Raw genomic sequence first — 72,089 nt, 5'->3', positions numbered from 1 at the left:
TTTTCATGTTCCCAGAGACATATGTTACCCAAAAACTTCCCAAGCTCGGCAAAAATACGCGTTTTCCGACCAAGTCCGGTTTTGCCGGTAGTGACGACGCCGGACGTATTTTGAAGACACCAAAAGATAAAGCTTAACATTTCTGACAACTTTGCTTCTTTGATGTATTACAAATTCTCGATACGTTTTGAGATATAAAGAAAAAAACTGTCGGCCCCTCTAGGCCCTTAATTTTAGGGGCCAGCCCTTTTTTGCAAGATATCATTTGAAAGATCTTGGAATTCTACATTACTTTTGTTCTATATGTTTTAACAAAATATTTCCATGTAAAAAGCTATCGTAGAAAAGATGTTAAAAATTTTGAAATTCGCAATAGGTCTATTTTCGGGCCATAGCGAGCGTCGGTGCTTCGTACTTCCGGTAGTTGTGATATACAAAAGGCACTTCTCCAAAGTTTGCTCTAGCATCCCTCAAAAATTCACATTTCTATCTTCAATGGTTTTTGAGAATATTGCCGGACAAAGTGACCCTCTAAAAATGACAAAATCGCAGAAATCTGCGAACCAGAAGTGACGTCATCGAATTAAAAAAAATATATCTCTAGATTTTTTAATGTTCTATCATTCCTGAAAGTTTCATGAAAATCGAACAAGGCGTTTTCGAGAACTCGCGTGCACAAAATATGGAAGAAAAAAATAATAACTAGAGCACAGCTCGTTGCAAAGCAACGAGTAGGTCTTCCGTCCAGTTTGACCGGAAGTAACCGGAAGTAAATTTCATTTTGAACAAAAATGAATAATAACGCTAAAAAATGCATTAACCACCTTAATTTATGTTAATTAATGTAAAAATAAGCCATTTTTGCTACTCTTTTGTCTGTAAGGTTTGAGGTTTTGTGAGTATAATTTTCGGTATGCGTGTTGTTTTTCTTCTTCTAAATTTGTAATTCGGTTTTGAATGATAAGTTGATGTTCAACGAATCAGACACTGAAAAATAAATTTTAAGGAGATTGTTTAATATGAAATAAATTATATATTCCAACAGGAAAACTTGTATTTGTTCAAAATGAGCTACCGAGGGTATTTAAAGGAACTTCCACTTTTAGTGGCAAATAACTTCCTGTTTATTCAGCCCAGATTAGGTAATTAAAGACCTTTCATTGAATGAATGATTTTTTATATATATCTTTAGATCAATTCTGCTCTATTTCAGGGGTATTTTGGCTGTTATCGTTATTTCTTATAAATGAAAAACTTTTCAAGTTTTCGTGTTTTCCTTGCAACTCCCATGAGCTTATTCTTTTTAAGAAATGAACAAATTTGTGCTTGTCAATTGGATTATTATGTTAAGAACTATTTCATTTTTGACCAATTTTTGCATGAATGGTCCGTAACATTTCTTTTTAGCTGCAGTATATTTGATTTGATTTGATTGATTATTATTATTGCGCAATCGACAGTATTTCAGTCATATTTTATCGAGGAAACATATATTAGATTGTTTTCCTAATCAAATTGTTGTTTGCAAAAAAATCTCGTTTTATTTCTTTTTATTCTGCAACAGTTCATATTTAAAAGATAACGACACTAAGAGGGTCTCAAATTTCTATGAATTTTTCTATGAATATATAAATGCTTGCTAATTTTGACTGCCAAAGGTACACTTTTAGACATCAATACAGTAAAAAGGCAAAATTAATTGCTTTATATCCTTAAGTTTGTAGTTCCTTCTCTCTTTAGTATTCATGATATGTGCCATTATATTTTCTTAGCCAAACATTAACGGGTTATTTTATACATAGATACAACAATGCTTCTGAAAAGTACAATAATGTTTATTCAAAAATATTAAACTATTAACAACAGAAATATTAAACCATGAAACATTTTTAGATAATCTAAAATTTGATAATAATGAAATCTAATATTTACAAATGTACAAGTCTGTGAAAGGGGAGTAAACAATTAACCCAGTCCCTTAATTCCATTTTTGGGATCTGATACCTGAAAGAGTAATTAAGCATCCCCTATAATGAACCATCATAACCACCATAAGACTTTTTTGATAAACCATCTTCAAATTTAGTATGAAATGAAAGACACATCAATTTGTATGAAAACATCTTTAAAATTTCACATTTCCAGTGGATCATGGTAAAATAACAATATATAATTCTGAATTATCTGCTATGATAAAAAGTAGATTGTCCATTTGTAATGAAGGTTATACTTAAAGCTTCATGGTAACTGTAATACGTTGGCAGTCTCTCGACATTCACCTTGATGGGTCCAGACGCGTAAACGTGATCCAGTATGGTACAACTTTTGGTTGTGTAAAATTGAACAAGCTGTCGAAATCCTTCTTTATTCATAAAAGTCTGAATTGGACCTGGGGTTCTTGCGTTCTCATTGAAATCCCCAACGAAGATGACATTTCTGCTTTGCAATCTAAAATATTCTATTATTTTTTGAGTTTCTCTAAAAAGTAAGCCACACCAAGATTGCTTTGACGGTACAGAGTAACGACAACTGTATCATTTTCAACAAATGTCACTGCCATTCCTTCCACATTCTTCAATGGCAGCCGCCACACTATTTTCTGATTTTGATTTCGTTTTATGTAAAGTGCTACACCACCACCCTTAGAAACTTTGAATTTTTGTACTTGTTCATTGCATTCATCATATACATCTCCTCTTGGTGTATGATTAAAGGAGAATCCTTCCATGTCAAATTCTGTTGTGTTTTGATCAGGTCTTAACCAGGTTTCAGTCAAACAAATAACTCCTGCTCCATAAAATCGAACGTCATGCTTTAAATAAGAAAAATGACCAGTCAAACTTTGGAGATTGTGTAGAATAATTGTATTTGAGCCCATTTCTTCTGTATTTGATGTTGAAGGCTTTGCTTTGGGCATTTCAGCGAGTGCTAGTTTCACTTCTGGATCAACATAACATTTCTTTTGCAATGCTTGGACATTATTAGTTTCGATTAACAGTCCATTTTAGGTCACCTGAGTAAACTCAGGTGACCTATTGCTATCCGTTTTTGTCCGTCGTCGTCCGTCGTCTGTTGTGCGTTGTGCGTTAACATTTAAACATTTTCAGCTTCTTCTCTGAAACCACTGAACCAATTTCAACCAAATTTGGTATATAGCATCTATGGGTGAAGGGGAACAACAATTGTGAATTTCGTGGTTTCCGCCCCCCTGGGGCCTGGGGGTGGGGCAAAAACCACTAAAAAAAGTGGTATCTTTAAAGATCTTATTCTTTACTGCCGGACATCAAGCAGTCAAACTGTTGGTATAATTGTAATTAGCATTGCGTCCTTTACCAAAATTGTGAAATTCATGGCCCCAGGGTCAGGGGTTCTGGTGTTAGGGCGGGTCTCTATTGATTATATAGTGAAAATGCAGTAAGTCTTTAAAAATCTTCTTCTCTGCTCCTGGGTATTAAATAAACAAATTAAGTTCATAGTTATGATGAGCAAGAGTGGCTCTACCACATTTGTGAATTTTATGGCCCCAGGGTCAGGGGTTCTGGTGTTACATGTAGGACAGGCTCTATTGATTATATAGTGAAAATACATTATTTCTTTGAAAATCTTCTTCTCTGTTCCTGAGTATTAAATAAACTAATTAAGCATATAGTTATGATGAGCAAGAGTGTCTCTTCATAAATTGTGAATTTTATGGCCCCAGGGTCAGGGGTTATGGTGTTAGGGCGGGGCTCTATATTGATTATATAATGAAAATGCATTAAATCTTTGAAAATCTTCTTCTCTGCTCTTAGGTATTAAATACACTAATTCAGTAAGTAATTATGATGAGCAAGAGTCCCTCTACCACAATTGTGAAATTCATGGCCCCAGGGTCAAGGGTTCTGGTGTTAGGCCAGGGCTCTATTGTTTATATAGTGAAAATGTATTAAATCTTTGAAAGTCTTCTTCTCTGCTCCTAGGTTTTAAATCAACTAAGTACATAGTTATGTTGAGCAAGAGTGCCTCTTCCCCAGTTGTGAATGCCTTAGCATCTAGCTTAAAACAAGAAACAAATTCAATCATTTGAAAGTTGTTGCATGATGCTCAGGTGACCTATAAGGCTCGTGGGCCTCTTGTTTGATGTTACTCTTGTCAGTGCAACATATGCTTGCCCTGGTGAAAACATTCGGTCTAAATTAACCACTCCTTTTTCAACTGTCATTCCCTGTACTTTATGAGCGGTGCATGCCCAGGATAATCGCAAGGGAAATTGATGTTTTACAAATGTCTTTGATTTTCTTTCAACAATCTCTTCCTGAACTCTCTGTACTAAAACTACATTGCCCTTTTCCGTTTGTTTACCCGATTTTTTACCAACATTTTTGTTGTCAAAAACCACTCCTATAGCTGAAATTTTAGATTATTCTTTTTCAAATGATATGTGAGAAATATAGCCCATCACTCCATTTACCAGTCCGTCTTCCACATTACTATTTCTTGTAAGCATCACCCTTGCATTAATAGCCAGGAGTAACGTACTGCAAAGGGTATCTGTTTTTGAGCTTGTGAATGTTTTTTCTTTCCAAATAAGTTTTCCAGTTGTTGGATTTTTCTAATGAACTGCTTTGGTAGTTTTTACATGAATATTATGTATGAAAAGCGCAGGAGTAAATCATGAATAATTGTATATTATTACTTTTTAATTCATCAAAGATATTTCGATTTTCTTGTAATATACCTAAATGCCGGTGTAAAGAGGTTACATCTCTCTATGTATGTTGTGCATCTGCTTGAGGCACTAAATGTCATAAGAACTTGAACAATGGATATTTTGGGAAAGTAGATGTATACAGACACGTAATTTTACATGGGAGAAGGAAGGTCCAAACACACTATTTACATTCTACCATGGAAAATGTTTATATTCGCCCCTATCCCCTTTTTTTGTTGTATATTAAAATAAGGGTAATGTAGTAGTGTATGAGTAAAATGTGGCACTGAAAGTAGTTGGAACCCCCCCCCCCCCCACACACACACACACCCTTACGCACACAAAATAAGAGTTTGGCACATGTACAGGTACATGTACTTAATATCCATATCATATTCTATATGAGTTAAACAGTCTAGCTCCTCTGGTTGTGGGTAAAATTCAGGTTCTTCTACAACGGATGATGATCCCCAGTTTTCCATTCTCCAAAACTGTTTTCACCCCAAGTAGTTCTAATTCCTTCATATCCTGAAAGATGAATGGAAAAATAATCACTATGCAAATTCAGATAATTATCTGTAAAAGAATACATAAAAATTGAAAAAAAATTATTATTTTTCTTCACGCCATTTTAAATTATATTATACATATACTGAGACACAATTTTGGAATAAAAATCTGCAATTCAAATACCTGTAAATCATACACGTATAAGCGTATAATCTGTACACTAAAAAAGTTAAATGTTCATGTACCTGTATGAGCAGCCCAACAGCAAAAATTAAGAGAGGGGGGTGTACCTTGTCCCGGGGCATTTTCTATCATGTACATATCACACTCCCTCAAAAAAGTAAAGTTTCCTTAAAGAATGCATGTACATGTATGTGTACTGTACGGGCTGGAGATGAAATTATTGGTGGTAGATGTGCTAACTGCAGATCTGTAGCGTAATAGTTTTATGTATTATATAGTCATTGGTCAAAGGAAAATACATAAAACCATAACGCTACAGATCTGCAGCTAGCACATGTGTACAGTGTGGTATTGTTGCATCTTAAGGAGCTTAAATATTAGCATGGATAGGTACCTACAATGTAATTGGATAATTTTCATTTATCAAGAACCACTGGTCTGTGTGTTTGGGGGGGGGGGGGGCTTTTTCTTTTACTGTAAGACTCACCTCTCAAGGTTAAGTATGATCTTTGTTTAAATCCCTTTCCTTTATCAAGTTATTTTTTTCTTCTCAGGATTCACAGTAACAGATGAATGTCCCTGCAAAAATCAGATATCAAGACTATACATAAGCATTTTATATGACTACCTCTGCGCATGGCCGGATTGCACTCAGACGATTACTAACGATAGGAAAGAATCCTGCAATTCATAAATGAAAAAAATTTTTAGATCTCTAATGTATTCAACATTCTTTTTAAAAAGATTTTATGTATAGAAATGTATAAATACCTCCTATTTCCTGGCTAGATATGGTGTCTCTTGTCAGTATGTGCGTGATTCTGCATCTTCTGCGTTCAAATGGCATGTTATGACATAATCAACTGCGTCATTTTCTATCATAACGAATTAAACACTGGTGTTTAATTTGCAATTTCTTTATAAATACCATGTGTTTAATTTATAAGAAATGAACACTTTTGTTAAACACCGGTGATTAAAATATTGATACAATTATAGAAAATATCATAATATTTGTTTCTATTTCTTCTTTAACAGTTTCTGAAAATTTTGAAATTTTGGCACAAAATTACTACCAATTAATATTGATTCTCAATGCGTTTGGTATGATTTAAAGTCAACATATTCCCTTGCTATTCGTATTTTTTTTTCTGTGTCGATAAATATCTAATGTTATGTGCGGAATTACTTCATAAATTAAGACATTGTAAAATGACAAATTCATACAGCAAATACTAAGAAGCAACGCATAATTAATTTTGTGATTTGATGCATATGAACATTGCGTGTTTAAGACGGATGATTAAACACCCTACTTATTGAACACCAGTTTAATCATCAGAATTTATATATAAAACGCTTGTGTTTTGTTTTTAAACCTTCTATGTTTAATTGTAAAACACGACTGTTTAAAAATCATACACAAGTTAAACATCATTTTTTACAGTGTGCTAAATATTGCTTCAAGTAAACAAGTACATGTACCTTTTTTACTATTTTTACTTCTATATGGAATTTTATGGTGAAAACAAGTACCGGTTTGATACCTAGACGTTACCTGATAGGCTACGTAATTTTTTTTTTTCATTTTAATGTAGAAATATCAATGATAGAAATAAATGGTGGGATATATCAAAATTATTCTTCTTTACCCAAGAAAACCTAGGATCCATCCCTTGCAATCTGCTGCCGTAAATTGTCTAGCCAGCGTTTGGTGAATATGGGTGATTTGCATCAATTATACTTTTATTGACTCCATCGCTGCGGAATACCGAACGTACACAAAAATCAACAAAAGTTTCTGTGCATTATGGAGAATTTGTCAATTAGTAAATGTACATTTACCAACAAAGGCTTTTGTGTGTTGTGTCTGTGCTAAATTGTCAAATTTTACATGTACAGAAGACAGTAAGTTAAGTTGTCAAGTGGCGGCTGTTATCAGCCATCGTACGAACGAGATTTTTTGGCATGCCTCTAAGCTCAAATTATGCAAAAATTGTATTTTGTTTGATCTGTACGAACATAAAGAACACTTATGCCAAAAAATATAACAATTGATTACTCCAAAAAGTATGGACATTATTATTATTTTTTTATGAAATGGTCACGCTTCAGTCAACACTGTAGCTATTCACATTTGTATCAATTCAAATGCTCTATTGTTTTGCTTAAGTAGCACAAAAATATATCAAATACAACATAAACAAGTTTTGAAAACTAAAATATAACTTTCCTTTAGTGAACAGTTTTGAAAAGTGTATATGGAATTTAAAACAGAGCAAAATCACACACAGTGTTATAGGGCGAAAGAAAAACACGGGAAATTAATGCATTTATTTGATGGTTATTAAGGTAAGTCACTCCTGAAATTTGTTATATCTAGGATTTTTTGATAAGTATATTTTGGATAATTACTCATAAAGTGTAACTCAAAATTGCAAAGAAAATAGGGGGTCAATATGCATCCTACTGATCTACGGTACATTTAAGTTGGCCTCTTTGCACTTAAATTTCATCTCGTTGGTTAATTACTTTAACCCTTATTATATTTGATTAGATGTAAGCATGAATATCCTTCCACCAAAAGAAATACTGTATACAGGGAAATTTTCGCCCCCGTTTTATTTTCGCCCCTTTCGCCCTACCCTCATTTGGGCGAATTTAAAACGGGGCGAAATGAAACAATACAGTATAATTTCTTTAACAAAACTGTTATTGGGCGAATATTAAATGGGGCAAAGTTGTTTGCAAGTGTGAAAGGGCGAAAATTAAACGGGGCGAAAATAACCCTGTATACAGTAGTCCCTCATAAATCTTGCTTCTTTGTGGATTTTTAAGCAGTTTTTCCACTGAATGTTAAAAGATTTACAATGTTGAATTTAAATATGTTACAAAAATTGAATTTTAAAAAGTAGTTTTGAAGTAAAAGCTTCTGCGTGTACTTTTCTAAAAAGCTGACGAATGAATAACCTTAAATTTGCTAAGAGTTGTTATGATTTGCTTCTTTGCTTGATGTTATTTTAACGTTATCACTTTACGATCCTAATTTTTATATATTAACGCGTATAACCGTAGGAAATTACGTAACCAATTGAAACTATGTTCATTGTATGTAATTTATTTTTAATGTAAATTACACCTGTGTAACTTCAGATCAGTATCATAAATACGAGCCCACTGTGAGATGTCTACTGTACGGTGTTCTGATGGTGGATGAGTATACGTTTGATGTAAATAACGATTCCCACAAAGAAGTATTGAACAAACTCAGGGAAAGATATTTTACAGCTGTGCCTATATATGATGAAATCAGCATGTCAAACACTCCTGGCAAAATAACTAATGCACTGAACAGCAACATCATATTTATATCAGGGAACATTAGAGATGAAGTCATGTATACGTTTGTGATGGAATGTCTGATTGAGGACAGTGATCTGGAGTTTTTCCTGACCACGGCGTCACGTGACGTGATATCAGAATACTGCCGGTCCTGGTGGTATAAGAGGAGTGAGGGAGAGAGATGTCTGTATATACCGGACAGACCGGAGAAGATGTACGACCTCTTCATAGACAAACTACAGCTGGACATCATCACACACTGCACCGTGTCTGATAAAAGTATTCATGAAAAGATCGTCAATCGTTGTGAGTTAACATACATGTAGATTTACTTTTATTAATCATTTGATTTTTTATTGACACCACTCCAGTTTATAACATAAAAATGAAATTTCTTTCTCAGCTTATTGAAAACTTTCAAACCCTTAAAATTCGTGTACCAAATTTAATTTTAAATTGAAAAGTACGAGTTTATATAAAAGTATGTAAAGGGTATACACAGGTAAAATTGCAATGTATGTTTAACATGTGTTGAATGTATGTTTTGGAACATATACATAAGTATTCATACAATATATAATGTGCATATCTAATTAAAAACAGACTCTAGTTTCCTTAGTGTTGAAAAAAAATTAAATTTATATGTTAATTGATATCAAAATAATCAATGATGGACACATTTTTTAAAAATTCTTTTGATGAATAGATGAACTAGGATGTTGTATGTCCACTTTAAAGATGAAAATTTATTCTAAGGTACATGGAGATGGTGTGTTTTTTCATGGTCAGAAAGTTCTCTTCACATCTTGTATGAAACTGAAGGTTTCTTTTAAATGAGTTGGAATATTGTTCAGAGGAATTGTTTCATCAATAAATGCAAATGAACTGCATTAAGAATTTTTAAAATACCTTGATTTATTTTAAACTTATTTGAATTTTCAAATAACGAAAATCGGATCTTGGAGCAGGTTAATGATATATATTGGGAAGGAAAAAGTCGAAATAATTCTATAGTTATAGTAAATTTACACTGTACATGTATTCGTCAAATTGTCAGACATAAAATTCTCAGTCCCTGTGACTATGTGACCTATGACTTCGAGCTTATGATTATGTATTTAATATGCTTGGTGCATTACCAGCCTGAAGAAAAAACAGAATTTAATTAATTATGTACATTAGATTTTGATAAATCTTTTGCTCATAATTGGAACTTTTTAAATTTACTAATCCCCCCCCCCTCGATACCACATACACACACACTCACGACGCGTTTTTTTTAATAGGCTACATGGAAATCGTTTGTTATGAATTACTTTAAAATTTGCACTTGAACTATCCATAGAAAATTTCTGCTTCATATTGGGTATAAGCACCACTCGATACACCTCGATCGATTCGTACTTCATCTGATTTTGGCGACGGAATCAGCCAAGATTTGCCGAATAGGATAGCACATGGTGCAATATGGTTCATGTACTAAAATAAGTTGGTTTATATTTTATGAAGTTGTGCTGTAACACTCAGTTACTGATGCAGATCTAGATTTTTTTTTCGGGAGGGGGAGGGGGGTTCACACCTCCGACAAAAAAATCCAGCCTCGAATTTTCTGACCAGCAAAAAAAAAATGAAACAAATATATTAAATAAAAACAATGTTAGTGGTGTCGTGTTTTCTACGAGGGAGGATGTCCCAAGTCATTTTTTATTTGCTTCAGTAAATAGTCTTAAATAAATAACAAAGCAAAATCCAAAGGGGATCCTATCTCCCTAGCCAATCCCTGTCCCTGAAAATACAATCGAACTTGTGACTCCAAAATAGTAGATTTTTTTTCCTTATGACTATATACATATTTTGTTTCTTGTGTTTATATTATGTCTGTCTGTTTTTTTATCTGCAGAAACTTTAACCTTGCCCGTAAGTTTTAAGTGGGATTGGCTATACATATGGCTTCCACATATCATAGGTTTATTCCTTGCGACAAGAACTTTTATTTGGGTACCATCAATTTTCACCACTTGATCCCTTGACGTCCACCTTGGATTTTTACCCATTTTAACAGGAAAAATATCAAAATTTAATTTTGGCCTAAAATTTGATCAGTAGGTACATTGTACTAGGGTTTCATGCTTATCATGTGTATTGTGAACTTTCAACAGGTTCAAATACGTTTGTAATTGACATTCGAGTTTGACCCACTTTTAAAATAACTTTACCCTTGGCAATTAACTTTTGAATAGGAAGTACCTGAGATTTCTTTTATCACATGTGTATTCCTTCTGACAAGACTTTATTTTGAGACCAGCATTTTAAACCCTTTGACCTTTGAGTTTGAGAAAGTTGAGAAAGTTTTCAACTTTTACACCAGTTTAATTTTTTAGAAAATTACAGGGCAAAATTTGTATGGAAACCATACCTTTTTATATGAATTAATGCTATGCCTTTTTCAACAAAAATCAACTTTAGAAAGATTAAAGGCAATACTTATTAAAAAGAGCAAAAAGACGGAGTAACAGAATAAAATACAATTTTGTGATGTACTCAGAAAAAGACCAAAATTTTTCAAACTGCTTGAGAAAATATGATTATTAAAAAAAAAATTGTGATTTACTTATTATCTGAATTAAAGTGATCAAAAACTTTCAAAAATGTTGGTAGGGTCATGGAATGAGTCCTACAAGGCGGATCTAGTCAAAACACAATCATACAGTTAAAAAAATATCACTGATTACCAAAACGATACTTCTGAAACAATTTTCATTAAAAATAAAGTTAAAATTATACTAAGGTTTTTTAATTACTACACTTAGATATGTATATTGAGCTGTAGTGATAAGCACATAGGGATATAGGGGGAGATAATTTTTAAGAACCTCATGACGTTATGTATTTTCCGTGGTAAAAAAAAATGTGTTGATTTCAAAATTTTAATATAGCATGATTTTTAATTAAAACACATGAAATGAAACTTGACACTGCAACAAAATATTTTTACTTAATATAGTATGCCCATTTAAGATATCTTAAAGAAGGTATAACGAACATTGACAACGAACTTTTCGAACAAATTTCGTTTTAAAAAACAAAAAGTCTTTAATCAGTAGGAGAATTGATTTTATAAATGTGTTAAACCATATTTATTTCTAATATATAATATTATATTTGCCGAAGTCATTCGAAAAACCATGGATGATTCCATCAGATTGATGGATCCAAGAAAGACAATAATGAAATGATTGAATTTGCATAGTTTATATAGGGACGCCTCATATATATAGCCTATAAAATTCGAACGTTTTTTTTAGTTAAAATACCCGAAGAGGTACTGTTTTGGGAAAAAGATGCCAGGGAAAGGTTTAAAATAATTTATGAGAAAGGAAGTACGATCATGTGCAGAGCCAGAGGCATGATAGTTGGCTGTGCAGGTGCCGGAAAAACAACTCTACTAAGACACCTTAAAAGAAAACATACACACGATTGTCATAGTTCAACTGAAACAACTGTTGGTATTGAAATCCATGAAGATCTGTTTGAAATAAAAGATGACACCTTAATAGGTAATAGATTTACATCTTGTTCATAAAGATAACTTATGTAATCTGCTTTATCCAAAGTGATAATCATTTTCATATAAGGTTATTGGATATATATTTTATTCTAAATGTAAAAAAAATTTCCTTGATGTATGGATTACTTTTATTTCAATCAGACTTTAGTTTAAAAGAGGAAAACACAGAAGAAGGAATTAATTCAGTTGATACTCAAGACAAACAGATCATAAGCATGACTGACTTCGCCGGTCAAGTAGCGTATTACGCCTGTCATCAAATTTACCTCTCAAGAAGAGCGTTTTACCTGGTTGTTATGGACATGTCTAAGAAACTGAAGGAAGTGGTTCACACGCAAGACACTGAACGGCACAACCCAAAAGGATCTTTATTTCATGGTTGGGCTTACAAAGGTAGTTTCTAAATAACTGTTTTCTTCATATTTGCTTGATATGTAAATTTACCCTGTAAAGCAACTTGAACTTTTTTTTCTTTTTCTACGATGTTAATACGGGTAAGAATAACAAAATTGGTCACTTCTAGAAAAACCTCAAATACGATTCTTATGTGATAATAAAATAAGGATCAATTCCTCGATTTAAAACGATATATAGTTAACCGATATATAGAACATCTATTACAAAAAATCAAAGTATTCCTTTGTCTCAAAACAAGTTAATATTTAAGAAAAAACTAAAAGATTGATTATCGTTTTTAACCTCGCTTTAACATATCTGGGTTTTTTTTGCTGAACAAACGGGAGATAACTCTATTCTTTCGGTTTATTGGTTCCGTTGTAGGTTAAATTAGCTTATCAAGTATACGAAATTCTTTAAAGAAATATTAATGAAAATGTAACATCAAAATACTACATAACGGAAATATACCGTAAATATACAATTCATTTACCTTGTGTATGGGAGTAAGTAACAGGTAGGCCATTTTCTTCCACATGATTGAAAATCGGGAAGCATTTTTTTTTTTGGCTTGACCACCAGTCTCCAACGGAAGACCCTTCCATTATTCTATTGTTTCTTTTTCACTTTTATTATCATTCTTCTTTTTTATCTTACAATTTTTGGGCAGAAGATTTCTCGAAGATGGCTCGCTAGATATACTTGAAAAATTCAGGGAAGGTGTATCTTTATCCAAAACTTAACCATTATCCTCAATTTTTTGAAATTCACTTCCGGTCAGAAGTTATTGCCCTTTGAATGAAATTAAGAGGGCCTTCTTGTCTGTGATGGAGATCTAAAACAGCTCAAGCTAGAAAGCTGAGATTTTCATGGTTGATAGAGGACGAGTTGCCATATTGTACCTGGGTCATCATATTTTCCATAATTGCTTAGTATGGAAGCGTAGTAGGGGTCGAAATTTATGACATAAATCAAGAGTGAATTTTCGACACATTTTGCACCATTTCTTTTGAACTATAAATATTTTGTTAAGACATACTGAACATCATTTGTGGTGAATAATAAGATCTTTAATATGATAACAAGAAAAAAAGGGCTGACTCATCACATTAAGGGCGAAGAAGGGCCAAAAGTCTTCAATAGATAACTCTTTAACATTTAACATTTTGTTATACGTTACGGAAGCAAAAATGTTTATCTTAAAAATCTACGACTATTTCTTTTGACTTTTACGTCGAATGGCACAAACCTAGGGACCACAAGGTGCAAGAATGCATAATATTTCCCGTTTTATATTTCGAAAGTGAGAATTATTTTGATATTAAATATTGAACAAAATTAAAGATGTTCAAAATACTGTTCTGAACAATGCATGTATGCAACGTTTCATTTTTCGCTAAACGTCCCCATTAAGGAAATAGAGGGTTGGCCCCTAAACATTTTTTTTTGGGGGGGGGGGATAACTCGAAAACGAAAAACAATCTTTAAATACTTGATGAACAAAAAGTGTTTAAAAGCATAAGAACTTTAAGATGATTTTAGGAAAAAGAACTGGTCCTTCATATAAGGTGCCTGGAGGGGCTAAAATTCGAATTTATGACTATTCAATGTTCAATATTTAAAAATATATTACGGCAGCAAAATCGTTTATTTTTTACAATGCTATCATTTTAAAAGAAAATCTCAATCAAAATCTCATCTCATCAAGAATCGGACGGAAGACCCATTTGTTACTAACAACGAGATCGTATCTAGTTTATATTATTAGCTCACCTGAGCAGAAGGCTCAAGTGAGCTTTTCTGATCACATTGTGTCCGTCCTCTGTCTGTCTGTCTGTTTGTCTGTCTGTCTATCCGTCTGTCCGTCCGTCCGTCTGTCCCTCTGTCTCTCTGTAAACTTTTCACATTTTCGACTTCTTCTCAAGAACCACTGGGCTAATTTTGACTAAACTTGACACAAAGATTTCTAGGGTGGAGGGAAATTTAAATTATTTAAATGAAGGGACAAGTTCCCCCGCAGGGGGAGATAATCAAGAAAAGACAAAAATCTTCTTCTCAAGAACCACTGGTCCAGAAAAACTGAAACTTATGTGGACGCATTCTGGGGTTGTGTAGATTCTAAATTGTTCAAATTATGACCCCTGGGGATAGGGCGGGACCACAATGGGGAATCAAAGTTTTACATAGAAATATATAAGAAAAATCTTTGAAAATCTTCTTCTCAAGAACCACTGGTCCAGAAATGCTGAAATTCATGTGCACATGGAAGCATTCTTGGGTAGTGTAGATTTCAAAATGTCTTAATTATGATCAGTGGGGTAGGGTTTGGTAGAATATGTATTACAAGGGGGAACTCTTGTTAAGAACAAAATGGTCTAAACTTCTCAGGTGAGTAATGTGGCCCTTGGGCCTCTTGTTACTCTTATATGGTAACTTTTTTGTATAATTATAAATGTTTATAATGACAACTGTTTTTACTTCATACAGACTATTTCCTGTTCTGGCTTCGATCAATAAAAACATATTGTGAGGACGAAAACAAACAGGAAACAACAACCAGTCCAGTAATCCTTATTGCCTCTCATCATGACTGCTTAAAGGTGCGTACGTATTACGACTGTTTGAAACTATATAAGTTTTTTTTTGTAAAAAGCCATAATTAAAAAATCAGATTTCCCCTTTTTCAGTACACAAAATTTACTTTATAATAATCCTTTCTTTCAGTCACAGGTTGTCAACTTAAATTGAAATTTCAACTTTATCATTGCTAATTTTTACACTAACCTTAAAAATAGTCTGAATATTGTTTTCAAATTTTGTTCATAAGTCTTTGACAAAAACTGATAAAAACGCATCCCACCTATTTAATCAGTGCACTAGAGAAACCATTTCTTCTCCCAACACTTTCAATTTATGGTTACAGATCAGCATATGAAACACTTGACATTTGTAATTTCCTTTTTGAAATGCAAGACTGCTGATGGTAAGCGGTACACTGCGCAGTACTGTATCCGGGCGACAGCCATACAAACAATGAATTACGCTGGGTTTGAAGTGAAATATATAATGTACTGCTCAGGACATTAATCGTTTGATGTTTAACGTCCCAACACTTGCCGGCGGAGAGCTGTAAATTTTGTCATATACTCGGCACTCAGGGACGTTAAGCAGAGAGGGATCTTTTTCTTGTCAGAACCTACTGTGACACGGGCCCTCGGTTAATACGGTCTCATTCGAAAGACCGGTCGACTTCACGTCCCACAGTTGGATTCGAACCGTCGAATTAAGGATCATCTCCTTACTTTGCGACCCAAGAGCAGACGCTCTTGCCACTGCACCACGCAGGCGACAAAATAGGGCAGCCATACACTTTAGAAATCAAATGCGTAAAAAGTTTTTTTTTTCGCGTGTAAACTGCACATCTACATGGAACCAACAACTATCTCCCAAAAATGATAAGGTTACTGTGTGGAATGTAGGGGGAGTTCAGAGAAGAAAAGTGTGCCAGACAGACGGACAGAGGGACATGGGTAACAACAATATACCCGAAATATCTTTAAAATGCGGGTATAATCAGATATCTCAAGATTTTTTTGGGCGATGCCCGTGGACAATATGATCTGAAAGAAAATTCCATTGAAAATTGGTGTCCTCTGCAACTTTTTAGGAATATAAAGGATAATGCACATGATTATGTCGTCATAATTAGCATTTAAAAACACATGTGGGAAAAATTATTTGAATGATTTTTCTGCAATTATTCTGAAAGCATGAGATTTCATAATTTTTTAGAAAATCACAGAGCAAAATTTGTATGGAAACCATACCTTTAATGCTATGCCCTTTTCAACAAAAATCAACTTTAGAAAGATTAAAGGCAATACTTATTAAAAAGAGCAAAAAGACGGAGTAACAGAATAGAATACAATTTTGTGTTGTACTCTGAAAAAGACCAAAATTTTTCAAACTGCTTGAGAAAATATGATTATTAAAAAAAAAAACCATGCATGTGTGTGTACATTGCACAGGTCATATTTGCTTTATATCACACAAGAAAATTTGTGAGATTACTTATTATCTGAATTAAGGTGATCAAAAACCTTCAAAAATGTTGGTAGGGTCATGGAATGAATCCTACACGGCGGATCTAGTCAAAACACAATCATACAGTAAAAAAACATATCACGGGTTACTAAAACGATTCTTCTAAAACAATTGTTAGCAAATTAAAATTAAAATTATACACACGTTTTTTAATGAGTATACTTAGATATGTATATTGTGCTATAGTGATAAGCACATAATGGATATGGGGGAGATATTTTTTTTAGAACGCCATGAAGGTATGTTTTTAACGTTACAATGTTGTCGACCTTACATTCCTTGTGCCTGAGAATTAACATGCAGCGACAACTAAGCAATTGATAAAATATTTGTTCCCATTCTTTTAAATAGAAAATTCATGGTCAATATAATTACAGGCTTAACTAATATATTTAATCTTTTAATCAAAAACGGTAAAGAAAAAAAGAAATACCGATGCTGAAAAAAATTGGACGAGTGATGGGGGCGGGGGGAGGGGCAGGGGGTAATTTGCAATGCCCTTCTTATTAGACCCAAGCTTGTATATAGAAACATTTGTTAAATTCGAATTTTATGCTTATTCCATGAGCAAAGTATTAAGCACTTGCATTAAGGTATTCAATGTATAACGACCATATTTTGTACCTAATAAATGAACGGTCCAATATTTTTAATCATGGTAGCAATTTGAAGATATTATCAAATGAAAATGCTCCACCAAAGGAATTTACAAAATTTTGATTATTGTCCAATTAATATCACTTTGAATTTTACATTGAAGACTATCGGCAGTGCATGTTTTTATAAGATATTGTAAAAAGTAATTTGAATTTGAAAGAAATCTCTTGGTGAAAATATGCATAATCTCCCTCTTTATTAAAATATAAAATAAAAAAATTATTTACCGCAGAAATTTTGTGAAATCAAAAATTTTCTTCTTTTCACCAAGGGCAGATAACTCTTCAAAAACTGTAAATGTGCAAAATGACCGTCTCCTTACATGTGATAAGTCTTGTGAATTTGGTTTATTTCACTTTTATTGTTTTCTAGCTGTGTGCTTTTAACTAGTTTAAAATTATTTAAAATCAGTCAAAATCCCTTCGTTATACATTGAATACCGTAAGATTGAACACTTAGAGCTCCTGTTACACAATATAGAATGAATATAGTATGAAATATAGAAAAAAAAATATACCAGTAAATTGTTTACAGTGTCTTACTTTCCAAGTGTTTGTATAAATTTGGGTTTTGAATGTATTCCAAAGAATAAGATAGGACAAGAACCAATCCAGATCCCTTCTTCAAAAATTAAAAAAACATAAATATGATATGTAATCCAATGTATACCCGAACAGTCTTACATAAAATAAGATTTTTGTGTTATCCCTGTAATATGGTTGCCTAGCAACACATGAAATATTACAACCATGATTTAAAGTGAATTTCAAATATATATATATTTTTAAAAAGAATTATTTAAGTGTTCCATATTTCTTAACTTATACATGATAAAAATCATTAAATTCCTAGAAACTTAAATGAAGGTGAAATAAAGAATTGTTTTTCTATGACAACCAAAAACGTCCATGGCAACAAGTTTAAATACATGCAAAAAAGAGAATGGAATGTCTGTATACAATGGAATGGAAAATGTAAGGTTCAATGTTGGTAACTCAAGGATAAAAATCTATTTAGCATAAGAATTCAAAATTTCATCCTGCTGGCATTAAAGAAATCCTTAGCAACAGCATAACAGTAAAAAAAAATGTAATATAAAGTGCAGTGTGATTTCTTAACAGTTTGTATGTAGCCATGGTGAGCATCAGAATATCAAGACATAAGTAATAATATCGCATATTTTTGGCGATTTTATGTACAGTGTATACTGTATTTATACTTAAAGCATTATGTAAAGAGTAAAATTTAACTTTCAGTTACCAAATAAATCCCTTATAACCAGATAAATCTCTAGTAACCAAATAAATATATCAAAATTTAAAAACTGAGCTCGATAACTCTAAATTCCTGCGTACACTTTACACTTAATTAAATATTAATGCCTTATGGCTTTATTCAAGTTTTCCAAAAATTACAAAGTTATATTTCTCATTTCCTTTTGCCAAATTTAAATAACTTTCGGAAAAATTCATACAAAAATCTACCAGCATTCATATATTGAAAATATGTTTATTTCTGTAAATGGACATGGGGTAGGCGGCAGAACAGTCATTTGTAGTTTTTTTTTAATTAATTACACTTATATACGTTTATGTTAGATTATTTTACTAAAAGGGATACAATAAGCTTCTATATATGTCGTAAGTATTTTGCTATATCATTATACACCAGCACTGACCTCTCATTTTTATTTTAATGCGCAACTTTCTTTTCTGCAATGATTGATTTTTGCATTTAGTCACTCTATGAACTTACATGTATTGCAGGAGGCAAGACTATTGCCACGTAAAAAGTAGTTTTTCTTTTGGCATCTGTGTTCACAATTTGGAGACTTCATCAATGCTTGAAAAACTTATTTAGATATGAATATTAATCAATTTTTTTTTTCTTCTTGGTTTAATTTGAATGTGAACATATATGTATGTCAAAACTTATAAGCTAGAAACCAAATGTGTCAGCTAGAGATGGTTAATCCTTCATGTTCACTTATACTCATTCATACGACGAAAATATGCTTACGTGTGCAAATTTACTTAAGATTAAATATACACACGTTAGTAAAGTCAATTTGCTATGCGTTTAGACCAGATTTATTACCTTATACAATGAATTTTGTTTTATTTTAAATTAAATATTTTCAACTATTCTGTATGTGTTTTCACTTTTTCTTATCTTTTCAAACCGATCTGTTGACTGGCGATCTATTGACCAGTCAACAGACTACAATCTATTGCCCGGTCAATAGATTGCACGTTCTATTGACCGGCAACGTATTTCGGAAAAAAAAACCGATCCGGGTTTCAAATTAAATTGGTTTAACATTGCACAGACATGGTAAACAATAATCTTATTCGATCTTCCGACATTGGTTTTAAAAATTGTGTGATTTTAATGGTCGGATATTTTATTTAATGAAAGCAACTTTAATTCATACAAAGTGGGACCGGTCCTTCGGGTGAGACCTACCAACCGAGGTCCGTGTCGCAGTAGGTGCACTGCTGGCACGAAAAATGTCCCTCTCCACCGGCAAGTGGTGGCGTCTCCATAAGAGTGAAAATTTTTCGAGAGAAATGTAAACAATAGTCTATACAATCAATCTTTATTTAATATTATAGATTCTCCATATCTAGGTATAGATTTACAATACGGAACGGGAACCTTCTGTACTGAATGAACAATGGTAAACACTTAAAACGGAAAATAAAATTAGGTAATAAAACAATTATTTAATGCCTGAACAGTCAAAAGACCAGAAAATTTTTCCCTCGGTGCAGGGAACAGTTCAGTGTGTTCTATTGCCCTCGGCCGCTGGCCTCGGGCAATAGAACACATTGAGCTGTTCCCTGAACCTCGAGAAAAATATTCTGGTCTATTGACTGCTCAGGCATTAAATAATTGTGTATTATGTACTGTGACTAAAATTTTATATCTTCATACAAAATAAGGAGATCTACAGATTCAGAATTGTGGATTTTTTAGAGAAAAAAAAAACACATTTTTTTACTATTCAGGTATAAGACTTACTTTTGAATGTTCCTTTACGTAGGTAGGGGGAAATCCATTTATTAAACCCACTTTTAAAAAGTGGGTGGGTATATAGTAATCGGTTTGTCCGACCGTCTGTCTGTCTGTTACGCTTTGGGGTACCAATCGCTTATCCGCAACTTCTCTCATACCATTGAATGAAATTTGATGAAACTGTCAGAGAAACTTTATTACATATTTCCATTGTGCACCTCCCATTTAACGTTTTCATCCGGCATGGGAGGCGGGGGTATCTTTTAGTGAGCTCATTGCTCACAGAACCTCTAGTTTTTCAGAGCAGATAAAAGCGAAGCTAATAACTTTTAGGAAAAAGCTACAAACGAACAGAAAAAGGAAAATTATTGTTTAAAGTTAAAAAATGCTTTGGCCTTAGTCCTAAAGACTATAGAAGAGCCGTTGGGTGTTAAGAAAAAGATGGCTGAATATTGGATGGCGTTTTTAGCAGAATAATGGACGGCTAGAAATCTTTTTGGAGTTTGGAAATCTACAGTACATCAAGTTTGCGAGTTCATTATGGAGTACATGTATCTGCTTGAATATATATTACATGTATTTTCCAGGAGAATCGATTTAAAAAAAAAAATCAAACAAAACAAATACGTGAATAGGAAATAAAAAAGAATCACACGAATTATGAAAAACTTAAAAATGCTTATTATACTCCCCGCTTGAAAAGTGAGAGGGTATATAATAATCGGTATTTCCGTCCATCCGTCCGTCTGTTACGCTTTGGGGTACCCATCTGTTATCCGCAACTCCTCTCAAACCACTGAAGGAAATTTAATGAAACTTCCACAGACTCTTTATTACATATTGCCATTGTGACCTCTTATTTTACTTTTTGATCTGAAATATATATTGGATTTTCTAGAGCAAAACATGGACACTGCCATTATATTGATATGAGAGGCGGGGGTATCATTTAGTGAGCTCATTGCTCACAGTACCTCTAGTTTTCAACGTGAGCGTTGTTGAAATTCCTGTAACATCAATCTTTATGTCAGTAACTTTCCTTGGTTTTAAAACAAAGAAAAGTAGAAGAAAGGCAATCTATAATAGGACCCAGGCGATTGATGAAATGCCGATTCCTGTCACAGCTCCGAAGCATTCCAATGAAGACTACTTGAATAGTTAGGGGACTACTTATTGATCCTGCAGGGCACATGTTTGCGCGACCACAGCTACATTTTAAGGTCACCTTAGTAAACTCAGGTGACCTATTGCTATCTGTTTTTGTCCGTTGTCGTGCGTTGTTCGTCGTGTGTTAACATTTGAACATTTTCAGCTTCTTCTCTGCAACCACTGAACCAATTTCAACCAAATTTGACATGAAGCATCTATGGGTAAATGGGAACAAAAATTTTTAATTTCATGGTCCCTTTCCCCCCTGGGGCCTGAGGGGTGGGGCCAAAACCACTCATATTAGTGCAATCTTTGAAAATTTTCTTCTTTACTTCTGGACATCAAGCAGTCAAAAACCAATAGTTATGATTTTATTTTGCTCGAAGTATATGTTCAATGCACATCGTATGTGTTTCAGCCTCGTGTTACATTAACTAAAAGGGGTTTTCCACTGTACTATAAATAGATATTTACGAATGGAAAAAACAGATACAAGATTGTCTGATCCAAATTCCGATGACTATGGTTTGTAATTTGCTTTAATATATCTTAAATTTTGGCATACATGTAAAATAACAGTTTGTACAAATATTTTGTTGATTGAAAACCGCTCTGAGCAGTACCATTTTTTAGATCTACACTATAGAGTACAATGCAGAAAGTCACGTCGGTGAATCAGAAGGATCATTAAATTTAAATCAATTACCATTATACACCCCGCTTGAAAAGCGGGAGGGTATATAGTAATCGTTAATTCCGTCCGTCCGTCTGTTACGCTTTGGGGTACCCATTTCTTATCCTCAACTCCTCTTAAACCACTGAGTAAAATTTAATGACACTCTCACAGAATCTTTATTACATATTGCCATGTACACCTCCTATTTTATTTTTTTCAAATATTTTGGGTTTCCTGGCCACCGCAAAACATGGACTTTGCCATTATGATCATATGGGAGGCGGGGGGTATCATTTAGTGAGCTCATTGCTCATAGTACCTCTAGTTTTATATTATGAAAGGTTATTGAGATCCTTCCAAAATTGGTAATTTCTTAAGAAAAGTGATAAATCCTATGCATGTCAATAAGCATGTCCATGATATAGAACTATAAAAAGTATCATAAGCGACCATCTTTATCACTCTCAGATTATATTAAATGTTTATTATTTTCCCTTTAATTTTGAAAAAAAAATAAAAGTTTAAATCATTCAGAATCACTTAAGTTGGTGAAAATTAAATGTTCATAATTATTTTAAAAAAGACCAAAGATGAAAAAGATAAAAAGCAGCTTGTTTTGCAGTGAATACCCGTTAATGGTAAATCCAAAAAAGCTGATTAATCATTACCAATTGATTTTCATAAAATTTATACCATTTTGTTCTTGATTTTCTTAGTATTTAAACTTGAGCGACTTAGAGTAACACGAGGATTTTTTTAAACAAAGCAAGTACTTTTGTAATATTCGCAAATAACAACTTATTTTAGTGGTACTCTTAGTCGCTCATAGGTTTTAGAGCATAAGAATTTTGAAAATACTGTATATTCTTACTATATTTTTCATGATCATGCAGAATCATAGTCCGCAAAAAAATATTTTATCGACAAATGAGAAGAAATCTAATATGTTTTATACAAAGTAAGTATTTCCATCTTTTGAAGAGTATTCTGTCATTTTATTTACATATGCATGTCAATTATTTTCTAAGAAAATTGGGGGCCATGCGGCATTACTTGTCCTATCTTATTCTTTGTTAGCAATCAAATCAAGGAGTATACACGAGATATAAATAAATACATTTAACCAAATAATGATGACGAGAGTGACATATGATGATGACGACAAGAGAAAACAAAACAGGAAAATACATGTATTTGAACTTTAACCGTTTTTAGTGTTTATGAGGATTGATTCCATCCTGAGAATTTTACGCATATTTTTGCTGCGGATTTGATTGGCAGTCATGAGGCAATACGCATGTTCCTTTGAAATTGCAAATAATGTGCGCACAACCTCTCACATTTTCTATACGGTATTACAACAGAATTCAGACTGAAGTTAAATTATAAAACATATACAAGATTTATGATGATAGCATGCACTTTGTAAAAACCTACTTGATTCGTACGGACTTGGAGTCATTGGCAGAGAATAAAACGGGAAGCAACACAACGTCGCCTTTGTGACGGTTCTGACGTCATAATCAAATGACGTACAAAACAACCACTCGAATCGTCCAAATTGTGTACCAAAATTGATGACAACTAGAGGTACTGTGAGCGATGAGCTCACTAAATGATACCCCCCGCCTCCATATAGTTATGATGACAAAGTCCATGTTTTGCTGTGGCCGTGAAAACCAAAATATGTGTTGGATCAAAAAGTAAAATAGGAGGTGTACAATGGCAATGTGTAATAAAGATTCTGTGAAAGTTTCATCAAATTTCCTTCAGTGGAAGAGCGGATATGAGATGGGTACCCCAAAGCGTAACAGACGGACGGACGTCCAGACGGACGGATAGACGGACGGAATTAACGATTACTATATACCTTCCCGCTTTTCAAGCAAACCACGACCTACTTGCAAACCCTCTAATCTCTACTCCTCATCTAATTGGGAATATTAATACGTCACAATATTATGTTTAACTTTGCCTAACAACCATCAAGAGAATGACGTCATAATGAAACTTAGTTTGTTTCAACATTTTAAATATGATATTTACATTAAGTGTTATTTTCTTTATAAAATCTATTAGAAATCCACGACGTTCAAATCTCTATATAACACACGCGCCATGTCACCGCGCGTTAAAATACACAGTAGGAACAATATGCATTTTCTATGCTTTATGAACACCATTATGTACATTGTTTTACAAACTTAACTAAAATAAATATATAAACCCTGTTAAAATTACAACAAACTTGCGTTTAAATTGCGATGTTCATTTGCATTATTAAACTTTGCAAGGTCACAAACGTCAAAAACGGCTCTTACGTCTATAAAGCCACACCAGTTTGGAGAGCACTAGATACACACTAAAGATTACCAGAATAAACATTTATGACAAGGAGAAATTAGAGAATGTAAATATAATCATTGAATTCATATTTTGGGATGTCTTTTGTCCTATTACACACCTGGCCGTGCCGACAAATTATCATACCACGCTTTTTCGGCACGACCAGGTGTGTTATAGGCCCGATGACATCCCAAAATATGAATTCAATGCTTAAATAACACTATCTTTAATGATGTATTTAAATCTTAGCTAAATACTACTTTCAGAAAAGTGAGTCAATGTCAAAGGAACGGTCAACTCAAAAATATTACAGTTGCAGTTGTAAAGCTCTCTTCAATATGTTAGAATATTAGTTTTAGAAAATTTCTTGAACAGTTTCTGTTCTGTACTGATCCTTGAACTGAGCTAACCGCAAAGCTGGATGGAAAGACGGTAGAGGGACAGCCAGACATTTTATGCCAAGCAGCTTCATAATTATGGCGGTGTAAAACAACACTCTTAGAATATATGTTTAAAAAATTTACAGATTGCCGGTCACTAAAATAGAGCAGTCAAATAAAATGTGTTGAATATGGTAAATTTACTGTCAGGGAGAAAACCATTTATCAAACAACTACAAATTTAAATATGTAGATACTGTAGTTCACAGACTTAAAATTGGTATATAATAAGAATGGCATTCGATTACAGAACTGTTAATCGGTTAAATGCAAGACGTTCCGACCGATTAACCGGTTAGTCGTATCCGTATAATTTAACGTTTCGCATGCACGCGCATGCATACCCAAGATAATCATGGAATGTTGGCTAGAGAATTCTGAGAATCAAAAGTAAATAATAATGATATAAATGTTACTATTTTTCAAGTAATTTAGTCATTTTACACATTGCACATGAGCACGTGCCTGCGTGTCATGTTGTAGAACCTTCTAATACGAGGGGTGATCAAAAAGTTTGCAAACTAATTCTCTATCTACCTAACTACAGTTCTGACAAGAATGAAATTTGTCAAAAATATAGCCCTAAACATGTGCTTTTTGCAGTATGAGTCATGTTGAAATGTGCGTCAAAATTATGACGTCATCATGTAAAAATGACGTCAATATAGAGTCACTTGAACAAAGAACTGTCAAAAAATTTTATGTCAAACTAGGTGAATCCCTCACGGAAATATACGATGATTTACATAAAGTTTACAATTAGGGAAATAGCTAATGATCTTAGCATGACTTATGGAACAGTTCAAGAGATTTCAACGAGTAAGCTTGACATGCGGCGAGTTTGTGCGAGATTGGTACCTCGCCTCCTTCTGCCAGAGCAAATGAGGGTGAGAGTGACATTAGTAGATATGAAAAAGAAAACAAATAACTTCATGAAGAGAACCATCACATGTGATGAAACTTGGGTACATTTCTATGAGCCAAAAAATAAACAACAAAGTTCAATTTGGAAGCATCCTTCCTCGCCATCACCAATAAAAGCACGCGTATCCAAGTGATCAGCAGGGAAGGTTATGCTCATAGTTTTCTGTGACATCAACAGTATAATTCTACAAAACTTCAGTTACAGGGTACTACTATGCACAGGTTATCAAATAAGATTTGATGTGAGCAGTAAAGAGAAAGCGCCCAGATCTGATAAGATCTGGATTCATTCTGCACCATGGTAACGCACCTAGCCATAAAAGTCGGGTTGTGATGTACACCATGGAAACACTGGGTAAAGAAAACTTATTCATCCCCCTACAGCCCAGATTTGGCAATTTGTGACTTCTGGCTATTTCCAGTTTTGAAAGATCACCTACGGAGAGAAAAATACTCCCAAGAAGATCTTGGTACTGCTGTGACAAGGTGCTAAGGGTCATGACACGTGATTGCTTGGATCACGTCTTTCGCGCATGGGCAGACCGATGGGTAAAATGCATAGAGTGCAAAGCTAGAGGGGCCTACTTTGAATAGAATAAACTCAAAATCACACTTTGAAAATATTTTAAAAGTCATTCAATTTGTTTGCGAACTTTTTGATCACCCCTCGTATACTATATTTAAAATTTAAAAGTATTTTGTCAAAAAAACACGATGGATATTGAGACTCTAGTTTCAGCCAATCAGAGATGCATGCGCCTAAGTTCATGCTGATTCGACCATGTACTGTTGTTTATAATACTAATATGTAGTTATATTATTATTTTCAAAACATTTCATAAAAAATAGAAAAATTTACGGCTACATCTGTTATATTGGTCATTTCACGTGTGGCACGTGCGCACTCTTGCAAGCACGTCGCACAAAATGTCCTTGATTTTGCAAATCTACATCACATTTCTATTTCCCCAAAAAGGTTTTACCTACATCGGATTAACAGTTTAAAAGATCGTTCGCGGACAAATAAGTACCCAGGAAGAAGAAAAATAATTCCTGAAAGACCTTTAAAATTTTTACAAATATGCTCAGTATCAAAGGATTTTATAAAAGAATTATTAATGCTAAAATGATGTCAACTATATGTTATTTAACGAATTGCACACGCACGCACGTGCATTCACATGCAAGATCAATATGACAACTTCTCACTGCCCGGTAATTATATAAAATTTAGGTGACTTTTGATCAAGTATGTGCATTTACACTATACGCATTGAAGAAATGTAAAACTACGGAAAAAATCAACAGCGCACAACTTGCTCCCAGCACTTTTCAAAATAGTAGGGACAGTATCTACATGTGTATAAAATATTATAATTTACAATCAAGCGGATATCGTTGAACTTTTGAGATTTTGGAGGGGTTGTGCATGTGATTGTAGTACGTTTCTATATAAAAGTGCATGACTGCGGGTTTATAAGGGACCCAATAGTTATCAATTAAATTAGACTGTGAACTATTGATTAATGCATTCAAAAATATGAATTAATTGTAGTCAGATCACGCTTATATAGATTTAATTTTCATATTTTCAGTTCTTCTAATAGCTTTATCTGCGTCTCAAGTACAGAGAAACTGCGTGTCAAACTAGCCTATGACGTCATATCTATTAGTACAGTGAGATCAAGTTGGCTTTGATTTTACATTCGATTAGTGTTATACTGACAAAATAAGTTACACATTGATTAAGGTCATACGCAACGTAGTTTGAACTTTTCTGGGTTCTTCCCTGGACATGAAGAGTTCCACTAAAAGAAAGACCTGTGTTCAATATTTTTAATGTATATATATGAATTTTTACACCTCTTCTAAAATAATTTTTGATGAATTAAAATCTGGAATTTATGTTTTAATATTTTTTAAAAGAAATTTATTTGAATAATGCAAAAATTTTCAAAACTCGATATCTTATCAAAACCTCAGGTAAGGTATGCTGATTGTTTGTCTATGAACATGTAATTATATTATAAGTTTAACTTTGGAATACCTTTGAAATCTATCAGTAGGTAAGGTACGTTGCGTATGTCCTTAATATTAACAATAATCATGAGAAATCAAAGTATGTAAGAGTATATGAAAAAGAAAATTATTATTTATTCGCCGAGATTCATTTGTACAATTGCACCGTGACGTCATACACTGTTCTACCTTTGGGTAGCCCTTAACCTAGTTGCGTGTGATCTTGCTATTTTGACTATGTCATCATGCCTGTACCACTAATATATCCTCACATTAAGAGTTTCACAGCCTTTCATCAAATAATAGAAAAGTTACGGATATATCTATTATATTGGACATTTCACTTGTTGCACGAGCACGCTCTTGCAAGCATGTGCGCGAAAAATGACCTTGATTCCGTAAATCTACATAACATGTCTACTGACCCTAAAGTTTTACCTTCATCAAATGAACAGTTTACTAGATCACTCCCGGACAATAAAGTACCCAGGAAGAAGAAGAAGAAAAAAAACTAGATACAATCTCGTTGTGAGCAACGAGTGGGTCTTCCATCCGATTCCTGATGAGATGAGATAAGATCTAGATTGAGATTTTTATTCTAAAGTAATGATTTTCCATAGTCTTTAAAAAGACATTGAACATTAAAGAATCAGCCCTTTTTATTTATATCATCTTAAAGCTCTATGGATTTTGATAACTTTTTGTTTAAAAACTATTAATAGATTCTGTTTTGTTTTCGAGTTATTTGCAAAAGACATATTTAAGGCCCAGCCCTTCAACTCCTTAATGGGGACGTTTAGCGAAAAATGAAAAGGTTGCATATTGTTTAGAGCATGATTTTGAACATCTTTTGTTCAATATGACTTATCAAAATATTCCCAAACTTTTGAGAAATAAAGCGCCAAAGATTTAGCATTAGTACCCCTTATGGCCCCTAATTATGTACCATATGACATGGAAATCATAATATATAGTTGAAGATGGTTGAGATAAACATCTTTGCTTTAGTGAGGTATATTAAAATATTGCTTGCTAAAGCGGTATCGATTAAAGACTTTTGGTCCCTCTCGGCCTTTAATTTAGGTGTCCAGCCCCTCTTTCTTGATTTTGCCTTAAAGCTCTTAAGAATTTGAACACTTTTTGTTCAACAACTATACAGAGATTCATTTTCGTTTTCGAGATATTTGCAAAAGAAATATTTAGGGGTCAACCCTTCAACTCCTAATTGGGGATGTTCAGCGAAATATTGAAGGTTGCATATTGTTCATAACATTATTTTAAACATCTTTGTTCAATAATACTTATCAAATATTTCTCACTTTCGAGATATAAAGCGTCAAAGATTAAGAATTTCGGCCCCTCATGGCCCCTAATAATGTGATATAAGACATAAAATTCATAAGATATAGTTGTAGATGGTTGAGATAAACATCTTTCCTTCAGTAATGTATTACAAAATATTAACTGATGAAGAATAATCGACTTATTGGCAGCTTTTTGTCTTTAATGTGATGTGTCAGCACTTTTTTTCTGTTATCGTTTTCAAGATCTTGGCATTTCAAACAAATATTGTTCAGTATGTGTTAACAAAATAATTATACTTTAAAAGATATGATACAAAATGTCTCGAAAATTCAATCATGATTTGTGTCCTAGATTTTGATCCCTAGTGAGCTTCCATATTGGGCCTTATTGAAAAAATTTAAATGAAATGCGCAATTTACCAATGTGTCATCTATCATTGCTGAAGATTTCAGCTAATGTCATTTTTGAGTTTACTCAAGGACAATTTTGAGAGTAACAGAAATTGCTGGTTTTAATAACCAAGGTAAAAATGTTCATTGAAATCAAAAACGGATATAAATAATTATGTACCTTAGTGTAGTCTACTTGTGTGCCAAATATTGAAATCATACCAACACTGTACGAGGAGTAGCATTTTGAAAGAATTTCACAGAAATTTCTATTTTTAGTAACAACTCCAACATCGTTTGTCGAAATCAAAAACCGATACACAAAATTATGTATCTTAGTGTAGTCTACTTGTGTGCCAAGTTATACTGATATCAGACCAAAACTGTAGGAAGAGTAGCATTTTGAAAGAATTTTACAGAAATTTCTATTTTCAGTAACAACGCCAACAACGTTCGTCGAAATCAAAAACCGATATACAGAATTATGTATCTAAGTGTAGTCTACTTGTGTGCCAAGTTACATTGAAATCATACCAAAACTGTAGGAGGAGTAGCATTTTGAAAGAAATTCACAGACATTTCTATTCTTAGTAACAAAACAAACACCATTCGTCGAAATCAAAAACCAAAAAATAGAATAATGTATCTTAGTGTAGTCTACTTATATGCCATGTTCTATTGAAATCAGATCAAAACTGTAGGAGTAACATTTTGAAAAACTGTTTATAGGCAGACATACAGACAGACGGACGGACGCCGGACGCATTACTATCCCATAAGCTCTTCTGGTCTCTGACCAGTAGAGCTTAAAATTGAGTCGGGGATACAAACTTGAGGGAGAAGCACATAATCTCTGAAAATTTGAACATAATCGATCGAGCCGTGTTCGAGAAATCTTCTGCAAAAAAATATTTATAAAAAAGAGAGAATAACAACTTGAGCAAAGCTCGTTGCAAAGCAACGAGTATGTCTTCCGTACTGTTTGACCGGAAGTAGCTTTCATTTTAAACAAAAATGAGTAATAACGCCAAAAAATGGTTAGGCTCCGCTAAAGTTATGTTTGACCGGAAGTGACAACGAAGGACGAAAAATTAATTTTTATGCTCCCCGAGACAAATAATACCCCAAAACTTGTCAAGAAATGCAAAAATACGTATTTTCCAAGTACTTCCGATTTGGCCGGAAGTGATGACAACAGACGAATTTTGACGAATCCAACAGATAAAGCTTGACATTTTGAACAACGTTGCTTCTTTGACGTATTGCAAATTCTCAATACGTTTTGCGGAAATTGTGCAGACAGACTGATATCTCCGGACCGGACCTGACGTCATCAAAACAGAAAAAAAAAAACGCATAAGGTTCAAGCGATGTAACACAAGTCCTGAAAGTTTCATGGAAATCCATTGGGTAGTTTTCGAGAAATCGCGTGCACAAAATCGGTAAGAAAAAAAACAATAACTAGATACGATCTCGTTGCGTGCAACGAGTGGGTCTTCCGTCCGATTCTTGATGAGATGAGATAAGGTTTTGATTAAGATTTTCATTCCAAAATAATGATTTTTCATAATCTGTAAAAAAAAATTGAACATTAAAGACCTAAAAAAATCGGCTTCTGGTCCTCCACGGCCCCTAATTTTAAGATTCAGCCCTTTTTATTCATATCATCTTAAAGCACTAAGGATTTTGATCACTTTTTGTTCTACAACCATTCAGAGATTAATTCTTTTCGTTTCCGAGTTATTTGCAAAAGACATATTTAAAGGCCAGACCCTCAACTCCTTAATGGACACGTTCAGCGAAAAATGAAAGGTTGCATATTGTTCAAAACATGATTTTGAACATCTTTTGTTTAATATGCAGGGTTCTCCATGAGCTGTTTTCCTGTGTTGCTCCCTACACAGTAAAATTTTCTCCAACACAGTAACGGTTTAAATTTAATGCGTGCAACACAGTACAAATTTTGCTAACACAGAAAAATCTTTGATAGCTAAAAAAATCCAAACATATCAATTTTCTTTAACTGAAACTTTAATCAAACAAATCTAACAGTTAATTAGCACTTAATTAGGGCTTCATCTCACATAATCAATTATCTCCTTGACCATCGCCGGAGTTTACGCATGAAGGAACAACGACAAATGATTTGTTTTCACAGTTCTAGTAACGGTTAATTGGTATTTGAATTTAACGCCACTTCAGTTCAGTTTTATTGAAGTCAAGAGACATACATCTCATAGACAAAACACATATAATAATGAAATATACATATATCTTAACATGTGTAATATGGAATAAACATAAAACGTATATGTACAAAGCATATAATATTTCTGATAATCTATAAAATTGATAAAGATGCAGTTCTTGAGGCATTCGCTAATTGCAAAAATTTTCCTAAATTACATTTAATAAATAAATTTTAAATTAAATTTTAAATACATCGTATTTATTTTTTCAAAAAATATCTAATTGTTTTTTTTCTATAGAGCCACGGCTCTAGAATTATGTTGGTAATGAAAGTTTAACATCGTATCGAAATCAATTGATGTAGATAAAGTGTTTTATATTCATTTACATGGAACTCTCAAAAGTAGTCTGAAGTTTTTTTTTATAATTCGGTAATTCGATCAAGAAAACTGAAAAAGAAAATTCATGGAAAATTGACTTTCAAAAATAGTAAGTAGTTCTACTGTATTGACCAGAATTTCCTCTGCTTTTCAGAGTATGCATTTTACTTTTATCTATATGTACGACCATACCATTTGCCAACAAATTAGTGATATAAAAAGAAAACTGTGCTGTTTTCTTTTGTAATTATAAAAAAATAGGGATTCAATCGCGAATTTGATCGCAAAAATACTGCAAAATATTTTAGTGATTCGCGTAAACTCTGCAACACAGTAAACTTTAAAATCTTGGACAGCCCTGATATGACTTATCAAAATTTCCCAACTTTTAAGATATAAAGCGTCAAAGATTTAGCATTTTGGCCCCTTATGGCCCTAGATTATGTACCATATGACATGAAAATCATAATATATAGTTAAAGATTGTTGATATTTTTTGCTTCAGTGATGTATATTAAAATATTGTTTGTTAAAGGGGTATCGATTAAAGACTTTTGGCCCTTTTTGGTCCCTTAATCTTGATTTTACCTTAAAGCTCATCAGCATCTGAACACTTTTTGTTCAACAACTATTCAGAGATTCATTTTCGTTTTCGAGTTATTTGCAAAAGACATATTTAGGGCCCAACCCTTCAACTCATCGGGACGTTTAGCGAAAAATGAAAGGTTGCATATTGTTCAGAACATATTTTGTACAATAAAACTTATCAAAATATTTCCCACTTTCGAGATATAAAGCGTCAAAGATATACAATTCTGGCCGCTCGTGGCCCCTTATTATGTATTATAAGACATAAAAATCATAATATATAGTTGTAGATGGTTCAGATAAACATCTTTGCTTCAGTAATGTATTACAAAATAATAATTGATAAAGATATATCGATTGAAGACTTTTGACCCTATATGGCCCCTAATTTGAGTGTTCAGCCCTTTTTTCTTCAGAATTTGAACACTTTTTGTTCCACAACTTTTCAGAGAAAATCAATTTCGTTTTCGAGTTATTTGCATAAGACATATCTAAGGGCCAACCCTTCAACTCCTTAATGGGGACGTTTAGCGAAAAATGAAAGTTGCAGATTGTTCAGAACATTATTTTGAACATCTTTTGTTCAATAATACTTAAAAAATATTTCTCACTTTTTGAGATATAAAGCGTCGAAGATTTAGCATTCTGGCACCTCGTGGCCCCTAATTTTGTTATACACGTATAAGACATAAAAATCATAATCTATAGTTGTGGATGGTTGAGATAAATATTTTTGCTTTAGTGAGGTATATTAAAATATTTCTTGCTAAAACGGTATCGATTAAAGACTTTTGGCCCTTTATGGCCCTTAGTTTGAGTGCCCAGCCCTGTTTTCTTGATTTAACCTTAAAGCTCATTAGCATCTGAACACTTTTTGTTCAACAACTAATCAGAGATTCATTTTCGTTTTCGAGTTATTTGCAAAAGACATGTTTAAGGGCCAACCCTTCCACTCCTTAATGGGGACGTTTAGAGTAAAATGAAAGGTTGCATATTGTTCAGAACATTATTTTGAACATCTTTGGTTCAATATTACTTATCAAAATATTTCTTACTTTCGAGGTATAAAGCGTCGAAGATTTAGCATTCTGGCCCATCGTGGCCCCTAATTATGTTATATAAGACATAAAAACGTAATATATAGTTGTAGATGGTCGACATAAACATCTTTCCTTAAGTAATATATTACAAAATAATAATTGATAAAGAGTTATCGATTGAAGACTTTTGGCCCTTTATGGCCCCAAATGTGAGTGCCCAGCCCTGTTTTCTTGATTTTACCTTAAAGCTCTTAAGAATTTGAACACTTTTTTGTTCAATAACTATTTAGAGATTCATTTTCATTTTCGAGTTATTCACAAAAGACATATTTAGGGGCCAACCCATTAACATAAAATACTAATTTTTGAATAATTTAAGACATTATTGATTCTAATTATTCCAAACATAAATTACAATGCTTTGATATGCATGGGCTCTTGGTATTTAAGGCTTAGCATAAATTGGCTTCCACTGGACCGAAAAAATTTTTCGCCACCTTTCGCGACACAAGCTTAAAGGAAAGGCAGAGGACTTATATAGGCCATGCCTGATGTCCAATCAAATAATATAATCTCATTTACATAATAAAATATTGATTAAATTTAAAAAAAAAAAAGAAAGGCATACTTACATCTGATTTCTCGATAATGTAATGCACTTTTTGTTATTCAATTTTTTTATTATGTTTATCTGACACAGACATTGTTTTGAATTTGTAATGTTTAAAGCTTATGGTACATATGTACCATCCATTTAAAAAAAGGTTGGAATTACACAATGAATTTGATATTGTTTTGATATCAGCCAAATCTTGACATCTGTATCTGTTGATACAAGGAATAAAAGAATTGAATTGAATTGACAGAAAATGTCCTTTTGTTTATATTTTTTTTTTGCCTGGGAGGGAAGGGGGGGGGGCTACAGACCTAGTAAAAATATGACATATTTTTAAAAATGGAAATTTTCATCATTTCATTAATTAATTGTGAAAAGAAGTTAATTAAAAAGTAATGAAAAATAAGTTTGAAACTTGACTATTTTTACAACTTGGAGACTCCAGGGTTTAATATTCAAGCTCATTTCATTGTAGATAATTCAGTGTAATTTACTTACTAAAGATAATTCTGTTTCCAAACCAATTTCTTTTTCACTCTTTGTCAGTTGGTGGTATATTAATGTACACATTTTTCAATTTTCAATAGGTAAAGCCATTCTTTACAATTTTCGTCATGTTTCCCTACTTTCGGTTGAAAAAAAAAACGATCTACATAGATCCAGATTTTGTTGATAAAAATCTTTTATTTACTAATTTCATCACACATTAACACTTTACCCCCCTTGTTAAATCCAAATTATATTATTTCAAGCAATTCTGTAACCCTATTGATCATGGCTAGTTACCTAGTCAGCATTGTTCGTTCAAGCGAGACTGATTTCCTACACGTAGGTTTCAGTTTTCACACCCCTGCTGCATTAAGTAAACAAAGAGATTTATCTGTGTACATTGAATAAACAAAGGAGTTAACCAGGACTACACAAATTTTGTACATGGTACATCTAAAAAATATTCGCCACTTATGAATTTCTTTTTGCCACTTTTGAAAAAAAATCGCAATTGGCGACAATGGCGAATCACAGCTCATGCCCTAACTTAGGGTGGGGCTCTATAATGATAATATAGTGAAAATACATTAATTCTATGAAAATCTTCTTCTTTGCTTCTGGGTATCAAATAAACTGACTTAGTATATAGTTATGACAAGCAAGAGTGCCTATTCTAAAATTGTGAATTTCATGGCCCCATGTTCAGGGGTTCTATTGCTAGGGCGGGCTATATAGATTATATAGTGAAAATGCATTATTTCTTTAAAAATCTTCTTCTCTGCTCCTGGGTATTAAATAAACTAACTAAGTACATAGTAACATGATAAGCAAGAGTGCCTCTTTTAAAATTGTGAATTTTATGGCCCCAGGGTCAGGGGTTCTGGTGTTAGGGTGGGGCTCTATAATGATTACTTAGTGAAAATACATTTATTCTTTGAAAATCTTCTTCTCTGCTTCTATGTATCAAATAAACTGACTAAGTATATAGTTATGATGAGCAAGATTGCTTCTTCTAAAATTGTGAATTTTATGGCCCCAGGGTCAGGGATTCTTAGGTGCTAGGGTGGGGTTATGTAGATTATATAGTGAAAATGCATTATTTCTTTAAAAATCTTCTTCTCTGCTCCTGGGTATTAAATAAACTAACTAAGTACATAGTAACATGATAAGCAAGAGTGCCTCTTTTAAAATTGTGAATTTTATGGCCCCAGGGTCAGGGGCTCTGGTGTTAGGGTGGGGCTCTATAATGATTATATAGTGAAAATACATTATTCTTTGAAAATCTTCTTCTCTGCTTCTGGGTATCAAATAAACTGACTAAGTATATAGTTATGATGAGCAAGAGTGCCTCTACCAAAATTGTGAATTTTATGGCCCCAGGTTCAGGGGTTCTGTTGAAGGGGGGGGGGCTCTATAGATTATATAGTGAAATTACATGATAGGGTAAGAGCAGTATTTGGCCCCCGATTTTGGGTGTCTTTCAGAATGATCCAACAGTTTATCCATGAAAACCTGTTTTCACCCCTGCCACAAAACGAGTACTGGTTTTAAGATTAAGAATATACAGAGGTCACAGTGAGGTCAGGAAATAGGTCAATTTTCGAAATTTCTCATTTTTATGCAAATTTTCACTAATTTTACAGCACATTTTCTTTTGGAAAACATAGAGCACATGCTTGCCTATCTACCAAATTTATATATTTTATACACTGATATCAGATGCAGTATATGTGTAAAAATCTCAGATAGGCAAGTGTGTGCTCTATGTTTTCCGAAGTGAAATGTACCCAAATTATGATGAAAATCCACTAGAATTGAGGAAATTCGGGAAAATGTCCTATTTCTGAACCCTCTAGTAGCTTCCATGTAGGCTTTGAATCAAAATTAGTGCTTGTCTTAAAGTAAGCATCATTTTAACTTCTTAACTACAAACTATCACAGTTTTATCAGTGTTCTGATTTTTATATCAAAAATTCAGCTGTTACCCTATCTTGTCCATTGTGAATTTCATGGCCCTAGTGTCAGGGGTTCTGGTGTTAGGGCATGGCTCATTGCTTATATAGTGAAAATGCATTATTTCTTTGAAAATCTTCTTCTCTGCTTCCGTGTATTAATTAAAATAATCAAGTACATAGCTATGTTGAGTAAGAGTGCCTCTTTCAAAATTGTGAATTTTATAGACCAAGGGTCAGGGTTTCTTGTGTTAGGAAGGGGCTCTATTGATTATATATTAGTAAAAGTGTATTTATACTTTGAAAATCTTCTTTGCTTCCGGGCATTAATTAAAATAACTAAAGTTCATACTTATGATGAATAGGAGTGCCTCTTCTAAATTTGTGAATGTCATGGCCCCAGGGTCGGGGTCCTGGTGTTAGGGCGGGGCTCTATAATGATTATATAGTGGAAATACATTATTTTTTTGAAAATCTTCTTCTCTGCTCCTGGGTAATAAGCAGATGAAGTACTTATATAGTTATGATGTGCAAGGGTTTTTCTTCAAGAATTGTGAACTTACAGGCCCCTGGATCAGGGATACCAGGGGGGAGGGGGGTAGGGCTCTTCTTAATACTGAAAATGAATTGTTTGAAATCTGCTCCTTGGTATTAATCAAACATTTTTGATAAGCAAGTGTGCCTTTTCAAAAATTGTGCAATGTGTTGACCTAGGGTCAGGGTTTCATGTTGGTTTTTGTTCCCCTATCCAGTCCATAGGTATTAAGGAGGCTTGGGGTCAACAAATTAACAACAAAGTAACCACCAGATATAACTTAAATGATATGATATCTCTAGCTGTCAACTATCATTTGACAAAGAAAAATTTCATACATATTAGTTTTAAAATTTGATTATTTTTGTTTATCTTTATATGGAGCTCTTCTTCTAAATGAGATAGAAATAGTCTAAAATTGGCCACGACAACCCAGCCCCTTGAAGTAACCAAACTAAACAGTTGCAAAGTTCATAGTTATGATTAGCAATGGTGCCAGACTGCCAGCCTCTTTCAAAATTGTGAATGCCATAACATCTACCTTAAAACTTGAGCCAAATTCTATCATTTGACAGTTGTTGCATGATTCTCAGGTGACCTATAAGGCCCAAGGGCCTCTTGTTATATGAAGCTTCCAATTAGAAGAAAAATGTCATTTTTCCTAGTATTCAGACATATCTATATTTATCCACCTGATACTAAAAATAGAAATGGGAATTTTCCTCAACCATTATCCATACCTGGCCAGTTAGTGGTGTCCCGATTTTGTCATTAACATCTAAAATTTTACAAAATATTTCCTAATTATGCAGCAACTACATCTAAAAAGTGCCTGAAAAGGTGCAATAAAAAAACATTTTCTTAGTTATTCGAGTAATCTACTTTTAGACCATTGTTGCCATAAAATGAAACAAAAGTTCATCCTCAATATTGTGGCAATTATTGAACAAACACATGTACATTCTGTAAAAATATTATAGAAAGCTTAATATTTGTTAGGACTTTTTTTATGAGCTTCCAATTAGAACAAAAATGCCATTTTCCCTAATATTCAGAGATATATCTATATTTAGCTACGTGATGCTAAAATTAGAAATGGGAAACCCCCTAACCATTATCCATACCAGATAGTGGTGTCCAGCTCTTGTCATTTAAATTAAAAATTTTACAACATACGTTCTAATTATGCAGTAATTACAATAAAACGTTGCCAAATTGTGATTTTTCTCATTTTTCTAAAATATATCTATTTATAGATAAATGTGACTAAAAATAGGAGCAAAAGCCCACTTATGTTTTTCATGAAATGAAACTACTTATTCCCAAGTATAATTACACACATAAGATTTGGGAAATTTCCGCGGACAATTTTTCTCATTTAGCCTCAAAGATCTCAAAAAATTCCAATTTCCCCATTTTTCAAATTGTTAGAAACCATGTCATTTTGCATGACCTTTTTTTTACAGGATGAATATTTCTAGAATAAACGATTAAATGCTCTGTGTACCTTAATAGGTCATGTTATCATATAATCCAATGATTTTTGTTAGAGTCTATTAGATACTGATAAATATTCATTTACATTTCTTCAATTTTCATGTTTTTATTTCGTCAAAATGGGCCACAAATGGCCGAATTCAATGAATCCGTCTCCATGACAACCAAGTGCATGTGTGGAACTTCCGACACCATATTTACTAGTTTTGTACCAAGACACACCTATGGTGAAAATTTCATCAAAATCCGAGACATGTCGTTTCCAAGATTTTTTGGTGCTTACAGAGAATGCGTGTTAAATCGATTCCACTTGGTCACTAGCTCATCTGATTGTATACATATTAAGTTGCACAAATACAAGGAAAGAAAGAAGCACAGAAGTCTTTCTGTGTGCTGTTTAGTTGGCCAAAATAAGCACGAGCTAGAGTTTTTATTGCAATGACATTTATTTAATTTCATTTTTTATCGTTATGAAAAAACAATACTTTGATTGGAAATAGTTACTTTAAGGACGTTCGATCCTGATATTTTGAGCGTATTTCGCGCAGGTCTTTTATTAAAAAATTTAAGCATCATGTTTAGGTTCTAACAATAAAACTGAAATCTACAAAGCAAATTAGACTATATTCAATGAAAAAACCACGATTGAATACCATTCAAGTATAATTTAACTAGGGACTATATTTTGTGGCGGAAGATTTTTTAGACCAAAATGATCAGTTACTTCGATTTGAATTATAACAGTACTGTTAATTTTGGATGCCTATTTTTCCATGCCGGTTGCACACAAAGCTGTTTTTAACAGTGAAATATGTTATGCTGGTTCTGAAATATCTATTTAATTATTTCTTATGAATTCTATCAACAAAGTGTTACAAATATACATGTAGTAAATATATTATGAAAATCTGGAACAAAAAAATTGAGCCAATTTTAACGTAAAATTCAAACTTTTTTGAAATATCTGAAAATGTACATAATATACACCCACTTTTGATGTTCCTTTCTAAATATTCAAGATAATTTTGACCTTTTTGCTTTAAGACTTTAAAATAATTTTCTTGCTTATTATATATTCAAATCCGGAAAATAACATTTTATTAGTGCAGAAAGGTCAAATAATTGATTATGCAAAGCAATTTGAAACTTTCTCTTAAGGTCATACGCAACGTAGTTTGAACTTTATTGGGTTCTTCCCTGGATTTGAAGAGTTCCACTTAATGAAGGGCTTGTGTGCAATATTTTTAATGTGTATATATGAATTTGTACACCTCTCCTAAAACAATTTTTGATGAAGAAAAATCTGGAGTTTATGTTTTGTAATTTTTGTACGTTTTTCTTTGAATAATGCAAAAATTTTCAAAATTTGATATCTTTTCAAAAGCCCTGGTAAGGCATGCTGATTTTTTGTCTAGGAACATGCAAAGCTATTATAAGTTTAAATTTAGAATATCTTGAAAAATTATCAGTAGGTAAGGTACGTTGCGTATGCCCTTAATCACAATTTTTAAGTGTCTTTTTTAAAACAAACTTAGAGTTCATTTTGTTTCATGCTTTAATTGGATAAAATACTGGATGGAAAGTGTCAAAAATTTAATTTTTTAAGTCAACTTTCACTGCAAGAAGGTCATATTAAATGTACTGCAGCGCCAGAAGAAGCGTATTGACATCCATTTTTTGATTTGAATTTTAATTAAGCTATGTATGTAGAAACTAAAAATATACTTGGCAAAAAAGTTTTAAGATTTTAAATATCAGGATCGAACGTCGTTAAAACCCTGGGTAGCACATGTAATTTAGATGATAAAAAGAAACATAAGTTGCATATAAAGCAAGTCTGTGGCAAGTAAAGAGGAAGGTCTCCACAAATGGAGAATAAAAAATCCCTAATCGTCCCAAAAAAATTTAAGAAATATTTAACTTCAGTAAGGTTCTTCTCTGGTTTCTGACTAGATGGAATATTCAGATTATATTTGTTGATATGTCATATATTTAGATGTAAAAGGTTTAAAATACCTTCTTTTTTCTCTCCTCATCACAATTATACAAGTTGAAATACAAATGGTAAACTGCGTTTGGAAACTAGCAGGGACTATATTTTTGGCTTAATGCTGGCGTATGAAAATTTCTTCTTTTCTGCCTTTCAAAGTTATTATAGAACATTGAATTTAGTTATAATTTTACGCAATCAAAGACTAGACATAATTTTAAAATGTAAATTAAATTTAATTTAAAATTACAATTAATTAAAATTTAAATTTAATTAGTTAAATTTAAAATAGATCAAATAAATAAGATTTATTACACATACTAGAACTATGTTTGCTTTTATATGATTCAAATCCAAGTACACATTTAAGCCAAAGGATTATCTTAGTAAACGATCAAAACTATTAACTTTTGTATGAATTTGTACCTTTATGTGCCAACTTTACTATAATGTGAAAATTGGAAAAATGTAAATACATGCATAGGAAGAACATAGAAATAACAAATAAATCCTAAAAATTTAAGAGAAAATAGAGGATATTCGGATTAGCATATATTAATTTTATTTAAATAACCAAAGTCAATTTGGTAATATCATCTTATAGGCCTTGTATGGTAGTATCTTTTTGTACAAAAAAAATAATCTTTTGAACTACAAGTAGGGATTGCATTATTGGAAACAGTAATTTTTAGCTCTACTGGTCAGAGACTATTGGAGCTTATGCGATAGTAACAGTACCGACCAGACCCAACGTGACACCAAAGCAGTCCCAGAAAGCAGTCCCCGGGACTGCTTTGGGACCGCTGTTGGACTACTCTGGGACCGCTGTGGGACCGCTATGGGACTGCTCTGGGACTGCTATGAAAAGCAGTCCCAGCTGCCCCTGGGACCGCTTTCTGGGACTGCTTTGTTCACTCATGTGTGAAAAAGGTTCTGAGTGACATGATAGCTCCGCCCCCTTGTGTATTCTGAATTTGCAGGCTCCCTGTTGTTTTGTTTACTTGCAGCAGATAGGAGTTTAAACTGTTTAATAAGCAATGATTTCTTACATTCTTTTAATGAGCAGAGATAATTCATATCTTCAGGGACTGTATGCTTACACAATTTAATGTGTATTTAGAATATCGGGATCGGGATTCGGAAGGGAGCTGACGTGGGTTCTGGTTCTCCTAATTTTTTTGTGAATTACTGGACTTTTAGATTATTTTATTGTGTTTTCGATTGTATACTTGCTCAATGAGAATGTAGCACTCTTAGCGCTCACCTTACCGACGGTAAGAGCTGACGGATATCAACCATAAACATTTTTAACTACATTGTTGTTATGTAAACAAAGGAAAAATGGCGCCAAATCTAATCATGTTTACAATCTTCATTATTGCCATTCTTTACTTGGAAATGACATGGCCAACCAAACAACATTATAAAAACTCTGTCAGTCAGTTAGAACATCAATCATACAATGGATCTATATACTCTAAAAAAGATTTCGTTAATTTTCATGTACTTTTAGCAACAAGTGACAGCAAACTCAATGATGAAATCCACTCCCAAGTTTACTACTGGTTTCTTCACGTGGGTAATATCAATAGATATTCCAGTGCATCATGTGTAAAATATCAAAAAGTCTCATTTTCTTATTATTATTGATAAGTGGAATCGAAAGTAATCCTTGTCCTCAACCAGATAGATCTACTCTTCCACCTGATGAACATTTTGAATGTTTTAAAGGGAAAGGCCTACACTTTCTCCACATCAACATCAGATCACTTCTTCACAAAACGCATGAAGTTCAACTTATAGCGTCCAAATCTAAAGCAGCCATATTATCAATAACAGAGACTTGGTTAGATAACTCCATAACTAATAATGAAATACATATAGATGGGTACATTATCATCAGGAAAGACAGAAACCGTCGTGGAGGTGGAGTTTGTATGTACATAAGAGAAGACCTGGACTTCACCCCAGTGAACTTTGAAGAAATTTCTGACAATGATGAACTCCTTTTTATTGAACTTCTCTTACCTAAAACAAGGCCTATTATTGTTGGTGCTTGCTTCAGACCACCTAACCAAACAAACTTTATTGAAAGATCTGAAAGTTTCTTAATCCAGTTAAGACAAGACTGTGAATTTATTCTAATGGGAGATTTCAACATATGCACTCTAGATTCTAGTGTCTCAATTACTCAAGATTACAACAAACTACTAAGACTGTTTGGTCTGTCTCAAATTCTTACAGAGCCTACTAGAGTTACAAATACTTCTAGATCACTCATCGATCATTTTCTATGTAATACCACAGAAAAAATATGTCAATCAGATGTAATATGCCGACTGGGGTAAATGTTTTTATGCAGAAAGTATAGATAAATCATGGCAATATTTTAAGGACATTTTTATGAGCATTTTAGACACTGTAGCGCCAGTTCAGGAAATTAGGCTTAAACAAATATCAGAACCTTGGATCACCTCTGAAATCCTTGAAAATATTCATTTAAGAGATAAATATCTGATAGTTTTTAGAAAATCAGGAAACGGTTCCGACTATAAGCTATTTTGTCAAATGAGAAATTTGGTTCAACGTCAGAGTAGGAAAGCAATGTCAGATTATTTTAATGAAAAAATAGAAGAAAACAAAGGTAATCTAAAGAAACTTTGGTCATTTTTAAAAGACTTAGGTTATTGTAATTCCACAAAGTCAGACGGAAATACTGTTTTATTTATTGAAGGAGAAAACTGCTTTGACAATAACAAAATCTCAAACAACTTTAACATATTTTTCACTACAATTGCCTCTGAATTTGTTGGGAAACTACATTCACCAAAAGGAGTTTATAAAACTACATCGATTTTTTAGGAAGTTTTTTGATGACAGAAAGAAAAGCACTGAGCCTTTTATACTGAAACATGTGTCAGAGGATTTTATACATAAAGAACTATGTAATCTTATCTCTAGCAAGAGTACTGGCCCTAGGATCATGAAACATCTTAAGCTTAAGTCGAAATATTCATAATGCGTATACTAGAATTTTGATTAAGTCAAGTATATAAAAAATTAAAATATTTTTTTAATACCTGGTATTGCTTTACAAAAGTGCTGTTATCTGCAAAGGATGTATTCGCTTTAACAAAAGAATTGACCTATAGGGGAGAACAATTTCCCGGAAAAAGTGACATTGAATAATTAAGTTTTATTTGTTTTTTTTCTACCGTACATATGTCTAAATTTTCCATATTTGTATTATATACCTAAACTTTATTATTTACAACTTTACAATAAACCTTCAAAGTTGACTGAAACACCATTTTGTCCGTTAAAGCGTTGCTTTTTGCATGAATTTTGGCCTAGAAGTCCTTCAGGGCAGGCCTGCCCCTAAATAAAATTGTGATATTTTGATAGGTTATGATGTAAGGAACGATTTAAGATAGGATTTTTTTAGGGGCACCCCTGCCCTAGGGTCGAAATTCCCAAAAAACCTACAAAAAATAAGGAAACCTGTGTTTGAAAAATCTGCCTCAAATTTCGACCTGTCATTTTTATAGACGGACTAGCTCAGTTGAGATATGAGTTGGTTTTACTCCGTGAAATGCTTCTTTTTAAAGTCGCGGGTTCGAATCCACCTGGCACCACACTTTTAAAGTTTAAAATTTCGCCTTTTCAATGACAATTTAATTTTTTTTAATAGACTTATGTATTTTCCATCAATTATCTATCGTTTATGTATGCCCATTCTTGATACAAGAAAAACTAAAGAGATGTCAAATCGTAACAATCAAATGTACAGTTATCAGTCAGGCGGAACATACCTCAGTATAAGCACACTTTCTCCGAGGACAAGAGTAACTCACTATGTGTTGTTTGATACAGATATTCATGACAGCATTGAGCTGCGTCGAATTTCAATTGTATATAATCCTTAATTTTTAATCACATTGATTTTGGCTACATATATCAGTAACTGTACTCCCTTGGATTTCATTTAGGCCTATATAATTTGCACACATTAATGACATTTTTTTATTATATCCACTGATAAATAGCCTAGACATAAAGAATAGAATTTCAGAGACAGTAGACATTACCATTATGCACAATGAGAAGTAAAGACAAATATCAATTATTACATTTGGAGATAACAAACTCAGAAAATCAATGAAAAGATTTTTTCTACCTCTACTCACTGAAATAAAGATTTAGGAAAAAACAAATTGTTAAATGTATTCGGCCTAATGTCATCAATCGCGGAACGGAAATCGACAAGCTTTTTGTAGAGAAGAAAACCAAGCCCGGTCCTATAGGTCAAATCTCTATTTATAATGAAGTGATCCTTTAAAGATTTGTTCAATAATTGATAAACATTTGACATGCGATTAAAAATTTGACTTAAGTCTAAGTCTGTTTGATGATCCTGGGGGCTGGTCTCGATGGTATACCAGCAAAATTTTTAAAAGATGCAGCACCTATTATTAAACTCCCAATTACTTTTTTGATAAATTTGTCTATCACAGAAGGCATTGTACCTGATGATTTTAAGATTGCACGAGTTAAACCACTTTTTAAAAAGGGCGATAGACTAAGCCCAGAAAATTATAGACCAGTTAGTATACTTAGCATTGTTTCTAAAATCCTTGAAAAAGCTGTATACACACAGCTAGAAAATTATTTGACTGAAAATAATATTTTATATGAATTACAATCTGGTTTTAGAAGTTCATTTTCCACAGATAGCTGTCTTATACATTTAACAGACTACATAAATGGTAAAACAGCCAAAGGTCTTTTTACCGGAATGGTTTTACTTGATCTTCAAAAAGCATTTGATACAGTTGATTATGATATTTTGTGTGAGAAACTTAGTGCTATTGGTATTCAATCAATCAAATGGTTTAAATCATATTTGTACAACAGGAAACAACTTGTAAATGTGAATAATACAAATTCTACATTATGTGATGTTGCATGCGGAGTACCTCAAGGAAGTTTGCTTGGGCCTCTTCTATTTTTAATTTATGTCAATGACTTACAGTCTTGTATAGACCTAGAATGTAAAGTACTTTTATATGTTGATGATACTGCTATACTTTTTTCCCACAAAGATCCAGATGTTATTTCTAAAAAACTATCTTGTATGTTAGAACTTTGTCAAGATTGGTTAGTAGACAATAAGCTATCTCTACATTTGGGAGAAAAGCATTTTATTTGGTACTCGACGAAAACTTGATAAGCTTAATCTTGAATCTTTTTCAATATTTTGTAATTGAGTCAGAATTGAAACAAAAACATGTGTGAAATATTTGGGTGTATTTTTAGATAATGTACTCTCTAGTGAAAAAATTGTTGAAAATATTATCAGCAAGACAAATCAGCGACTGAAATTTCTGTTTAGATATAAAGATTGTTTATCTTTCTTGTCAAGAAAATATTTATGTACAGCCTTAATCCAGTGTCATTTTGACTATGCTTGCTCTTGTTGGTATGAACGTTTGACAAAAAATATAAAAAATAGACTACAAGTGCTCAAAATAATGTCATCAGGTTTCTCAACTCAGACTTCATCATGTATTTAATATTTTTCATGAGAAATGTCCAAATTATTTATCGTAGCATTTTATTCAAAACTCTACAGGAACAACTAGAACAACTAGGTCCAGCAAGTTGAACTTTTTTATCCCAAGAATTGTTAAGTCAGAGTCGGATACTTTCTATTATAATGGTATCAAGGAGTGGAATTCACTTCCAGATGAGATAAAATCCATCAAAAGCAAAGCTCTTTTCAAAAAAGAATTAAAAAAACACCTTTTATTTAAAATGCGCTCAATATCTGAAAATGAGTTTTTATATTATTAGTCTCTTAAAACATACATATTGTCTTACTTATTTAAGTTTTATTTATTCTTATTTATATCATACCATTTAGTGCTAAGTATGTTAATTACTATTACAATCTATGAGGACCCCATTGGAAATAAGCACATTGTTGCTTTCATGGGTCATCCTCGGGTAAATGGCTTTACTTAGTACAAAGCTTATATAGTTACCCACCATCCTTTTTTAGAGATTCGGAAATAATTGTTCTTCTTAAGTACTTGTTTTTATAATATAATGCTAGTGTTTTATTACAATTGTATTTTTAAAGAAATCTTATGATTTCTTTGGATTCCATGTGCCAATTTTGTTCTTTTATGTCTACCCTATGGTACATATGATATTTGCCATTTCCTGAATAAACAAACAAACAAACAAATAAATAAAAAGACGATAAAAAAGGAATTCATGACTGATGAGAAAATTTTTATCCCTAAAAATAAACTACAAGTTTATGAGAAAAAATAGCTACATGTGGGCCTTTTTTAATTATTCAATGTTAATTAAATTTTAATATGTACCTAAAATTTGCATTGGTACTATTTAAAAATAATCATTACATTTAGATTTAAGATTTTTTTTTATTAAAAATGCTACATATTTTATAAGGATCACGCTTAAAATGAGTATTCCTTGTAACTCTCAAATAAAACCCAACAATTTATTAAATGACCATAAAATAAAATTATGCTACAATTCTCCCGTAACATAAACTATGTGAATAATCATCGGGGAATTAATGAATTACTGGTAGCTTTTAATTAATAAACAAGTTATTAAAAAGTATATTTTTTAAAAAAAAATGAAAATACCGGGAATTGTGATTTTTTTCTTTTTTGTGTTGCTAGTGTTTACCTGGTTGATTAATGTTTATAAGATGGTATCAACACCCATTCTTTCAATCGCCTTCGGGCGGAAAAATCGATACATGTTATTTGGGTATTTGTATCAGTGTTACACATCATTGAACATACTGGTAAACAATGGCCCTAATTTCAATTTATTTAAGGTAGGTCCGTACTTTCAGAATTTTCTGTCAAACTCTTTATTTTTTGATTTGAAAATCTTGAATAAGTCATTATCTAACTAAAATACCCATAAAAACATATCTTTGCAGGTTAATTTTCATGCAACATGTCTCGGAGTATATACCTCTAAAAATTCAACAGTCAAAATTCGACATATAGAAGTGTAACATCATATTTTATTTAGCTATGTACCAAATCACATCCAATTATTGTTAAAACTTAGTAAAATCATAAATATTCATTTGTCAAGGAAATATTTGAAACTTCTATTTGAAAACACTAAAAAATTGATGTTGATTGTGTAAAATCTTTCAGAGAAAAAGTTCAAAATATCTTTATTTTAAATATTTCTCAAAATCTTTTCTTTAATATGCTATTTATTCTTCACAATTATTTAGAATTATATCTTAGGTTAGCAGAAAAACATACTTTATTGTGGTTGACCAGAAAAATTTTACAAAAGAGCCTTTTGAACACCCATATCCCCAATTTTGAATATCTATTTTTTCAATCGTTCTTCGCAAAACTTATATAAAAGTAAATTTAAAAAGATAATATAGGCTAAAATGAAAGATAAATAGATCTCAAGTTAGTTTGTTTAAAAAAAATTAAAAGCTTTAGGTCCATAACGGCAATTAAAAATTCTCTGTCTGTATATGTACTACATAACATATATAAATCCTATGGACAGAGTGCAAAGTGGTTATTCCTATAAATAATGTACATTAAATGCTTTGTGTGTACAATGACCATGTGATGACACTATAATAAACAAATGTATACTTGCTAAATCATTTTCAATCATCCAAAAAGATTTTATATCTATAGACAAGGATAATCAAAATTTTATATCGGTGTGTAAAATTAAAACCGGATCCGTAAAAGGGTGGACCTGCCTTAATGCGAAAAAAAATGTGATAAATGAAATTTGTTTAAATCTCTTTCGGAATTAATTGATTTTTAACATAATCTGAAGCTTCCATTCTGGTGATTTACAGATGTTCACTCTAACATTTACACATATTTTTTTAAACACATAAAACTGGGTTTTATAGAACTAGGCATCAACGATGATTAAATTGACATGTTAGTAAAAATAATCATGACTGAAAAATAATACTTGGCAAAATTAACAAAGACTTCTTAAAAAAACCCAATATTTAAGAAAAACTCTAATTTTAGAGTAGCCCGATAGTCTAAATTGACCATATAATGATAAGATCTATTTAAAGCTGCTTCTGGTGGAAAATAATTAATTCACGTTTAATTTTCTGTATAAAAAATAAATATGGGAACCAGTATCAATCACAGAAGAATTATTAATATACCCAAGAATTGTGATTAAATATTCCTGTTCAGTGTAATTCAGATATGCACATGGAAGTGTGAAAGCCTTCTTCCTCCAATATAATTTTTTTCAATTTTTATGCGCGTAGATGTTCTGTTTATAAATGAACTTCGTGTACATGTAAGGATTCCTGGCATACTACCCAGAATCAATTTCTACTGCCTTTTATAGTTCCATTGTTTATTGGAAATCTCATTTCTGAGTTAGTTCCGCCCAATAAATTAATAAACCCCGCCCATTGGGACTGCTGGGACTGCTTTCTGGGACTGCTGGGACTGCTCTCTGGGACCGCTGGGACTGCTGGGACCGCTCTGGGACTGCTGTGGGACTTCTCTGGGACCGCTGTGGGACTGCTTTAGCAGTCCCAGAAAGCAGTCCCCGGGACTGCTCTGGGACTGCTTTGTGTCAGGTTGGGTCTGGTCGGTACTGTATGCGTCCGTCCGTCTAGCTGTTTAGCTGTCCGTCTGTCTGTAAACAATTTTTTAAACGCTACTCTTCCTACAGTTTTGGTCTGATTTCAATATAACTTGGCACACAAGTAGACTACACTTAGATAATAAAATAGTGCATCAGTTTTTGATTCTGATGAACAAGGTTGCTGTTATTAGTAAGAATAGAAATTTCTGTGAAATTCCTTTAAAACGCTACTCCTTCTACAGTTTTGGTCTGATGGTAATGGCTTCTTTTCTCATCCTTTGTTATAAGTACAAACAAGTAGAGCTATAGTCTTGACAGAGATTTCTGGTTTAATGTTAAGGTCAGACGACATGTTCGTCAAAAATATATAATTTTTCTTTTAAAAATGTCATTGAAGAATAGGTACTTAAACAAGATTCCTCGCAAAAAATAAGGGTACCTTACCAGCCACTTGGACAAGATACCAAAGGTTCATATTTCTTATATAACCCTTATGGATAATCCTCTGAACGGCCTATCTCACTATTTTTTGATGTGCCTATATTTTAAAATTTAAAACATTTTAAAAATAATGTAGAAATCAGAAGAAAATGCCAAATATGAATATTTTTATCTTACTCCAAGAGATACAAAACATATTATTAAGGAACTGATCTTAATGTCCAGGAAAAGGTAATAACCTTGACCTGACCTCGCCTCTAGTATTAAGGCAGGTCCACCCTTTTACGGATCCGGTTTTAATTTTACACACCGATATAAAATTTTGATTATCCTTGTCTATAGATATAAAATCTTTTTGGATGATTGAAAATGATTTAGCAAGTATACATTTGTTTATTGTAGTGTCATCACATGGTCATTGTGCACACAAAGCATTTAATGTACATTATTTATAGGAATAACCACTTTGCACTCTGTCCATAGGATTTATATATGTTATGTAGTACATATACAGACAGAGAATTTTTAATTGCCGTTATGGACCTAAAGCTTTTAATTTTTTTTATACAAACTAACTTGAGATCTATTTATCTTTCATTTTAGCCTATATTATCTTTTTAAATTTACTTTTATATAAGTTTTGCGAAGAACGATTGAAAAAATAGATATTCCAAAATGGGGGTATGGGTGTTCAAAAGGCTCTTTTGTAAAATTTTTCTGGTCAACCACAATAAAGTATGTTTTTCTGCTAACCTAAGATATAATTCTAAATAATTGTGAAGAATAAATAGCATATTAAAGAAAAGATTTTGAGAAATATTTAAAATAAAGATATTTTGAGCTTTTTCTCTGAAAGATTTTACACAATCAACATCAATTTTTAAGTGTTTTCAAATAGAAGTTTCAAATATTTCCTTGACAAATGAATATTTATGATTTTACTAAGTTTTAACAATAATTGGATGTGATTTGGTACATAGCTAAATAAAATATGATGTTACACTTCTATATGTCGAATTTTGACTGTTGAACTTTTAGAGGTATATACTCCGAGACATGTTGCATGAAAATTAACCTGCAAAGATATGTTTTATGGGTATTTTAGTTAGGTAATGACTTATTCAAGATTTTCAAATCAAAAAATAAAGAGTTTGACAGAAAATTCTGAAAGTACGGACCTACCTTAAACGGTCAAATTTATTCTAACTGATACCATCACAAATATTGTCCTCTTGATTCTGTGAACATTTCATTAATTTTTAAATACAAGAAATGTGAGAAGAATCCTACATTAACCAATATAAAATATTTATTAATGTAAATAACCCCTACCCCATCCCATCCCGACGCTTACAAACATACTTTGTCTCATTACTTTTCCTTAAATTGAAAACTCCCATTAAACTACAGCGTAGTTTGATCGGCTTTTTGTTTAATTTTGATGAAAAAGTCGGTGTTGTTACATTGGACCCCAAACTGAAATTTATAGGTTTTTTTACGGCTGGAGTAAAAAAACAAACATATCCTTAAAAAACTATAGTATTAAAGTAGATATTTAAAACTTAAATTCACTATTTATAGTGAAAACTTTGGAACTTTGATTTGCTATTATGATAGTAAAAACTTTGAAACTTTGATTTACTACAGTGAAAACTTTGGAATTTAATTGAAAATAGTAAAGACTTTGAAACTTTTTTTATGTAATTATGTTTTGATTCCTATTCTTAATACTTCATTACATTTCAAGGTAAAGATTAAGAAAAAAGTTTCAACTTTTTTTTATGATGGGAATATTTTCTAAAAGAATAATGTACAAGAAAATATACTAGTATATGCATTACTAGCGAGGGTCTCTTTTGTACCAAAAAAAACTATTCATTTAAATCTATTTTATTTTAACATTAGTCAGATGTAAACTTAGTCTAATATATTTCGAAAGAAAAACATACATCTCTGTCGAGACTGTAGCTTTACTCGTTTGTATTTACTTATAATAAAGGAAGAAAAAATAAGAAATTTGGGCGTAAAACTTAAGGGGATGAAGGACCTTTAGCCGAAAAAATACCTGTCATTTAATTTTTTTCATATTTTGTATATATCTTATTTAGTATGTCCTACATACTATAAAGCAGACATATCAAAAGGTTTCTAGACTTATTTCTGAGATATCGAGTGACAAATACCATACCCCACAGTGTCTGAGCGGAGTTTTTATTCTCCGTGTTTCTGGGTCCATTACTCGGCCGACAATAGAAATTTTTCACCATAGATAAAAAATATACCAGCGAAAATGTGTTTTTTAAAATATTTTAGAGTATGGATAGGGTTAAAAATTCGAAAAGGCAAGGTTCCATAGTAGCACAACATCTGTACCGGAAATTTATGACTTTCTTAAGACAACTTAAACCAATAAAAAAATTAATTTGCAAGAAATCCTATCATTTAATATTTGAAAATTTACGTCGAAGTTCAGGGTCGTCATTGTATTGATTAACTGTTAAAATATCGATTGGTGAAGCTGAGCTCAATATTGCACAGGGCAAAGTTAAACGAGTCATGATCATGAGAAAAACGTGTCATGTTTACATTTCTCGAGTACGGGAAAACCCAACTATGACGTCACACCTTCCTGAAATAAATGGAATAAGACAAACCCACAGAACTTTTCAGTCAACAACCATGTAAAAATATTTTTTGCGTTCTGAAATTTACAAAATATCCTACCATGTACATATTATGGCCTGTTTTTTATGATTTCATACTACCCGTATTTACCGTGTATGATCTTACTGAACTAACAGATCCACTATGACGTCAACGACGCACTGGACTCGCAGAGTAGGGAAACGGCAGAGTGGATCAATCTATTCCGTAATTTGATAAAATTTGCAAGAAATCTTGAATGTTTTCAGATATTTTTATACTAGATGGTGAACGCAAACAAACAGTCAAAAAGATTATACATGTACTGTGGTTTCAATCTCGTTTTGTACATATTTTTCAGAGATTGTGACGTAAATAAGCTGAGTCACGTGACCATACATCCTTCATCCCCTTAAAAGCAATAAATAAAATGACGGTCCTAAATTAAGTCTATATTTGTGGCAAGATTGCAATAAAGCTACATCTGTAGTAATAGCTTTCAATAAAATTTTACAGTAATTTCAATTTTAGTTACCATGGCAACATCAATCAACAAACTCAAAAACACGAAACTGATAATACTGTATGCCAGTATAGTCTCCTTGCATGCTAAATTATATTACAATCTGACTAAAACTGTAGGAGGAGTAGTATTTTGAATGAATTTCACAGAAATTTCTATTTTAGTAACCACGGCAACACCGTTGATCCTAATCAAAAACCGATATCTTTAAGTGTAGTCTACATGTGAGCTAAATTATTTTGAAATCAGACAAAAAATGCGGAAAAGAAGCATTTTATTATATTATTTCTATCTTTAGTAACGAAGGCAGAAATCAATAACCGATGCAGAAATGAAGTATCTTAGTGTAGTCTTTTTGTGTGCCAGGTTATATTGAAATCAGACCAAAACTGCAGGAGGAGTAGGATTTTGAAAAATTGTTTACAGACAGACGGACAACAGACAGGCAAATATACTACAAAATGAAGTATGCGCCATTTAGAATTTTAAAAACATCAGCTTCATCAACTTCATTCCAAATATTTTTCATAGTTTGATAATTATATACATGTACTAGTTTTCAAAATTGTTCATGAAAATAATCATGCCACAGTAATGTTTTCAAGTAAAACTGATAACAAATAAAGGATGAATGAATCTTTTCTCAAAATGATATATTATTCAATGTATTGCATTCATTTGTTTTCTTTGTGTTTAATATACGTAAACATAAATTGCCAATATTGATGTCTCTCTTTATCGAAATTTGGAGAAACGAAACAGATTAAAAATACAATTATAGTGAAAATTATATAAATTTATTTCTCGATACGTATATCTGAAACGTTAACAGTGACATGTGTTAAGCTATATTAAATAAAAAATACAAAGTTTGGAATATTTGAAATTAATATATTCTATATATTTTAGGTTGAGTATTAAAATCATTGTATCAAATTAAAAGGAATTTAATTGCTTGTTTGCTTCTGTATTTTCAGTAAAAAAATCGTTCTTTTAAAAGAACTTGAATATCATTGTATATATCCCTTTGTTTGTATCTCTTTCTTCTAGCTATCTGACTATCTGTCTCTTAAACATCCGGGGCTTAACGCCGTTCCCTTGACTAGATAGAAAACACAGTTAAACTTCAATAATTACAATTTATAAAGCACAAGGGCATGTATAAATATTTTGACAAGAGATATCTCATTGTTCAGGGAAAATGGATGTGTGTTTCTCTTAGATATAACAAGCAATTTCTAAATTTTATATCATTAAGGGTTGCAACTGCAACGCTTTATGATACAAAAGTGTGTATCATTAAGCGTCGAATATGTCGATATTTGCTTGTTTCATTAAGCGTCAGTGTTGCTCTGCATTTGTGACGCTTAATGATATAATTCTGTCATAAAGCGGGATTTAGCACTAGCGGTTGATGAATTCAGCTATTAATGCAATAATTTATGGCATTAAGAGTTGCAATAGCAACGCTTAATGCTATTTGTATCATTAAGCGGCGTTTTATCATTAGAGGTTGCTACACTGCGTTACTTACTTGATTCATATTTATTTATTACTACAGAAGAATCCAGGAATGGACAGTGCTGCACCTTATTTTGATAAATTAGAGAAGTGTTTACCAGAAGAACAAACACTAAAAGGTCTCATTTCGCGGAAACGTTACTATGAAATAGAATGCCCACAGGAAGATTTGCACAAACATCAAATAGAAATGATAGAAATGGTCAGAAAATGCATCGTTCATACTGCACGAAACCTTTCCCACTGGGGTGAAAAAATACCAAAAATATGGACGGTATTCGAGCACTTAGTTAGAGAGAACAAGGGGAAAACGATGAAAATTCTTAGCAGGGATGAATTGCGTAGAAAGGAAGAATTCCGGTCTTTAACAGAAGTTGAAACAGACGACATGCTCAGATATTTTAGAGAGATAGGCTTAATTATTTATTTTGCGGAAAAGGGTCTAAAAGAAAATATCATCATTAACGTCCAGTGGTTTGTAGATGCATTTAAAAATATTATAACTGACCCAACTCATGCTGAACCCTTCTGCGAAAGAGTCAGAGAATGGGATATCTTCATGAATACTGGCCGGATTTCTGATCAGACACTTGCCAAGATATGGGGAGATAACGCTTCGTATATTACTCAAAAAGACATTATTATACCCTATATGGAAAAACTTGGCATTCTTGCCACAGCGCGAACCGACGAAGCTGATAGAAATGAAATTGGAGCAATAAAAACGAGAACTATTTACTACATTCCTAGCATCAATAAAACAGACTTTACGAAAAAATACAGGGAGATTACAGAAAATGTCAACAAAACTCCGATTTTAGCATTTTCTTTCAAAACGTACATCCCGCATTTCTTTTTCTTCAGACTTGTAGCTCTATGTTTCTCTACGTGGGAACCATTGCGTGATGATCTTCTATTCAAAAATATTGCTTTTTACAAAGAAAAAGGTGGTGACCTATACATTGCTATTGCAGTAAACAAAACGTCAATCCAGTTGCAAGTATTTACTCCAGATGATACAATCCAGCTTCAAAATGACAAAACCAAACAGATCAGATCAAAGATTGAAGGGATGATGAAAGACATAACATCCACATTCCATCGCCAAGTCCTCTATGAGGTCGGATACACGTGTAAAGATATATATATCACTGAGGAGGATGAGGATTTTTTCTTAAGTGAGAGAACAGTGGCAGAACTGACAACCAACAAAAGAATTTGCCCCCATCATGTACCTCCAACGAAGCACGAGAAACACGACATAGTTCGTGACGATTTGTTGTATTATTGGTACATGGTAAGGATTTAAAAATTAAATAATAAAAAAAATGAGAAAATTTATTGATATGAATTTATTGCATTTATTTTCTCAATGTCGTCTATTAATTTATTTATATTATTACAATACATCCTTATGCTTTAAAAAAAAAATTAATTATTTTATATCATTTTAGGGCACTGAATAACGTACTAGAAGCAGCGTTCATTGTTTCACAACAATTATACCATCTCCAGATATCATGAAAGTGGATTACTATGAACATTTTGCGCATCAACCTATTATTTTTCCATACTAAGTCTTGGTATCGAATGATAGTACTAGTGTATGTACATATATTTTAACTTATGTAGTCACGAAAAGATGGGGAAAAAATACCAAGGACTTAAATCTGATCCTTCGTTGACTTTCTTTTTGAGAAGATATGAGATTGATACTGAAGAAATATCACTGAGTACACTGTAATTAAAAAAGTTTTTTTTTTACATGTATCTTTTTTTTTTTGCTTTTTGCTATCAATGTTGTAGTATATATCCTCTGCTTTTTATCCTGACCCTGTCAATGTTTTTGTTATCAAAAGAAAAAAACTTCTTTGATGAATAAGCAAATAATATATATGATAGAGTATTTGAAACAAACGAATGCAAAATAACTTATGTTTTATCATTGAGTTGATTTCCATGACAATATATTCAATGAAAAATATTTTTATTTGAACAATGTGCATCATAACCAAAATAATGAAAAATGAAACTTTTTCAACAAAATAAATGTTTTCATCCGCTCTAAGCTTATAATAACGAACTACATGTAATATGTCTCTTTACTATACATCTGATTGTAACAAATTAAAGTACACTTCTTCTGTAAGTCTTTGAAAATTTATGTTCGAACATATTTAAAATCATACTGAATAGTGATATCAAATAATCTTTAATATATTTTAAAATACATAATCTGAAATAAAATTTTATTCCAGATAGAAATTCCAATTACTCTATTACAGCTTTTTGTTGCAAAAAATCCCAATGATTCTGTAATTTCCATTCTTTATTTTATGAATGTATACATGTATGTACTCATATTTTATTAATATCACATAAATTTGTGTACAATTAACATGTGTGTTTTATTGTATATTAATATAGATACCTGTTTACAAGTGTTATATAATTAGTTTGTCAAGATTTTTTAACACATTTTTTTGGTTTCCTTGTGTGTTTCTTCTCATACTTTTCTACAGTTATCATGTAGTACATTTTGAATTCACTTGTTGAAGGTAAATGCAAATTTTACAAAAGAATAGCAAGGTTTTTGCTGGAATTACCTCTGACTAGTAAATTCGACATTTACAAAATACTATTCAATTAGTAAAATGTATTAATTTACACAAATATTTCTTACATTTATTGTACTCCGTGTGATAGAAGAAATACAAAGGCTTAGTCTGTGAATAAATATAAATGAATAATGACAGAATAATTTCACTGGACACAATATAGGAAGTGTGACACAAAGTGAAAACAATGATCATAAAAACCATTAGATATTTTGTTTTGATAAATAAAGACAACTATCTTATCTTGATCAATTTAAAGAGCAAGAGCCATGTTGGGCCTTATTCGGCCCTGAGAATTTCTGTAAAATCAAAACCGTTCAGTCTAGGTTGCAAATGCAGCATTTTACACTTGGAGTGTTGGTGATTACGTATCTTTTAATCGTGGCGTAATTTTCCTTTGAGTCAATGCATTATGACATCATAAAATGCATCATTTTCCTTATATCGTGTAAATTCCTTTGAAAATGGCCTAAAGTTTAAGCATTCTTTCAATATTTCATATACAGCACAGCCTCTGATCCAAAATATGCAAATGCATAATGAAACCTTAGTTTCTGAAGATCAAAAAACTTGTTTTATTTTTTGGATTGTGGCTATGCTCATAATTTAATTCTTTGCTAAAGGCAGTCAAATACGCATGTTTTCTTCAAACTTCAAGACCATTGCAATGTCCAAACCTTTTTCCAATATCTGAATTCTCAAAACGAAATTTTATTATAAAAAATGAAAGCACCAAGTGCCTAGTTTATTCTGACATATAAAATGGGAAAGAGTGTGATAGTTAATTATTTGATTTAAGTACAGGGCCATTTTATGCATAAGATGGCTCTTGCTCTTTCAAATGGGAAATAAACAAACTTGCACATTATTTCCCGTTCAGAAAAGAAAACTTTGTATTTACTGTAACGAGATTCATTTTTCATGGGGGGGGGGGGGGTAATTTTCATTGTTTTTTAGATAAATGCACGAAGAGAACCGCAAATTTTTGAATCAAGAAATCATGAATCATTTTAATCATGAAATGTATGTTTACATAAATTACTACATTCAAAGAATAAATTTCTCACGAAACCAGCATTTTTCTTCAGGCCATGAAATTTTATCCTCACAAAAGCATGTGATTTAACAGTGGTATAGTCTAAACAAGAAACCTCTATGCCACAATCTTCACAAGATTAATAATTCTATTTTCGGGGGTCCATTTTATTCCATACTGAAAGGTCAATCTCATTTTATCTTGTGAACAACTTGAATCAATTCATCAATTTTTCTTTTCTGAATTCTAAATTTAAGAAAAAGATTTCTTGATGTTAAATCAAAACAACCACCACATAATGCCATGCTTTCAAGATGGCTGCATGTGTCCCATTCTGGTGATAAATTCCAGGAGATACATCTGTAGTCTGACGTCAATGCTCTTGTTGGTGACGTAGAACCCCGGTACTCCCGCCTTCTCTAACATGACCTGCTGATCCATCACCTTCTGATCTAACTCCATGATTATCTTCATATCCTTCTTCTTTACCTCTTCTTCACACCTCTTCTCCATTGTCTGAAAATAAGAAGCATAAGATGCTTACATTATAATCTTCATTAATGATTGAAGACTTAAACATCAGAAATCTGAAGCCTAAAATCTATATTGGAAGATAATAAATATTATTCCAGATAAGGGGCAACTTGTTGTGCTCTATAAATTTAATAGTTTTTTTTTCTATGACTGGTACTAGCCCTTTCATTTTTTCTATTCTTTTCAGACCAAAGAGTTTTAGATCTGCAGCTATACAGAAAACTAGATAAAATTTAATTCGTTTTCTAAGACTGGGATACAGCAAAACTCATTTAGTATGAACACAGATATTGCGAATTTATGGATATAGCGAAATCATCCTGGATCCCCAGCTATATAAATTTAACGTCTTTCTTATACCGTTATAATGAATTACTGGTGTAGCGAGGTAATTTTACAGGTCCCCGTGACTTCGTTATAACCGAGTTTTACTTTATACACAAAATTATAAGTGAAGATCCAGACCTTTTCAAGCACTGTTTTTTTTATATTTGAATATGTATTAATATTTTTTCTTTATAAACTCAGTTAAATTTCTGAAACATTTTGAATCCATTGAAGGAATGACTCTAATTCTTGGCCAAATTATTTGATGATAACCTGGTTAGGGTCAGTTTATGCTTAATTATCATTTAATTTTAAAATAATTAACAACTGTGTGTGTAAAATTGTATGGGTTTTTATGAGTTCAAATTTGCTGGTCAATAATACATCCCTATTAACAGAGGTGATATGAAACAAGGGGAAGTAATAAATGATATACAGATCTAGCAGCCATGATGTTTGTGTACACGAGGTCAGATCGAGCTACTGTCTGAAGTTAAAAGTACATTTATTCAATCTGGAATTTCCCATGAATTCCAAGGACTGGAAATGAGGGGATTGTATGGATTAGATGATTCAGCTGGTTGTCGAGGGGGTGTGCCCCCATACCAAATCAGGTTATCAAGAAATAATTTGCGTTCCTTTTTGGTAATCAACCAATGAGAGACTAAAATACAAACAAAATTAAATTATTTGTATTTGATACCTCTTTCTCTCTCTCAATTTGAGCCTCCACTATGGGTAAATTGTGAGGCTTCATCTGACAGCTCTGTAGTAATTCTTTGTGTCTCTTTTGCAGCTCATGTCTCTGTGCTGTACATGTAAATAAAACAAGAAATGTTTTTAAAAAATATATATGACCTGTGTGGTAGTATTTATTAGGATCAAACTTTGAATTTCTTTGATTTTTTATCAAATCGATACAGGTGCCAGGATTTCAAGTTGATGTCTGTTGTGCAAATGATCTCAAGACAAGAACATAGCAGCATTTGACTCTTGACCTTTGACTCTGCCATTTAATATCAACAAAGATATTGTAAGCACTCAAAGCTTTGTGTCTGTCAAAATGAGGTATTAAGGACATTGAGTGAACAAGCTCTTTCTTTATGAAGTAATTGGGAATTTTGATGCTCCCTGATTGGTGCAGCCTTAGATATACCATAGAGTGAGTTCCCTTCATAATGCAGTTCTAAGTGACATTCTCAGATTTCCCTCTTACCTATTTGCTTACAATTTTATTGTCTTAATAAATTGCCTATTTAAAAAAAAACTGTTTCATTGTGTACATTAAAAGACAAATGCCAGTATGGAAAAATCCAATATCCCTAAATGCAAAATTGTTAGTTTTTTTATTCATATATAGTAAATTTCCACTTTTTTGATACTTGTTAAATTGCTGAAATATTTCTGATATGCTGTAACAGAATATAAAATTTGCTCAAGACAAGAATTAGAGTGAAAATTATCAAGTTCCTGCTTAATTATTTAAAATGTTAACAATTAAATTTTGAACTTAGTGTCCTTTTGACTAGTGTAGATTCCTTAATTCTAACGAGTTCTTATTATCACGAAAGAGCACTTAAATGTTAAATCACAAGAACATGAATTCATGACAGGACGATTGATAAAGGGATTTTACATGGATTTCAGCACCATGAAAATAATGACGAGTAATTTAATCTTGCAAGTGGTGCTTCTTGCAAAATTACATGATAATAAATTTATCACATATATTTAGGAATTTACAATTTACTGTCCTTTAGACTATACAGACCTAGTAAGGTATTGTATAAATCTTACATAAGTTAGTCACACAATGCATGGCCAGGTCCATCACTTCATAACACAATAAGTACACCTCATCAAAAGTAGGGTAAGTAATTAAATCATGCCTAGACACTGTGACAATTTGATATCTAGAAATTTCAAAAGTATTAAGATTTCAAGCGATAGGATTAATTTGTCTAATTTTTGTAATCATTGACGAGTTTGACCTGCTGTGTGAATGTGTCTAACTTTTGTGATCATTGACCAGTTTGACTCGCTGTGTGTATGTGTCTAACCTTTGTGATCATTGACTAGTTTGACTCACTGTGTGTATGTGTCAAACTTTTGTGATCATTGACTAGTTTGACTCGCTGTGTGTATGTGTCAAACTTTTGTGATCATTGACGAGTTTGAGTCGCTGTGTGTATGTGTCTAAACTTTGTAATCATTGACTAGTTTGACTCACTGTGTGTATGTGTCTAACCCTTGTGATCATTGACCAGTTTGACTCGATGTGTGTATGTGTCTAACCTTTGTGATCATAGACAAGTTTGACTCGCTGTGTGTATGTGTCTAATCTTTCTGATCATTGACTAGTTTGACTCGCTGTGTGTATGTGTCTAACTTTTGTGAATGTTGACCAGTTTGACTCGCTGTGTGTATTTGCCTAACCTTTGTGAGCATTGACCAGTTTGACTCGCTTTATATGTGTGTCTAATCTTTGTAATCATTGACGAGTTTGACTCGCTGTGTGTATGTGTCTAACCTTTGTAATCATTGACGAGTTTGATTCGCTGTGTGTATGTGTCTAACCTTTGTAATAATTGACGAGTTTGACTTGCTGTGTTTATTTGTCTAATTTTTGTAATCATTGACGAGTTTGACCTGCTGTGTGAATGTGTCTAACTTTTGTGATCATTGACTAGTTTTTACTTGCTGTGTGTATGTGTCTAACCTTTATGATCATTGACAAGTTTTAATCGTTGTGTGTATGTGTCTAATCCTTATGATCATTGATGAGTTTGACTTGCTGTGTGTATGTGTCTAATCCTTATGATCATTGATAAGTTTGACTCGCTGTGTGTATGTGTCTAATCTTTATGATCATCGGAGAGTTTAACTCGCTGTGTGTATGTGTCTAACCTTTATGATCATTGACAAGTTTTAATCGTTGTGTGTATGTGTCTAATCCTTATGATCATTGATGAGTTTGACTCGCTGTGTGTATGTGTCTAATCTTTATGATCATCGGAGAGTTTAACTCGTTTTGTGTATGTGTCTAACATTTGTTTATCATTGACGAGTTTAACTCACTGTGTGTACGTGTCTAACATTTGTGATCATTTTGTATTTTTCGGTGGACTTTGATATGAATTTGATATTGAATTATCGCCATATTCTTCATGATAATTAAAGGAAACCTAGTATTATATTCAGAAATGAAGTTGAAGATTGGAAAAAACTAAAGACATCACTTTTGTCATAGAGGTAAGTTAACAATTGGCCGTAAAGCCACTTTAAATCAGTAATGAAATTTATTTAGTTATTAAATGTATCATTTGAAAAAAAAATACATGGTGCCTTTTATATCCAGTTAAATCAATATGAGCTGTAACTGTAAAGTCAGATTTTTTATTGCAGTAATTAGCTGTTTTAAGAACAGAGAAAGAGAACATCTATGATCTTCGGTCGTTCATATTTGCGCTGGAAGTTGGGGGGTAACATATTGCGATTGTACGCATGTTTTTGTTGTCCAGGCAGTGTCTCAGAGTGTTCTCTCTGGTCCCTTGAATATTCGTCATAAACTTTTTTTTATTTTAGTGATTAGTAATTGTATTTGTGCGATTCGCATTTAAACTCTTCACATAATCGATTATTGCCATGGAAACCAGAGAAAGGTGAATATCAATTTGGTTTTTAAAATCGAAATACTGAAAGGACTGATACGAATTGATTGTTGCCCAAGCTTAGCTAATGGGTATTGTTTTAGTGATAAAAAATGAAAATCTTGTGTGAAATCATCGATAGTAGCCATGGAAATAAGGGAACAGTTCGGGGCGACATACGCTATTGCATTATGTTCGTAAATCAGACTCCAAAGTTTGATAAAAGAAATTCAAGTTGAAGAAAACAACTATAAAATTGAAAGAATTGTCTCAAAGGGGGGATTTTCAAACTTAGAATTGTAATTCCCAACATCAAAGTTGAAATTATTAACATAAACCTTTAAGTTAACTTTTTTACTGGTGGAATTTCCAACAATACCCAAAGACATTACGCAACCGTTCATAAATGTTAGCTACTTAAATTGGTTTATATTAATATCAATTCAGTTTTAAAAAGGAAGTCGAAAATGTACAAATTAAAAGTTTAGAAACTACAGACAACGCACAACCACGGACAAAAACAGACGGCAGTATGTCACTGAGTGATTCACATTATCTAGCAATATCGCGGACGCATTTGTATACAAGTATGGTTACTTTGTCGTTGTTTTTTATATTGTTGCTGTTGCGTGTAAAAAAATCCGTGTTAAAAACCTCTATTATTCAATCTGATAAGCTGTACAGCGACCATCAGAATTTCAGAGCGTAACAAGGATCTGATTTTATTAAGATTGCTCTTTTATTCTCCTTTATATTGCTCGAGTGCATTTGATGCATTCAAACGGAGGTTATTTAAACTTCCGTCTTTCATAATGCCCAGGTTGTCAGTATACATGTATAACTAGCGGTTCAGTAATTTGAAAATAGATCATTGAAGCAAAGGCGCATATATTATTAAGTTCAATAAATGAATCCATGGATCATGTTCCTTAGACGTGCGTTATATTAATTTAAGTTTACCAAAAAAAAAACAGTGATATTTTATGTAAGGAAATGCGAACATGAGGAAATGAATCTTAATAGTAAGTACATGTAATGTTATTTCTACTCAATTTCGTTTTGAAAAAAAAATCTTTTTAATATGTAATTTGATTGTCATGACATAAGTGTATAGCACCATGATTTCGCATTCAAAACAATGAAATATCTCTAAGATTCAAATACAATTTTTTGTTAATATTCAGCAAATGTACGAGGTCATTCAAAAAATACGTAGACAATGTTCCTCACAATCACATTATTTTTACAAAGTTTTATATCAGTACATTTTTATATGTAAAAAGATATATTTTATAGATTTCTGATGTTTCATTCTATTGGATTAAATGAAACTTATGTTAGCCAGTTTTAAAAGCAGCATATTTTGTCACCATGGAGCACGGTCAAAAACGTTTCAACGTCAAAAACAACGTTAAAGAACATTTCTCAAACTCAAAGTGCCTTTTCATTTTATGCACGGTTTGTATCGTATTCCTCATTCATTAAAACGTATCCACAACACTTGACACCTATTATGCTAACAATAATTTGAGTATACATTAAATAAGATTGTCAATGTTTTTAAATCCTTAACCATGTACTATAAAATCACATATTTTCGTGGGATCGAATTTTCGTGGTTTGAGGAAAATCTCTTGGTTTGTAGGGATTTGATTTCGATGATCAAGAACTAATGAGTAGTTATGTATGTACATTTTACATTTCGTGGTGGTCATGAATTCGTTGGTCTCGTCGTACCTCGAAAACAACGAAAATTAATCCCGCACGAAAGTTTGTGATTTCACAGTAACTCTGCTCTTACAGGTTCCGCAACAGTGAAGCGCACATTATGTTTTATGACGTTCCTAAATCTTTTGTCAAGATTTTGAACTATAATCTGTTTCTTTGCAGAACGCCCATCGCCCAATTTAAAGTTTTAACCCTTCATTTTATATATTTTCCATGGTTTCTCCAGCAATTTCGGAGTTTGTTTTAAAAGTTCCAAATGCAAAAACAAAATTATATTGCTACTTGCTGCTCCGTGACGTCTTTCGACATCATGATTTTTTGCTTTTTTACTCAAGACTATCTGTATATAGAAAATGATAACTTTTAAACAAAGCAATGTATTACATTATTTTTTAGCTTTTGAAGAAATGAAACAATACTAAATTTAAGTATTTTAATTTTATTTCAGTTAACGACAATTTTAAAGAGGTATGGCGATAGATATGAAAAGTGAATAATCAGTCAATAATTCAATTTTGACCCTGCTCCGTGACCCTGTTTTTGCTGTCTTAAATCTTTGATAATTTTGACAAAAATCAAAATATATTCCAATTTCTTTGCTCAAAATATTTGAATCTGTTGTTAAAATATATGTACCAAATTTGGTTTGAATATGACGTTAAATAAAAATGTTCTGACAAAAGTCTACGAACTTTTTGAATGACCCTCGAACATACTTGTTCTCATATGAAATGTTAAAAGTAAAAAGTATTTTTCTAACAATTTTTGTTTTTAAGCCATTTTCATAAGTATAATATATTTTTGATACGGAAAATTTTGAGAAGGTTTTGCTTTTAGAAACTACGTATCATTTTACCAATTTTCATTGTTCAAAATATACTTTGCATAAAGTGAACTTTACACAAAGAAAACCCAAACACTTAATCAAACTTATCTTAAAACGGAATATATGATAATGTTTCCATTTTCAATTGTTTTTTATATCAATAACACTACAAAATTCCATTTTGCTAATTTCTTGGTAATATATCTTTGTACAAACAAAATGAATAATGGATTATCTTCGGATCAAGAGCAAGTCGCTAGCGCAACGCTGTCGACAATCACCGAGACCTCGCGATGACGAGAATATCACTTTCGTAGAAAAACATCTGAATCACGCCGAGACATCGCCACAACTACATACACTACTTCAAATGATACAAACATCGATCCCAATTAAGTCATAACCAACCGAATTCGTAAGCAACTCAATTTCCTTTTTACACAACTGCTTTTTTAACATCAACATACATCGGTTTCATGATGATTTTTTTTTTTAAAGATTAATTTGATCATAATTAAAAATTCTTTTCTTTTTGTTTATTTCATAAATGTTGAAATTTGATAGTTACTAAACAATCACATGCATTAAATGTGTTTCGTGTTTTGGGGAAAAACATTTAAAGTAAACTTTCATATTATATAGTCAATAAACTGTGTATTTTATGTGGCATTGAAACTTTATAGCTAAAAAGCAGGAAGTTAAATTTGATTTAAAATAGATTTATATCAATTATATCAATTATTTCCTAAAATGTATCCTAACAATCAACAAATTTTAGTATACTATAGAATAAAAATGTTTTTTTTTTTAGAATTTGATTTATGCAGTCAATTACTTTGAAGCTGTTTGAAATTATTGTTCTCTGATTTTGTTTTGTTTGTTTGTAAATGAATTTTCCACTGATGAACTTCCTAATTTCTTCATTTTAGAGAGCTGTTGATATTATTGTACATGTAAACATATAACAGTTGTGATTTTTTTTCTTTTTTTTTTTACTTTTTATTGAAAGAAAAACAATATTTGATTGATTGATTGATTGCTGTTTTACGTCCCATTTTTTACTCGTACAGAGGTGTAACTATATACCAGTGAAATTTTGACCTTTACTTTGCAATCTGGACCATTGAGCAGTGAAGGATCTTTATCGTGTTAATGTCCGCAAGTGACACGGGGCCTAGGTTTTTAAGGTCTCATCCGAAGGACCCACAACTTTCACTTTAAAATGCCGAGCATATGAGAAAAAGCGGTCGCAACCCATATTTATTATCAGTTGCGGTCGAGATTAGAACTCACAAACTCTCGATCACAGAGCCAGCACTGAACAGACTGATCTACTGTGAACGTTAAACACGATTTGTGAGAACAATACATCTTATAAAGTATATTGGAGTTAAAAGAAAATATGCATTTTGAAATTATACGTAAATATGTATTATTACATGTATAAGCAGAGGCTGATCTTTTCGTGGTTATGTTAGAAAGTACACATTAGGAAATGAGACGTTATTTTTTTAATAATATTTTTATGTAATTATGTTTTATTATCATCTCTCATCAAATCATGGATAGTTTTTTGGTTAAATAAAAAGAGTTACTGTTACAATAAGCACTCCCCAGTATGGGAGTGTTTAAGATATGAAAGGAAATCTTTATGATTTTCCGGAAAATAATGTTGGAAAAGTGCATTATATATATATATATATATATATATATATATATATATATATATATATATAAGAATTGAAAATGGAAAATAACCTGGATTTTTCTTGCTTTTTAAATCTTCTAAATCAGACGGTATTTCGATATCGATTGATTTTAAGATTGTTATTTCAAGGGAAAGTGAGAACATATGGAATCACTGTCTAATTAGAAGACTATGCCAGACAAATCAACAATAGTGGTAAACATATGGGATAATCTGAGCTTAACGAGCTTCACCCTTAAGCTAAATTATCCCATGTTCCCCACTACCCTTGATGCCCTGACATAGTCCCCTAACAAGACAATGATTCCTGAAATCATGGAGGAAACGTTTTGGTTTCATGTGTATCTTTTTGTTAGAAGAGGTACAATGAAACAATGAATGAAATCAGGTTTTATTTTTACTTCCTTCATTCATTTAAATAAAATTAAGATGAAGTTGGAGAAAGTATTTATAAACGATAAGTAAAAGGTGAGGAGCTCTTCCGCGAAAAATGATAAATATAACAAACCATTAGGTGTAATAATTTTAGAAATGACTTACCGAGGGTTTGGTTACGTGGTGGATTCCTGTCCTACCAATGAGACAGAGTTTATCACAGCTGCTACCAGACTTAACTGTAGTGAGGACCAGTATGGACGTAATCAGTATACCTGTGTCCCAAATGAAAACAGATCAGCTCTTGTAGAGTTCTGCTACAGCAAAATTGTCGGGTTATATCAAAAGGGTAAGAGAGAGAGAAAGAAAGAGTTGTGAAAACATCTTAAGGTTCATTTTGTTTACTTTTGATTTCTGTTCAACATGTTGCATGAATACATCTATACATTTTTTGGATAAAGGTCATTACATTCGAAAACATTGTATAATTATCAGGCAAATTAGTTTCAGTAAAATTAAGAAAAAATTCCTTATCAATGTCCCATATTGATTGAAACTTGCATTGGATGAGAATTGAATAAAATATTTCAATACAATAATCGAAATTTTCTACAACATACATTGATTCATTTTTTTTAAAATAAGGATATTGCTTGGTGACAACTGGGAATGGGACGTTAGATCAAATTAGTTGTCATCACTTTATGACTGGCTGCCCAGAAGAAAATTTTCGAGGAACCGACCAATACAAATGTTTGTATTTTATCATTCTTTGAACACAAAAGTTTCGGTAAATCTTGCTTATTTAGAAATATGAATGTTACATGTAATGCAAAATACAAATTATTTTATTTTTTGCCTAGTTTCAGCTTGCAGTAGAATCAACACAGAAAGCAATTGTTTCTATGCAGATCCCTCATGTCCAAATATGTAAGCGTTCAATGAAATTTCTATGTACATGGTTATAAGTGTTTCAAACACGTTTCTGGAGACTACTTTTAGTATTTTAGCAAATCAGTTGCTGTGGTTCTTTTTACTTGATCTTTAAAAGACTGTTTTAAAATATTTCTATACACAATGAAGTAGAACGAATGCACCAAATTTTCTCCTGGTTAAAAATTGCCATGAAAAATATAGTTATCAATGTATCGTGCATCTAACAATGAATAAAAACAATTATTGCATGAATATTCATATAATTCATTGTTGATCGTTAGTTTATAAAGGATGAGGTGACATACGGCCCCCGATAAATTGCCAAAAAATAAATATCCAAATTTTATTCTAATTTATGCTCAACTTATCAGTGAGTACCCTAATGGAATACATGTACTATTTTACACGAATATTTGTATAATTTGAAAAATATAGATCTTTCATCTGGGTAGGGGGTATCATGTTCACATCCTATTCCCATTGAATTTTGACCCCGCCCAATTCACTGTACCCCCTACATGTTAAATTTATAGGCGCAAGTAAGTAAACTTTTCTCCTTTGTCTTCTCCCTATATTTTAATGAAATCTACCTTTATGCGAAAGGAGAAATTTGTACCTTATTGCGCTCACATGTTATTTTAAAAAAATATACAAAATCTAGCTGGCCTTTCCCATTATGAACAGATCCACGAAAATAGATTTTCTTACGTTAAATAAAATCATATACTAATCGAGATACTGGCGATACCCAACTGATCAATCAGTTAAATGAGATGCGTAATACATGTACGATTGAGTACCACAAAAATACACATATTGTCACAAACCATGCCGAATTTTGCCGGCTTTTGCCGTAACATGGTCTAAAAAATCACAAACAATCTTTTTTCAGTATATATTTTGTAAGTACGGGTACAAGGTAACGAGATACAAATATATAAAACAGACTGTTATAAAATTCTGTAGTTTTCCATGAACTTCCGTGAAAGGCTAATTGTATTCGGCGCGTCGGCGCGCCCGCGCGTCCATCTCATCCAAATATCGCAAAAGCATTTTCTCCCTGCATTAAAACACTCAAATGACTGCGAATTTCTTTATGATTTAAGCGTTATTGCTTATATTCAAAAGACAGTCCGAGCCCGATTGCATTCCTTTGTTAGGTGGATCCAGAAAATTTCCCTAGGAGGTGTTGGTTCAATCGCAAGGGAAGAGGTCCAAGGCATAGATTATCATTTAGTAATTTTACTATGTCAGTTTGAATAGATTTGAATTTTCCAGGGATCCGGATCCCCTTTGATCCATGCATGCCTTACCACAATTCGTGCAAAAGCGAAATTTTGGAATAAGCCTCTCTCTCTCTCTCTCTCTCTCTTTTCTCTCTCTCTCTCTCTCTCGTATATATATATTATCTCCAAAATTTAACTAAAGCATTTAAAAATATTGAGTGCTTTGGGTTTAATAAATTTATTTTTTGTTTAACACACATCCCTGGGAACCGCAGGAGGGGACTTACACAGATAAACATCATATTAAAAATTCGGGCATAGGTTTAGCCCCCACCTTTAACAGGCACGTTGCAGTGTTGTCTAAGAAGGGTAAGTATTATTAGTAAGTGTATTATTTGACAGAACAAAAAATGGTATCGAAAGAAGTTCGATCCGCCCCCCTCCCACCCCCGAAATAGGATTTTCGTGTTTGGACAATAGATACAATTTATTTTTTTGCTTGTTAAGATTTTTCAGATTCGAATTTTTTTTCTTTTCACTTAATCCCCCCCCCCCCCCTTTTCAATTTGCTTCCGACGCCAATGTATCAAATTAAAATTTACCAGCATAACGTTATGAACCTAGACTCTAGAGTTAAACTCCTTTTTAAAGACTTGATTTTTATGGCTATAAGCTGCCATATATGGTAGCAGTGTTTACAAAAATATCCCTCGTTCCGTTTTAAAACTACATAGTACTATCAAGAATTAACTTCTCTCTTGTCTTTATTAGAGGTCTGAGGATGGGAAGAAACTTTGGTTACAGAAATGACTTTGCTATCAATAACCCTTTTAAACAAACTTTTGGTAAAAAAAAATACCATATTAATTTATTGAAAAAATTGAACACAGAAAACGTCTTACACTTTTTGGCATATCATTCTAAGGTTATGGTGAGATCAAAACATACCTTTTTGACTCTGTATAATTGTGTCATTTTCTTATTTTTATTGAATTCTGACAAACTTCCTCATACAGCATAAATGAACATAACTTGAACAAAGTGTGAAACATTAAATTTTATTGAAACCGTCATTAAGATCAATACCTATCAGAACTTTCAGTTCTTTGATTAGTAAAGGATATCGAGCCCGATGCCGTGTAAGCGATAAATTTATCAAACAAAATCTGTTGCGCGAGCGCGCCGACGCGCCGAATACAATAAGCCCCGGGAAGAGAGTCTCTTTATTCTAAAGTATTGTAATGTATCCCCGGTACTATGCATCATCTTTGTCTAAATCAGCTTCATATATGTTTGACGGCAGTTCAGAATCTGATGCTTCCTCTACCATCTTAGCTTCCTGGCTAGAGTATTCTATAGGCTGAAAATGGTAAAAACTGTTAATCAGGACCAGAACTATTCAGAATTACCATGATGCACCTCGGGAAAAACAAAACAGCAGGAGAGTTAAAGGGTTGCAAGGTGAATTGACTCGGCTCTGAAATCTGCAACAACTTGCAAGCTTCTATAAACACTTTGTGTTGCCATGGATTCAGATATGCAGGTTCTTGAATTAGGAATTATACCCGACTGTTCACCATGAGCACAGCATCCCATGGTGACACTTCTTGTCCATAAGCCATATGAATCAATCATATCAGTGCTTGGACAGCACCAGGCAAATGCTCCACTCCAGTCGCGTCTTTAAACACAGCTGACAGGTGCTTTGCTTTGGCATGTCTTCTCGCTTTTCTGTACATTGATCGACATGATGACCACATGCACTATCAGTTGCCTGGTGTATAAAGTTGCTTTTGTCCTTGGACTGTCAACAGTTATATTCAAAGAACGCTTGTTTGTAGAATCTGTTCCTATTTTTCTTTCTGTTAATTTTTATGGATGTTTTAAAGGACTGCAACTTGACAACAGACGACGGCCTTCATTGAACAACTGATGTTTACTCTTTGCTGTGAGATTTCTCCAAGGGTTTTGGTATTTTGGACATGTGTTTTGGCTTGACTGTAGACTTTACTTTTGATAACATATCGACAAAATACATTGTGATACTGTATGCATATACGATATTTCAATTGCAAACATCGTAATACACAAATCTGCACACTATGCAGAAAATAGGCCATGTCAGCCAATTGACGAATCGAGAAATTTTGCATCTTAATACAGTATGCATTTTTATGCACACTTGAATAAATATGGGGTCTGTACTATTTCTTCCTTTGAGGTTCCTCTCAACCAGCAATTGGCGTCTCACGAACAGACTTAGATAGATCTAGCACCGAGTCATCAACAGCATTCATCCTGACGACGTGAATAGAAGGATCGGAGGTCAATTTGATGTCG

At 32.5% G+C, this 72,089-nt stretch overlaps 3 protein-coding genes and 1 long non-coding RNA gene across 4 annotated transcripts; 2 read left to right on the top strand and 2 right to left on the bottom strand.

Annotated features, from left to right (window-relative positions):
* Positions 1 to 5,101: 5,101 nt before the first annotated feature.
* LOC134245882 (uncharacterized) lies at positions 5,102 to 6,214 on the bottom strand. Its single transcript, XR_009987539.1, has 3 exons — positions 6,155 to 6,214; positions 5,871 to 5,962; positions 5,102 to 5,218 (listed from the first exon to the last, which is right to left on the bottom strand). It is a non-coding gene; the product is annotated as an uncharacterized LOC134245882 (long non-coding RNA).
* Positions 6,215 to 55,157: 48,943 nt separating this feature from the next.
* On the top strand, positions 55,158 to 56,354 carry LOC134245881 (uncharacterized). Its single transcript, XM_062728122.1, has 2 exons — positions 55,158 to 56,082; positions 56,240 to 56,354. Exons 1-2 carry the CDS (start codon positions 55,174 to 55,176, stop codon positions 56,249 to 56,251), a joined length of 921 nt encoding a protein of 306 aa, XP_062584106.1. The 5' UTR covers positions 55,158 to 55,173; the 3' UTR covers positions 56,252 to 56,354.
* Positions 56,355 to 58,338: 1,984 nt separating this feature from the next.
* On the bottom strand, positions 58,339 to 61,341 carry LOC134245880 (protein DGCR6-like). The gene is made up of 3 exons (XM_062728121.1): positions 61,314 to 61,341; positions 60,004 to 60,110; positions 58,339 to 58,955 (listed from the first exon to the last, which is right to left on the bottom strand). The coding sequence occupies exons 2-3, from the start codon at positions 60,055 to 60,057 to the stop codon at positions 58,749 to 58,751; spliced, it is 261 nt and encodes an 86-aa protein (XP_062584105.1). The 5' UTR covers positions 60,058 to 60,110; positions 61,314 to 61,341; the 3' UTR covers positions 58,339 to 58,748.
* A 6,385-nt stretch (positions 61,342 to 67,726) lies between these two features.
* LOC134245879 (uncharacterized) lies at positions 67,727 to 68,895 on the top strand. The gene is made up of 3 exons (XM_062728120.1): positions 67,727 to 67,936; positions 68,233 to 68,340; positions 68,451 to 68,895. Exons 1-3 carry the CDS (start codon positions 67,744 to 67,746, stop codon positions 68,519 to 68,521), a joined length of 372 nt encoding a protein of 123 aa, XP_062584104.1. The 5' UTR covers positions 67,727 to 67,743; the 3' UTR covers positions 68,522 to 68,895.
* Positions 68,896 to 72,089: the final 3,194 nt, after the last annotated feature.

Source organism: Saccostrea cucullata, unplaced genomic scaffold (genome assembly GCF_032062105.1).
Source record: "Saccostrea cucullata isolate Sc308-1 unplaced genomic scaffold, CSIRO_AGI_Scuc_v1 ctg3117, whole genome shotgun sequence".
Classification (NCBI taxonomy): Eukaryota; Metazoa; Mollusca; class Bivalvia; order Ostreida; family Ostreidae; genus Saccostrea; species Saccostrea cuccullata.
The sequence above is the reverse complement of the archived record's forward strand: the minus strand, read 5'-3'. Positions and strand labels throughout refer to the sequence as shown.

Bases quoted from the DNA above. Each gene is read 5' to 3' on its own strand.
- LOC134245881 (XM_062728122.1), top strand. From the start codon at position 55,174: ATGCTCAGATATTTTAGAGAGATAGGCTTAATTATTTATTTTGCGGAA.
- LOC134245880 (XM_062728121.1), bottom strand. From the start codon at position 60,057: ATGAAGCCTCACAATTTACCCATAGTGGAGGCTCAAATTGAGAGAGAG. The intron at 58,956-60,003 runs GTATCAAATACA...TCTTATTTTCAG, and splicing joins AAATTGAGAGAGAGAAAGAG to ACAATGGAGAAGAGGTGTGA.
- LOC134245879 (XM_062728120.1), top strand. From the start codon at position 67,744: ATGACTTACCGAGGGTTTGGTTACGTGGTGGATTCCTGTCCTACCAAT. The intron at 67,937-68,232 runs GTAAGAGAGAGA...TTTTAAAATAAG, and splicing joins TGTCGGGTTATATCAAAAGG to GATATTGCTTGGTGACAACT. The intron at 68,341-68,450 runs GTTTGTATTTTA...TTTTTTGCCTAG, and splicing joins AGGAACCGACCAATACAAAT to TTTCAGCTTGCAGTAGAATC.